The 72089-nt window shown below is 35.9% G+C and overlaps 5 protein-coding genes across 5 annotated transcripts; 3 read left to right on the top strand and 2 right to left on the bottom strand.

Annotated features, from left to right (window-relative positions):
• Positions 1 to 17021: 17021 nt before the first annotated feature.
• LOC141671643 (uncharacterized) lies at positions 17022 to 17849 on the bottom strand. Its single transcript, XM_074477930.1, has one exon. The coding sequence runs from the start codon at positions 17847 to 17849 to the stop codon at positions 17022 to 17024; it is 828 nt and encodes a 275-aa protein (XP_074334031.1).
• Positions 17850 to 20034: 2185 nt separating this feature from the next.
• Positions 20035 to 21183, bottom strand: LOC141672021 (uncharacterized). The gene is made up of 2 exons (XM_074478506.1): positions 20575 to 21183; positions 20035 to 20459 (listed from the first exon to the last, which is right to left on the bottom strand). Exons 1-2 carry the CDS (start codon positions 21181 to 21183, stop codon positions 20241 to 20243), a joined length of 828 nt encoding a protein of 275 aa, XP_074334607.1. The 3' UTR covers positions 20035 to 20240.
• A 26410-nt stretch (positions 21184 to 47593) lies between these two features.
• LOC141670959 (uncharacterized) lies at positions 47594 to 52879 on the top strand. Its single transcript, XM_074477020.1, has 15 exons — positions 47594 to 47943; positions 49126 to 49537; positions 49669 to 49791; positions 49887 to 49991; positions 50285 to 50762; positions 50873 to 50913; positions 51011 to 51079; positions 51156 to 51256; positions 51353 to 51431; positions 51528 to 51626; positions 51697 to 51765; positions 51921 to 51970; positions 52165 to 52246; positions 52422 to 52516; positions 52660 to 52879. The coding sequence occupies exons 1-15, from the start codon at positions 47630 to 47632 to the stop codon at positions 52757 to 52759; spliced, it is 2217 nt and encodes a 738-aa protein (XP_074333121.1). The 5' UTR covers positions 47594 to 47629; the 3' UTR covers positions 52760 to 52879.
• Positions 52880 to 53758: 879 nt separating this feature from the next.
• LOC141672776 (protein IQ-DOMAIN 22-like) lies at positions 53759 to 56844 on the top strand. The gene is made up of 4 exons (XM_074479443.1): positions 53759 to 54161; positions 55071 to 55271; positions 55635 to 55715; positions 55798 to 56844. The coding sequence occupies exons 1-4, from the start codon at positions 53847 to 53849 to the stop codon at positions 56428 to 56430; spliced, it is 1230 nt and encodes a 409-aa protein (XP_074335544.1). The 5' UTR covers positions 53759 to 53846; the 3' UTR covers positions 56431 to 56844.
• A 3195-nt stretch (positions 56845 to 60039) lies between these two features.
• Positions 60040 to 63421, top strand: LOC141671637 (protein IQ-DOMAIN 22-like). The gene is made up of 5 exons (XM_074477919.1): positions 60040 to 60316; positions 61002 to 61099; positions 61609 to 61848; positions 62212 to 62292; positions 62375 to 63421. Exons 1-5 carry the CDS (start codon positions 60040 to 60042, stop codon positions 63005 to 63007), a joined length of 1329 nt encoding a protein of 442 aa, XP_074334020.1. The 3' UTR covers positions 63008 to 63421.
• The last annotated feature ends 8668 nt before the right edge of the window (positions 63422 to 72089 follow it).

The raw sequence follows: 72089 nt of genomic DNA, 5'->3' as shown, positions 1-72089 counted from the left end.
CTAAATTCGACCGGTTACTAAATATGACTGGACCGAATGCGACCGGTCCAAAAACCGGTCGTATTTAGTTAAATACGACCGTTTGGACGGTCGTATTTACCCGTTTTTCTTGTAGTGATAGTTTTTTTCTTTTGCTGGAATTTGCACGCTATAATTACCTATCAAAAAACATGTTCATGTTTCACATTATAAGCATTTTCTTGAGTTCACATTTTTATCAAGAATTTTTAGTATTTAGATCTAAATTCAATCCATCAAATACGAAGACCGATTGTCTATCAATGGGATATGATGTAAGTTGTGTGAGATATCGGAGAAAATTTAAAAAAGTAAATAGCTTGAATGAAATTATTTATAAATGTAAATGTTAGTAGCCTGTCCGAGGATAGAGAAAGTTTAAATGGTTACCTATTTACAATTTTCGTAATAGTAAAATTTCTTTTGTTAATACAAATATTTTTATTTTAAAACAAGGATTTCATTCAACTAGAACACTATCAAAAGAAAGAGCCTCCAACAAACACGTAAGAAGATACGTGAAAACATTATACGAATGAGCTAAACAGGAGATTCTAGCGATTACATTAGCTACCTTGTTAGCATTCTTCCGAACAAATCGAATATCAATTACAGGCATACCAATAAGTTACTGCTTACAATCCTCTATCACCTCACCCACCTCTAGAATGTTTAAACCTTCATCTTTGTTAGCTTTAATAGTGAGTAGAGAATCTGATTCCACCAGAATCTGAGTATTATGAGAATAAGGCTTCTCGAACCCCCAAAGCCTTTGCTTCAAAGACGGAATCTACTACAGCAAGACAAGTATGTTTCCCTGCAAGGATCAAGCCCATTTGATCCCACAGAACCATACCTATACAGAAGGTAGTAGCACCCAGAAAAACTGATGCATCTACATTAATTTTTAGAACACGTGGTTCACGAGGCTTCAAAGTTTATTTATCATATAATTATAGAGCCAAGTTAATCAAATTTATTTTCATTAGCAGACTTTGATTGCTTTGCTGTAGCTTTAGCGTACTTATCTTCTGGAAGCTTTGGAATGCATATCGTCCCTCTTCTTGAAATACCTCTTAAATGCTTTGAGCAGAAATCGCGGAATAATGAACGCAGGCAGATTGACCGAAAAATACATCAAATTAGCCGCAGCTAAGCACCTCCCAAACCAATACCATGAAATATCTTAAGCCATTCGTGTCAGAATGAGTAATTCAGAAGAGCTAATAATCAATAAGCAAAAACCAAAAAACAATAAGGTATTCAATATGAAAGTTTTGCCAAAGAGAAAAGACTTGCCTTAAATTGGGCATTTACTGGCAGGGTTTTGTTCAACCGAAAATTTTGTAGCCTGTCAAGAATCAGAAAGAGCCTCCTAACAGTATAGGCGGAGGTACCAATGCCCTCGCCCAAGGTGAGACTACAATGAAACATCTTGACACAACGGTTTTTCATTGTTGTGTGATATCTATTTTGCCCGTTCTATATTGAGGCGCCGTCTGAAGTTGCTATCTAATATACCTGCAAATAGGATAACCAATTCGGTTTCGGATCGGTTTCATTTTCGGATGTGATATAATTGGAGACTAACCGGATCAGGTCGAATATGACCCAGTTCGAGTGTAATTTGAATTACAAATGGATGAAATTTGGATAAAAATCGGACAAATTTGGTTCGGATTAAACTCGGTTCGAATATTTTCGGATCATGACATTCATTTTTTCAATTTATGAGATTAAAAAAAAATATATTTTTAAATAAATATAGTACTTTTAATATAATATACTGTACTTTTACAAAATATTATGATTAAATAATTACCTATCAAAAAACATGTTCATGTTTCACATTATAAGCATTTTCTTGAGTTCACATTTTTATCAAGAATTTTTAGTATTTAAATCTAAATTCAATCCTTCAAATACGAAGACCGATTGTCTATCAATGGGATATGATGTAAGTTGTGTGAGATATCGGAGAAAATTTAAAAAAGTTAATAGCTTGAATGGAATTATTTATAAATGTAAATGTTAGTAGCATGTCCGGGGATAGAGAAAGTTTAAATGGTTACCTATTTACAATTTTCGTAATAGTAAAATTTCTTTTGTTAATACAAATATTTTTATTTAAAACAAGGATTTCATTCAACTAGAACACTATCAAAAGAAAGAGCCTCCAACAAACACGTAAGAGCAAGTACAATGGTGAGCTATATCTTGTGCTATATTTATATTATAGCTCAAAATCAAAAAAATTCAACTCCAATGGTGTGCTAAACTTGGTGCTAAAATAGCATATTGCTATAGTTGGTGCTATATTTAGCACAAACTATAACATAGCTATAATTGCCACCTCATCAAAAAGTAAAAAAGTGGAGGGAAATGAATAAAAAATAGATTTATATCTCAACCTATTCGAGTACATGAATGCACATATATTCATTCATCATCCAGTTTTCTTTACAGTACATTAATGATTTTTTTACACAAAATTAAAAACATGCAATGTTTATTACAAAAACGGGTCGGTCCGGTTCCGGTTTTCGAATTCTTAACTCATAACAGGTACTCTAATTTGAATAAATTGTGTGGTTTTTAAATCGGCCTAGTTCGGCCCAAATAAATCGGACTTCCGAACGAGCCGGTTTCGAGCGGGTGTTCAAACCCGTACTAAGTGGCCAGCTCTTAGCCTCAGTGAATCATAATTATATTGTGTTACGTACCACGAATTCGAAACAAACAATAATTTACATTTTAGTTTCAACACGAAAACATTCAATGTTACATTGAATTAGAAAACCTAAGTTAATATGTAGACTTAGATTGCTTTTTTCGTCGAACCTTTGATCTCTTTTAGAGAAACCAATACATTGATCACTGTAACAACCATTTGTTGGTAGACTTAAATTGCTTTGTTGAAGCTTTACTGTACTTGTCTTCTCCAACTTCGGAATGTATCTCATCTGTATCCCTGAAATACCTCTCAAATGCTCTTGCAGGAATCATGGAGTAAGGAACACACACAAATTAATTGAAAAACAAATCAGATTGGCTGCACCTAAAACCCTCCAAACATCATAAACATTTTGTGTCAGAATTAGTAATTCCGAAGAGCTCATAAAACAACAAGCATTGTAAGTACAAACACAAAGATTATTGCAGTATCAAGAGTCCGATACCTCTACACTAGTGTACAAAGCATTAAGCATTCTAATAACAGTCAGCATCAGGTACAAATATTTGTAAAACATAAAGGAAGATGGTCATTAAAAATCCATAGTGCATGGAGGGTAAACAAATGGTTGAAACTATCTTGTAGCTCGTAGGGTAGTTGAAGAAATAGATATCAAAGATCACTTCTAAGTTTGAGAATCGATTCCAAACTTGAAAATTAAGGGTGTAAATTGTGCTACCACTACAAGAAAAAAGTCAATAGACATCGGTTTTTGGCCGATGTCTATGCTGTTTGGCAACCGATGTTGATGTCGGTGATATCTATTCTAGACATCGGCCATAACCCGATGTCTTTACTGGCTTAGACATCGTTTCTGGAAAAAAAACTGATGTCCATGCATTGTTTTTTTACAAAAAATGTTAGAAATAAATAATTTAATAAATAAATTACACTTATTACAACAGATTAAACATATAATGAGCTATGTTTTTTACCACATAGACATCATATATTTTCTTTTAGGTGTTGTAAAATCAGATATTAAACATCGATTTATTCAGTAAAGGACGATGTCTATAGTTGCACATAGACATCAATTATATCCCAAACAAAGTGATGTCTATGTTCAATTTACACTTGAATATGTCTATCTTTGACATCAGTTTTTTTTATCAAAAATGATGTACATTAACTTTTTTGACATCAGTTTTTATTCTTTAAAAGTGATATATAATTACTTTTGAGATATCAGTATTTATTCATTAAAAGTGATGTACAATTGTTTTTTGACATCAGTATTAATTCATTAAAATGCGTGTTTGCATCTCAGTATTTCAGCACTATTTCTATTTTTGAAGTTAATGTTGCAATTGAAAGATCTGAGAATTAATATATATTTGAAATTCTACACTGCCAGTGCAAACTACAAAGATTCTTTGATGAAATATTTACGGGATTTTTAGCAAGATCAGATCAACCAAATCAAGAGTCACACTAGTTCCCCCTGTTATGATACAAAGTTGTGTGCACTAGTAAGCTGGTTTTGCAACACATTACAAACAGTGATTCACGAATCACTGGAACCTTGGGAAGTGTTAGAAAAGTTTTAATATCACTCTACATGAGGGGCCGGAAAGTTGTTGAAGCTGCTGTAAGGAGAACTGGATTTTGGTAAATCCTTTTCAAAAATTTCTACCTCTGGATAATACCTTATCTGTCTCAATTTGAGCAATTGGCCGGCTCGTCAACATCTACTTTATCACCAGGCTCTGCTCCAAATAAAATAGGTGAAACAACCGAACACTCAAATTTCACATTGACAATCCTTCATTAGTAAATTTCCTACTTAATGATAAAGACTTACATTTCAGAAATATTGTTAGTGTGTCATCACTAATTGAATCACCCATGAAAGGAACAACATCAACGAGATCACCTATATAACGTAAACATAAATGGACACAATATGAGAGAACTGTCATCACATCAACCTTAAAAAACTTAGAAAAGAACAATGACTACTAAGTAAATAAATATATTGAAAGCTATATCACAATCAGCTGATTCAAGACATCTGTTAACTAGTACAAAATATGGACAATTTCAGGAATGTAATTTTTTGCTGGTTGGAAGAGAACAACTTCTTTTCCCTATCAAATTAGAGTAAAAAACTCAAGTCATTTCAAAAAATGATAAAATGCAGAAATAATAAACCAGAACAGGTATGAGAAACAATAGTCTACACTAAATCAGCTCTAAGTACTACTAGTAAGCAGGTAGCTATTTAATCTTATTTTGTTTAAATAATCAAGATTCATCTTCCTACAAGTTCCAACTAAATAAAACTAGGTTAGTACCATGAAGAAAGGAAACCAAATAACACACTAGGTTTGTACCAATAATAACTGAGAAGAAACGAAGTAGTTATCTAGGTATTTATTGCTTCTTACAAGAGGTAAATATTCTAGACAAAAAAAGCCTCAAATATTTTTCATTGTACATGTCAGTGTATACAACTAGAAAACAATAACAAGATAAAAACAGAGAGTCCAGCTACCCTTCACCACTTTGTATAACTACCACACAGTGCACGTACACATCTGCATACTAGGGCATCTGTAATTGTCTTGCAATGGTTAATTAGACTTACCCTCTCTGCAATGCTTCACGGATGACTAGCAAAGCCTCTTTTATGCCCGGATTTTACATGGAATGGAGTCTTGCTGAAACTACAGAAAATTCTCCATTGTTGCCGTTTCAGCAGAAGTGATTGGCAAGCTCAGTTGGTGAACTAAACCAGAGGTGTAATTATTGAAATCATCATTCTAGTACACCAGGAAAAGAAAGTAATTCGAGTGACTAACAAGAACAAATAAATAGTAAATAAACACCGTTCACATACCTGCTTGTCCAGTCCATGTTGGGGTTAAACCCAATAGGTAGTATGGTCTTGGTGATAGAAAACATAATTGAATTGGGTAATAATTGTATGGGTGGACAATTATTATCATAATTGAGTTGGATAATAATTGTATGTGTTGACAATTATTATTATAATGGGAATGGGTAATAATTGTATGGGTAGACAATTATTATTGTAATCAGATTAGGTATGTTTTGTTGGCTAAGTTTGTGATGGCTATATATACATAGTCATGTTATTATTTTGATGTATGCTTGAGTATTGTTTGACTTAAGTATCGCTTGAGTGAATACCGTTTGGTGAGATTGATTGTATTATTGATAATTGTTTTGATTAATAATACAAGTTGGGACATGGGTTTTTCCGCGTCATATATTGAGTGTGTGTTTTGCATTATTTGTTTGGTTCTAAACTTGTGTATGTTCCCCCTAACAATTGGTATCAAGAGCCAAGGTTTATAATGGAGAAGGTTGGGGGATTTGAAATTGAATTATTTAATGGAAGAAATAATTTTACCTTGTGGCAAAGTACGGTAAAAGATCTGTTAATTCAACGAGGGTTATATGCGACTCTCGGAGGGAAGAAGCCTACTGAAGTTGATGATACAAAGTGGGGAGACATGAAGTTATGTGCGGCATCAACGATCCGGTTGGCCCTTGCACCGGAAATCAAGTATGATGTTCTTGAAGAGGACAATCCCAAGAATTTGTGGGAGAAGTTAACGAAGACTTATCACTCAAAGTCTTTGGCCAACAAGTTGTTTCTCAAGAAAGATTTGTTTTGGCTCAAGATGGAAGGAGACGGAGATTTAAGAGATCATGTGAATCGTTTTAATGGCTTAATCAACTAGCTAAATAATTTGGATGAAAAATTAAAGGATGAGGACAAAGTTGTTCTACTACTAGTGTCTCTACCGAAGAAGTATAATATTGTGATGACTTCTTTATTGGTTGGGAAAACGAAGTTAGATTTGGATGAGACTATTGTTGTTCTTCTGGAGGCCGAAAGATAGATGAAATAAGAATCGAGTGACACATCTGATGGAAGTGCATTTGTGGTACGTTCGCGTGACACGGAAAAGAAGTATGCTAAGAAACATAACCCTAATATCAGGTATTTTTATTGTGAGGAATTGGGTCATATACAATTTATGTGTCCAAAGGCAAGAGAAGACTTGAGAGAGTTGAAGAAAAATTGAGGGGGTAGTGTTTCGCTTGTAGAAGCTGATGAAGATGTTCTTTTGGTTCAAGAAGAGAATGGATCAAAAGAAGAATGGGTGTTTGACTCAGGATGTTCTCATCACATATGTGGTAGGAGGGAGTGGTTCTCGTCCTATAAAAAGTGTGAGGGAAAGATTGTAACTTTACCGAATGGTAAAATGGTAAAGGTTGCTGGCATTGGTGAGGTAACAATGAAACGTCACAACGGTCGTGTTCAGAAGTTAACTCAAGTAAGATACATACCGGAGTTAAATCGAAATCTGATTTCGTTGGGTAAATTAGTTGATTTGGGATATACTGTTATGATGAAGAACAATATGTTGAAAGTCACTAAAGGAGATTTAGTGATACTCAAAGGTCGAAAAGATAAGAGAAATCATTTTGTACTAGAAGGAGGGGTTATTGTTCGAGGGGAGGTATTGGGCGATCGACGTCGATGGCTTGATGGTGACCGTTAATTCGGTTGTGCATGAAATCATATTGGGTTGAAGGGGAGGATTGTTGGGGTTAAACCCAATAGGTAGTATGGTCTTGGTGATAGAAAACATAATTGAATTGGGTAATAATTATATGGGTAGACAATTATTATCATAATTGAGTTGGGTAATAATTGTATGTGTTGATAATTATTATTATTATGAGAATGGGTAATAATTGTATGGGTAGACAATTATTATTGTAATCAGATTAGGTATGTCTTGTTGGCTAAGTTTGTGATGGCTATATATACATAGTCATGTTATTGTTTTGATGTATGCTTGAGTATTGTTTGACTTAAGTATCGCTTGAGTGAATACCGTTTGGTGAGATTGATTGTATTATTGATAATTGTTTTGATTAATAATACAAGTTGGGACGTGGATTTTTCCGCGTCATATATTGAGTGTGTGTTTTGCATTATTTGTTTGGTTCTATGCTTGTGTGTGTTCCCCCTAACAGTCCAGTCATATTGGATAACATCTTCACCTCACCATCTCTATTTATTTTTAAGCTGTTGCTGGTAGGACCATTGTGAAAATTAGAGACGTAGCCCTATTAGAATTCCCTCCATTATGTCCATTGGCTAAGTATGAATCATTTGCATTAGCAGGACTCAGAGGCATGAACCTCGAGTGAGAAGAAGGCCCAGATGAGAAATTCATATGATCACCCAACCTATTCATTGGGGAGCTTAATCATGTATTAGTCTTATTATAAGATCTGAAGTTTCCCACATCATTCATCCCCGCGAATCCTGTTAATAAGCATCAGGTTCTTAGCAGCCCATACAGAATCATTGAAACAATAATACAAAAATCAGAATACTGAAAGTAGTATCCATATTTAAGTTTTAACTAACAACATGTTATTTTATGACACATACAAGACTCAACCAAAACTAAACCAGGTCATAGTGTTCAACAAAATTTTTGTTTTGTTAACTACAGAGCATGGCACATACATCTGTTTCAACTTTCCATAAAATTAAAGCAACATGAGCTATTTCGAACATAAATACGTGATAAATCATTAATCAGTGACGACCTTTTGCAGGAAAGATCCAGCAGACCAGCACAAACAAGCTTTTAGATGTTCATTCCTCTAGATCCAAACTAAAAGGCAAGTAAAAGGTCATAATATAAAACCAAAATAAACAAAAAGATCACAGATTGGATCAGTTTTCTTTCACATGTACTTAAACTATCACATACATATGTAGTTCCTTATTTATGCAACCAATCAAAATTATTCTAGTAAATCTAAAGCTCATCATCAGATATAAAATTCGAGGCGAGAGAGTCGGATGAGAGAGAGAGCTTGTGTGTGTTCATTTTTTTTAGTTTTTAGTTTTTTTAGTTTTTTTAGTTATGTGTCTGGTGGGGGGAAAATAAAAAGCGGGGAGAATATTTGCTAAGGGGGAATTTTTTTTGGCTAAGGCGGAAACAAAAATAAAGTGGGCGGGGAGTGAATTTTTTTTTTGAAACTTTAGACATCAGTTTTAAAATAACCAATATTTTAAAATAACATAGACATCATAAAAATACGGGGTGATATTATTAATTCTTTTAACATCAGCGGCATCACCAACTGATGTCTAATGTGTGATGTCTATTTGACTTTTTCTTGTAGTGTACATCCTATTTATCATGAGTTTCAAGATGGAGCATGGATATTTATGACTTCCTTTTTTTTGCTAAATTAATCATGATACACTCATTCATTACTACATAACATTTTTTCTATTCACATTATAAGCATTTTCAATTAGCTCACACTTTTATCAATGACTTTTAGTATTTGGACCAAAATTAACTTAACTAAGTATGTCTTATATAACATATAATACATATAAAGAATATAGGTGTGTTGTGTGGGATAAGGGAGAAAACTTAGAAGGTAAATGGCTTAAATGAGATCGTTTTCACACAGTAATTAAGAATCAGTTCTAACTAAGATCACACGGGAGCCCATAAATATTTAATTACAAAATTATTAAAATTATTAAAAAGTTTTATGCGGCAGCTCCTTATTTTTACCGTTTATCCGTACGTTATTATTTAATATTTGTATGAAAAAATTTGTTAAATAATTTACATGGGCTTATATTGCCCATTCGAAAATTTCGTTAACCAAGATTTAAAATAATTATAATAATTTAAATTAGAAAATATTATTTAATTTTCTTACTAGATTAAGTTTATGGGTCTGTTTATGTTATCACCTATAAGATATTTATAGATTATAAGCATACAATAAATTATCGATGAGTGTCTATTAAATCAACTTATAAATTAAATTTACAATCTATATATAAGTTGATAAGTTGAATGTTAGTTAAACGTTAGGCTCGTTTGAGATTTTTTAAAATGTGTAACTTATGACTTCAAATTAAAAAGTGTTATATAAGTGATATAAACATGGTAAGTTATAAGTTATTTAGCTGTGTGGATAATTTTATAAATATTTATAAGTTGATGATTTGTTTGGTAAATCATAACTTATAAGTTATAATTTTTTTGAAACAAAATTAAAACATAAATTTAAAATTGTATGAATTAAATAATTTTGATACCTTAATATAAAATAAAAAGGAGAAAATTTAAAAACATGGATAATTACGTCGTGATAAAATCATATAATAGACATTATTCATCCTGACTTATATTATTAATCCGACTAAAAAAGAAAAACTAAATATAATTAGTTGGATTTAGTTTGATCAGTATAATATTGATCTCGGTTAAAACAAAATAGTGTATAGTATAACACCCTTTTTCACATCGATAAAATTTGGGACACTATATGTGTTAACAAATAATTGACTGCATTTTGACCGACAGACTTGGGCTTATTTTTTTGAAATCGGCATTTGACCCGGTTTTTGAAACCCGAGCTGTCACATTTGCTATCATTCGGACTAAAAATATTAGATTGGAACGAGTTGAAACAAAATAAAAATTAAAAGATAACAACACATCATTATTTAAAATATTTTTAAAATAGTAATGAAAATTAATATAAGATTTTTAATAAATAAATATAAAATAAAAAAGATGAAGTTTTACAAAAATGAAATATAAATAAAAAAAGTAATATAAATAAATTAAAGTAGAGTGAGGTAAAGATTAAAGAGGCAAATGCAAATAACAGACGGTGAATGAAAAACTAAGAAAGTAAAAAAATGAGAATGGGAAAGTCAAGAAACCTAACTTCCGGGGCTTCTTTTACAAACGCATCCTCCAGATGTAAACCGGGCGTTCAGCCCATTTAAGGCGAAAATGGCCCTGTTCAAAACAAGGACTCCCTTTGTCTCATCGTGTCCCATCGAATTTTATACATTACTTTTCGACACGCTTTTCAATACTCATTTAAAACATACTTCTACAATATTTTTTTAAACTTTTTTTTTCAGAATAAAAGTTTCATGTTTAAACTTTTATTAAAAAAAAACTAAAAAAAAAACATTATGAAACTATACTTTATAGAAGACTTGAAATACGTGCAAAATAGTAAACGTATACTACATACCGGGACGTAGATAGTAGTAGTAGTTAGTAATGATGTACTTTTTTTTTAAATTTTCATGTTTTTATTAATTTTAGTTTTAGATATATTAGCCTAACCTATGCGATGCACGGATTATTTATAATATTATATAATTTTTAAATTTAATTTAAAGTTAAAATTTTAAACTCTAACATTTATTTATTAGATTTTTTTAATAATATAAATTGATGATAATTTTAAATATACATGTGTATAACTTAGTGATTTTTAATTTAAAAATAAATATTACTAACTCGAATATATTATTTTATTGATATTTATAGGTGTGTTAATGAAAGATAATTATCTTTTAATTAAAAGATAATTTTAGCTCACATCAATAGTATACGAATTATTTTTAGTTTGGTATACCAACAAAATCCAAGTAATTATATTCAGATTTTTTTTGGTTTAATTTGTACACAAATATCTACTACCAAACTTTTAATATTTCAGCTATTAGGGTTGAATCCAATTATCACTCTTGTAAACCTACATTATACCTACCAATGAATTAGATAGACTTTAATTTTACTTTAACACATATCAATAATAGAATTTTTTTTATTTTAATTTTTACGTAGATCAATAATAAATATTATTTTATTTTAGTCTCAGACCTATTATATCAACCAGTTAATTACATTTTGTTTGTTTTCAATTTTATTTTAGCTCTGGGTGAATATTATTTTATTTTAAATCCATTAGATTTTATATTTTATTTTAGTGTGATGATATTATATAGATAAACGTATTACGTTTCAAATTTAATTTTTCTTTTAGCACTCTTCAATAATTTTTTTAGTCGGATTGATAGTATTTATTATTTTGTTTTAGCATGAGGTAGCAAATTTTATTTTAAACTTAGCCCCGTTAAATCAACCCAAATCCAGCTAATTATATTTAATTTTTTGTTTAATTTTATTTAGTATGAGATATAATATTTTTGTTTTAGACCGAATGAATAATATATATAATTTTGTTTTAACCTGATAACATTTTATCAGTCAAAGTTATTTTTATATTTTATTTAAGATTGGATATAATTTTATTTATTATTTTTTGTTAAAACAAGACTATTAGGCATATTATAATTTTATTTTTATTCGAATAATTCTATTGTGAATATTAATTTATTTATGAGTGCGTTTTATTTTAACTACTAATATAATTACGGTGATCAGACCGACTAACAACTAAACTTTTATTGTTTCGTTTTTAATATAATAGTCTATATAGATAATATAGTTAGATAGTAATATATTATATAGTTTATTTTAATAAATAGAACTATTTATTGATATTTTTGAAAAAAGTGTTTTGATGTTGAAAAAAATATAGATAACACATTTTATTTGAAAAAGAAATATTATTATTATTTGAAAAAGGAATATTGTTTGTTTGAATAAAAACCGTGCCGTGCGAAAACCAGGAAAACCCCGCTTAATTTCAAAGTTCTTAGTAATGCATTGTATAGAGCGCCGAGATTAGTGTGTTCAAATACCTGTGAAATTTTTATAACGAAACAATGCCTTAGTTAACAATCGCGGGACTTAATAAATTTTGGCAGTGTATTTTAAAGTAGTTAAGTAAGGTTAATCAAGTAATTTCAGCAAGTACCAAATTTGTGATGTTTTGTCTATTATAATATAGTATAGATGTTTTAAATTGTTAATCTAATTCAAAATTCATGAATTAATGTAATTATATTTGAAAATTATTTATTTTAATTTATTTATGTTAAATAAATTCTGACTTTTAAGTAAAATTATCCAAATACATATATTACCTATAAGTATTAATATATTTATCACTTTTAAATCACTTGTTCAATTTAGGTTATAAGTTCTTCCGGACTATTAATTCTAAATCGAAAACTAATACAAAATACAATTTACTAATCCAAAATTCTATTACAAAGATGACTATTACAAAAACGGAGCTAACAGAAGTCCAAAAGTCAATATACTCCAATACTAAGGTCCTCGAACTCCAATGCTATCCAACTCGAACTCTTAGACGAGACCCGAAATTGTAAGTAATGAGTTATACAGCCCAGCAAGAAACCAATCGATCCAACTAGTTGACCAAGTAACATGTACACATATAACAAAATACGATAAGTTATACGATATACGAAATACAGAATTTCGATAAACTTTCTTATTCTTATTCGATACACATAATACACATAACACATGAACCATAATAATTCAAAATCCTTAATTCATGCCACGACCACTACAATCCGGTGATAACGGTCCTAAATTTTCAGAAAACTGTCACTACAATCCGGTGACTGGGGTCGTAAGTTCTTATTCGATATTTTCACAAACCATGACATAAATCAGAGATCTAAAATTATCGTATAGACATTACACATATACATAACAATACATATACTATAACACATAATACTTTCAAATATATCATCACTTAACCCATGTTTTGATAATCAGATATACACGTACAACACACGAGTTTGAAAACACTAGTAAGATCGATCAACAACTTACCTCAAAACGTGACCAGATTTGAAATTGTCCTTTTTGACCATCGAAACGACATTTTATTGAAAAACACGAAACACGAGAGTGATAGAGAACAAAAAGATCTTTCCGAAAAGCTCAGAATCAACGAATTCTGACTTACGATGAATTTACTACGAATTTTACAAAACTGTTGATTTATGCTGAGAAGAGCCCTACGAATTTTTTGAATAAAAACGAAGAAGGCGGATAGGGTGTATTTATAACGAAACAAAATCCTATATCTTAACCTACAATTATCTTTATACAAGCCTGATCCAAATTTTAGGTCCATTAGTCTAATTCAATTTTAAATCTTAGTCCTTATCTAATTTTAATCTCTTTTTATTCTATTATTTTATTGTCAATCTAATTTTAAAAATTACGGGATATTACAGTTACCTATTTTAATATTTCTCAAATATGATTATTCATTTGCTAAACAATTTTGATACTCCATCATTTTTATAAGCTGGGCCTAAATAAAAACCAAAGGGGGTGTTTAATCTGCATATAGTTTTGTAGTCCGTAAATAACATCAAACACATTTACATACTTTTACTAGCACACATAACACCCATTATTCACAAACTAACGGCAAACTATGATTCTTGTTGCATTACATTCCATGAAATCGAGATAACCAGCAAATTATATTTTAGATTCGACAAGAAAACATCTAAATTTATCAATAGATTGCTTTGTTGTAGCTTTAGTAAATTTATCATGACATTTAGTACTAAGCTTGCAATCTTATTCATGCCATGGTGATTTTAATTTTATTGCTAATTTATTCATGCTAAATCATCTATAACTGGATACAGTTTTCATATTGCACATAATAAGCATTTCCTATGACTTCAAATTTTTACCGATCATTTTTTATATATTGAACATTATTACTCTGTCCATAATATGAAGACTCTAGATCTACTTATATAATAGTTGACTATTATATAGACCAATAGTAAATATGCATATATATGTAAATTGTTTGAGATAGTGGAGAAAAATTAAGAAAGTAAGTAGTGTATATTAATATTTATAAATATGTTTTAGAAGGTTTAGAAAAGAAAATAGATCCGACAAAACTTTTTAAAAAATTGTTTGATGATAGGAATTTATGTATTTTGTATGACATGTAACTTAGACCTTATTATTTTTTATATATTTTTTTTATGGAATATGGATCTTGAGCTAAGGACTAAATTTTAAAAACTAACTTAAAAGTACAATAATATTATCAATTACAATTATGAATTTGTTATAAATCGATGATTTTGATTTATAGTTCCATAAGTTTTGCTTTCAAAAACTCTCATCAATGGTGTCGAGTGGTCAGAATTAGTTTATTAAAATGAAAGAAATATTTTTTCCCTAATTAAACACGTCCATCTTATTTTAGATAGGTTTACTAGGCATTGTATGATGCATATACACAATAACTAAAAATTAAGCAGTTAGATAGAGGCGATTTTTTTTTTGAAATTAACTGATTCATTTCATTCAAAACGAAACAGCAAAAGAAAGGGTATCCAACAAACACGTAGGAGAAGACGTGAAAATATTATTGGAATTTGCTAAACAAGAGATTTTAGCCACCTCCTGTGCTACCCTGTTTGCATTTTTCCGGATAAAACTAACTGAAACCTTAGGCAAACTCGCGAGAAGCTGCCGACAACTCTCAATAATATCACCAATCTCTAAATAATTCAGACTATAGCCTTGAATAGCTATAATGTAATGGGTCGTAAGTCACAATGTAATGGGTCGTAAGTCACACATACTAGATGCATTCTCTTTTTTCGGAATCAAGACCACATTGGTATTGTTAAGCTCTCCTTGGAATTTATTTATTTTAAGTCATTGTGTGCATTGTTTGAACACCTCCTGTCCCGTCACTTTCCAAAAATTCTGAAAGAATGCCGGATTAAGTCCGCCAGGACCCCCAACCTTATCAGGATGCATCTGTTTTAAGGCATTAGTGAACTCCTCGAAAGTGAATTCCTCCACTAATCTTTGATTCTGATCTGCAGAAAGCATTCTATGACTGTTAGCAAAAGGCATGCTCACAAGATCGTCTTCCTCAGTAAAAAGACTGGTAAAATAGTCATGAACAACCTCACACATTCCATCATGATTCTCAATTTTCTCCCCTTCATCATTAGTTAAGAAAGCAATTTTATTCGCCTTCTTTTTTGCAGACGCAGAAGCAGAAGCATGAAAGAATCGAGTATTATCATCACCCTCCCGGAGCCAAAACAATTTAGCTCGTTGTTTCCTGTAAGTTTCTTCCTGAAGTAGAAGTGTATTCAACTGGTGCTTCTCACTTAGATACTCCTGTATATCATCAGCATTTTCACTGTCCACTAACTCGTCCATCCTTCCTTTATGCTCCCTTATCTTCTACTTAAATTTGTGAAAGAAAGACCGACCCCATCGAGCCATAAAAGAAGTGACTTCAATAATTTTTGGGAGCAAGAGAACAACCGGAGTCGAGACCCAAATCTCAGAAACTTCTCGTACAAACTCTGGTTCTTTTAACCAAACATTTTTAAAATGAAACCGGAATTCTTTCTTTGAAATTTCAGTATTCAGTAGTTTCAAGACAATTGGCTCATGATCAGAAATTGGAGTGTGCACAACTTTGAGAGTGTTCGATGGGAACTTTGATATCTAATTTGCATTAGCAAAACTACGATCCAATTTTTCTCTTACCCAAGTATTTGTGTTTCTCCCTCGTTCCCACGTGTATTTACCACCCCTTAAGCTTAATTCAGATAATTGATATTCCTCAATCACAGTACGGAACCCATCGAGAAGATATTAAGGATGAGAATTCGTACCATTCTTATCAGAGGCATAGAGCAAGTCATTGAAATCTCCATATGCACCAAGGAAAATCTGATATGTCTGCTAGTCTACGAATTAAATTCCATGATTCTCTTCGTCTTGCACGCTCTTGATAACCATAGTAGCATGAAAGACGTGACACCACATTATTCTCCAGAACTGCATATCAATATGGTGGCTAGAATAACCAGCAACTTGACAATGTGCAGCTTGTTTCCACAAAACTGCTAGACCTCCACTCCTACCAATTTTATCTACTGAAAAGCAATGATCAAAGCCAAATTGAACTCTAAGCTCTTCGATTTTATTAGCAAAAGAAATTGTTTCAATCAAAAATAAGAAAATGGGTTTGTGATCCCTTATAAGATCACCAAGCACATGAACTGTACAAGGGTTCCCAAGCCCTTGACAGTTCCAGCTGATGTGACTCATGGCTGCTGGCTAGCTTGCGGAGCAAGCTTAGCCATAAAAGTTGAAGAGGTCCATGCATAATCACCATGAGAAAGAGTAGGGTCCTTGGTTGAGTTCTCCGTTCGTCTTGTTTGTACACCATTAATTTAGGCCTCTGTTCTCTGCCTTTTTCTTTCCTCTAAATTAAGCCCATATAATTCTTCCGAGTCCAGCCCATTAATATCACTTAAATTCAAATCCCCCGCCTTAATTGTCATATTTTTCCCATATTCCCCCTCATATCCCTAATTATCAGCTGCTGTACTCACCTTATCCCTTCGAATATGCGATTCAGTTGTTGATCGCGCTAACTCAGATTTTTAAAATCCCTAATTTTCCGCGTCGTAATTATCCTTTCCTTTCTGCCGCCTCCAATCACCGTCCCCCTCTTCCCGGAGCCACTTACTCGTATTTCTGCCCACTGCTCTTCGTGGCGGAGCACGGAGCCAATGTCCCCAATCCTTGATAATTTCTCCAGTATTCACCTCTAGCTTTTTCCGACCAAATTGTTCTGTATGAGATAACAGCCCACAGATGAAACAAAAATCACCTAATTTTTCATACTTACAATTTACTACAGCTGCAGTTTTGTCCTTTTTCACGGTCTTCTTCTTCCTTTTAAGCGGTCTACGTACATCAATCCTTATTCGTAGACGCATAAATTCACGCCATATGCTTGAGTTGTTCTTTGCATCATAATGGAGGAAGTTTCCAAAGAAATTCCTCAACTGTTTGCCCACCATTTCTGTCATGTAAGCTACTAGAAGGTCATGTATTTGTACCCAGAAATCCACCTCATTCAACGACACCTTAACAGGATCTTCTCTCATTTTAACGATATTCATCACCAAAAGTGCACCATCGAAAGTCCAAGGGCCATTATTAAGTACCCGATCCATATCATCCTTATGATAAAATTGATACAAGAAAATCCCAGCCTTTAGTTCTTTGATATTGATGCCCATTGCAGGTTTCCACAGAACCACAAGCTTTGTTCTCGTTGCCCAAGTGTTAATATTTTTCTCAGTCAAGAAACGACCCACAATGCATAACTCACATCTATTGCACTCCTCCTCCACGTCCTCTTCAAAAGTCAATTCCTCATTTTCTTCATTTTCAATATCCAATACCTCCATCTGTATCTCTATGTCCTCCATCGATGAAACGATACCACAAGACTCCCGCAATTCTAAAAAATAGAATGGAGAGAAAACATTCAACGTCTCTCACATAGAATGAAGAGAAAACTTTGTTAGTCTACCTAATATAGAACAAAGTAACTTAAAGGATAAAGCTTCCTACCATTAGGGTCTTTGTTAGAATGATCAAATTTTTGATGTATCTGTGGTTTTTTATCCCCTGGAACTTTGCATGTCTAGAATGACACAGGCGATTTTTCAATCAAATAATGTATCGAATTAAAACCAAAAACACAATCATTGGCGCCAACATTGTGAGTAGGAAAGTATTAAACAATAACCTTACGGTAAAACTATAAGTATACTAATTTACTGTTCAAAAATCACCTACATTCAAACTTATAAGTTTCAGATTAAGGGTTTTGATTTAGTAGCAGTAGGTAATTAAGCATACCCGATTTTGTCCTACACTTATACTCTCTTTGTCCCAACCATTTTTTTACATTTTTCGTTTTGGACGTCTAATCTCATTTTTTACATTTCAAAACTTATCAAAAATAGTAAATAGATCCCACTAATTTCCCACTTTTTTCCCTTTTCACACTACTTTTACTCCACTATCTCCTTTTTATACATTAAAAATCAAGTAAATCGAGGGGCTTCCACTGGTTTTCTCCCGTGGAAAGCCCCAATCCCTTCATTTTCTTTTATTCTCGTTGATCTATTTTCAATAAAACCCAATTTTTTTGGGTATTTGTGTGTCTCTCCTCTTGGAATGTGGGTTTGTCTCTCCTTTTGGAGTGTTTGTTATGTTTTTGCTTAGTCATGCTTGGGTTAATCTGGTATTGGATTTGTTGAGGACGAAGTTGCTGATATTTTTGGTTATCTGCAAAACCTGTATCGAATCTGGGATGGTGGTGATTATTGCAAGAGCTCACCTTTCACAACCAAAGATTGTTCATCTTTTATGGCTTTACACTTTCGGCATGTCTATAGCTGGTATCCGGCATGTAGATAGCTGGGGTGCCTCCGGCATGTCTATAGCTGGTGTCCGGCATGTAGATAGCTGGGGTGTCGCTTCTCCAATCTCATTTTATGCAATTGTTGTTTCTGAACATTGGACTAACCATAATCTTTACGTAATATGGTCAATTGCGATGTTGCTATTTTCAGATATGCCGGTGCAATTTGGATCGCTTGGGATGTCTTTGATTTCGTTTTTAGCTTCAAGAATTTTTAAATTCTATGTGTTAAACGATCAGGAAACAAAACATTTAATTAATTTTAGTATGTTATTTGTTTTATCACCTGGTTGTATCAACTGGGGTTTGTCCCGGCTGTATTATATTCAATTTAATGAAAACTTTCTGCATTTGTCAAAATAAAATCAATGGATCTCACTACTTCACTCACTTTTCTTTCTCTTTTTCATTATTTTGGACATATTTCTTAATCTCCGTGCTCAAAGCAGATGTAAACAATTGGTCGGGACAGAGGGAGTAACATACCGGATAGTCATCTACGATGAAGGTTTAACGAATCACTCGTATCGGTTGGTTTGTACTCAATTTTAACAACTTTTCTTACCGAATAGCCTCATTTCGGACCAAATTTTGACAGTCATAAATATATATGTTTATTGTAATGTTCATTTTAATAATCAAGTCCTTAAAAAATATGAACGCCATAAAATTGCGCCATATTAATTTATTTATACAAGTTTATATATGCTTTATTAACAACTTTATTTAAGCTTGTTATTGTTTGGTTTTGCAGTACGTCTACTATGGTCACTACAATATTTCACCACCATGGTGATTATTGTGAGGCACACCTACTACTATTATATTGGAGGAAGTTTAAAGCAATACCTAATTTCGATTTTGAAATTTAAAAAAGTAAATAACTTGAACGAGATTATTTATAAATGTTAGCTTTCGGGGGTATTTTACGGGAACAAATTCACCACCGTATGGCTGACCGGGGCACTATATTTGTTTAGATTGTTCCCTATCGACAATTTTCTTAAAAGAGCGTTTGAAAACTTTGAATTCATTTTAATGAAAAATTTTAAATGACAGGAGTTGTCATTTCAAATTCTCATATTTATTCAGGATTTCAAATAAAATCCAAATCCAAATTCCTAAACAACTTATTTGATCAAATCCAGAATTTCAAATGAAATCCAGTTTTCTAACAATAACGGACCATAATAGTAAAAAAAATCTTCCGTCAATTCAAATACATTTTTCTAGTAATACACATCCATAACACACATTATTCACATATAAGCACCTTAGCAAACTATAGCTCCTGTTGCATTACACATCTTGAAAAAGAAACAACCAACAAATTACATTTTAGGTTCAACGCGACAAAGTCTATTCATCTTAAAATTCTAGAGCCAAGTTAATCAGATTTCTTTTCATCAACGGACTTTGATTGCTTTGCTGCAGCTTTAGCGTACTGGTCTTCGGCAGCTTTGGAATGTATCTCATCCCTCTCCTTGAAATACCTCTCAAATGCTCTTGGAAGAAATCGCGGAATAAGGAACGCAAGCAGATTGATTGAAAAATACATCAGATTAGCTGCAGCTAAGCACCTCCCAAACCAATACCATGCAACATCCTAAGCCATCCGTGTCAGAATTTAGTATTCAGAAGAGCTGATAACTCAGCAAGCAAACAAACAAGGAATAAAAAGGTATTTAATATGAAAGTTTTGCCAAAGAGAAAAGACTTGCCTTGAAATGGGCATCTGCTGGCAGGGTTTTGTTCAACCATACATCTTGTAGCCAATCAAGAATCACAAAGAGCCTCCTAACAGTATAGACGAGAGGTACTAATGCCCTCACTGGAGGTGAAAACAAAGCGAATCCGCTAATTAAGTTCTCGGTTAGGATCTGAAATGAGAGTAAAAACAAATGGGGAGTTGCTGACCGAACAGCATGATCATCACCCCTTGCAAATCCACCTAATACGTAGGCCAACGGAAAGAACAGCCCTATTGTGGTCCCAAGAATTACATAAAAGCGGAAAAGTCTACTGCTTTGAAATACTTCTGGAGAAGCACTAGTTTTTCCATGAGCTGGGAAAGCTAATCGAGAGAGTGCAAAAAGGTAAGCCGAAGCAAAGGCTGGGAAAATAAGGTCAAAGAGTGGGACTAGACCACTAGCAGAAAAAACCATGATGAAAGCAACTAGCTGTAGTTCAATTACGCGCAGGGATCCCATGATACCTCCTGTCTGATCTTGTTGTGGGTGATGAGCAGATTTTTGCTGTGAGGTCGAACCGGAGACGTTACTTTTATCAGCCTCGGAACGAGGAGCGACAGCAAGTGAGACACCAGACATGTTTGTAAGAATTTTTATCTCGTTCACTCGCCTTTCAATTTTGTTTCCAACTATTGATAAACCTGTATGTAAAAGAAGATCAGGCGCAAGTCCATAACATTTGCAAGGGCACCAACATGTAAACCGTAAAGTAAGGAGTCTTGCAAGCAATTTAGTGCAGGACAAATATAAAGAACACATAAATTATTTGGTACTACTAAATAGAACTCACAAATATCGCTCATCCATCAGTCGAACTTCTCATAAAATGTTACAAAAACCTAGCGTCTGTATATCCATATGTCGCACATTCAAACAAGGAAAAGGTCTCAGAAGCAACTAACTATTCTCTGTTCCCTTAAGTTGGGCCTAAAATATTACGAAGAGAATGCAATAGAATTTAACAACCTTCACAGTCCTCAATTCAGTGTTCATTCCAACCTCAAAACCACATCTTGCCCATAACACTTCTGCACTTTCATTTACATCACTCATTCCCCATTTTGCCCTTCCTCCGGGCTTCATTTTTTTTCAAACTTTTCATTCCACTTCTAGACTCCTACCAAATTTCATCCCTTCCAACAAAAATAAACGAAGCGTTCGCTATATTTGTTTCGAGGATATTTGTTTCGAGGGACAAACAGCATCCCCACAAAAATATAAGTGCCACCACAAAAATTTAAATATTTAAGGGCGTCTCCGCATAATTACTAATGCAATTCTCCCTCTCCCACCCCAATGAATTACAAACAAGAAAAAAGACCAGCTCATCACATAATTAAAAGTAAAGATAAATTATACACCTAAAGTAGTCAGTTGCTTAGTAAAACAAGCACCAATCAGTGGCGGAACCAGGATTGTTGCATAGCGGAACGAATGAATATTACAAACAAAGCATATTCCAAAACAATATCAAAACTTAGCTCAAACCAAAACTTTTCTTTTCGGGTTAATTATCAGGTTGACCACTATATAATTAACAAAACTTCAAATTTACCACCAAAAAATTTGGGATCTCAAATTGGTCACATTCAAGTCTAAAAGTCTCAAATTGACCACTTTTAAAGTCGGTTTCAAGCTAACGACATCTCAATATTATCACCGAAAATTAGCAATTTTACGTGAAAATGGCCAATTTGAGACCCCAAATTAATCGGTGGTAAATTTGATATTTCACAATTAATATAATGGTTAATTTGATACTTAACCCCTCCTATAATCTGTTAAACTTTCACATTTCTCACCTTAAAAGGATTTTTCTTTTTTCTAAAACCAGGTATGCGGACCAGCTTACACCCTCCTCGACTAATTACAAGAATTAAGTACCTCCAAAAAGTTCTATAAACAAAGACACAATAATTTCCAAAACTCCATAAAACAACACACACAAACTTATCTCATCAAACAAATCAACCATAACACAACATGAAAACAACACAGAACATCTTGACAATTCTATTTTAGATCATAAACATACAAAATATGAAACATCTAAATTAAAATCAAATTATGATCATGACAAACAAAGATTCTATCAAGATGCTAATTATAATATGAATTAAATTATGAATGATTAAGGTGAATTAATCTTACTTGTTTGCAGATGAATGACCCAAAGCTTGATCTCAATCAGTTTGATTATTTTATTTTTACAAACTAAAATATGTAAATTTTGTGAGATTTTGTGAGATGCATGCATGTAACCAAAGGTATGTAAGTACGTGTCACTTTTAGAGTAAAAGGTGTGTAGCTTTCTAACACGTGTTAATAAATTGTTCCACGTGTCTTTGATTTTTTTTCCCAAGCTTATCGAGGTGTGAATGAGATGCTAGTTTGGGCCTTTATATTTATGGCAAGGTAGCTGGGCCTTACTAAAGTAGAAATGTGTTGTTTGGGCCTTACTATAAGAATGTCTGTCGAGTTTTGATTACTGATTCCGATTAGTTGGTGCCCCTTGGTGGGCAATATTGTCAATGGAAACAACATTTTTCGTAAAAATCGCAATATTTTTTTTATCATAATGAACCCGCAGTTGCTACCATTCGAATGCGTACTAGGTGAACCCCACGGGTTCACGCAATAATCTGCAAATCACGTGAAACAAGATAAACCGTATTTAAGCGACAGACTCTGACTCAAAAAAATCGCTATATTTTAGAACTTTAGATTTAAATTTTGTTGCCAATCATCGACAGATTTAGCGGGGGCATGAGAAGCCCAAAAGATCAACCAAGAACATATTTTGTTCTAATCTAATGCGTAAAATTTGATTATTCAGTGTATCTGATCCTCGCATAAACTAGCAATTTTTTATAATTCCCCAAATATATTCATAAATGACTTTTTTATACACAAATTTATAATATTGTTCTTGAATATTTTAAATGTCACAATCATTTTTTTTCTTTAAAAAAAATTCTAAATTTTGTCTCGCAATTATCTTTTTTAGTTTCGTCCTTATGCCGTCAACACTCCTGACGCCAACACTCGCGCACCCAAATCGCTCAATTTTTTAATTTTAATTTTTAAAGTATTATGAAATATATTATTTTATGAATAATCTTACGTAAACATATTCATTGCACCCTCCACTTAAGTTATCACTAACATTGCAACTCTTTAATCAATGTGTAGTTTGTATCTTCTTTCTTTCATGTTTTTTTCGAGGGATCTTCTTTCTTTCATGTTGGTATAAAATTCATGTATCTAGCGAAAAAATAATTAAAAAAAATATTAAGAGGGGTAGGAGGCTTGGATGGAGGAGTTAGTGGTGGCATTAAATTAAAACAGTGAATAAGTAATATAGGCAAAGTATGTCTTATTGCTAAAGGGCTAGGTAGAGTCTGGAAGTTGTATTTCAGCTTAAGATGTATGGAGATTTGAAGAAGCATTTTTGGGGGAGTGGAATGAAGGGAGATATAACAGAATTTATGCGAAAATGTCTTACATGTCAACAAGTGAAGATAGACCATCAGAGACCTAGTGAATTATTGCAGCAGCTAGATATTCCGGTTTGAAAGTGGGAAAACATTACTATGGATTTTGTGACTCATTTGTCGAGGACCTTCAGAAAGTATGATGTTAGATGGGTGGTGTTTGATAGACTTACTAAGTCCGCTCACTTCTTGCCTATTAGAGAGACTGCCATTGTTCATGAGTTGGCAGAGATTTTTCAGCGAGATATTGTTAGATTTCATGGTGTGCCTGTGTCGGTAGTTTCTGACAGGGAAATGAGATTTACATCGCGTTTTTGGAAGGGATTCCAGCAGGCTTGGGGTACGAGACTTAATTTTAGTGAGGCTTAATTTTAGTACAGCTTATCATCCGCAGACCGATGGATAGTCAGAAAGGACGATCCAGACGTTGGAGGATATGTTGAGGGCATGTGCTTTGGAGTGGACAGGTGACTGGGATAAGTATTTGTATTTTGTTGAGTTTGCGTATAATAATAGTTGGCACGCGAGTATTGGTATGCCACCATTTGAGGTTTTGTATGGTAGGAGGTGTAGGGCACCATCTTGTTGGGATGAGGTTGGTGAGAGAGTCATTGAAGGGTCGGAGTTGGTTAGAACCACTAATGAGAAGGTAGAGAAAGTTAAAGAAAGTTTGAAGGAGGCTCAATTGCGTCAAAAGAGCTATGCAGACCAACACATGAAGTTTGGTGGATTTGAACCGGGTGATCATGTGTTCTTGAAGGTGTCACCTTGTAAGGGTGTGAAGCGTTTTGGTATGAAGGGGAAGCTTAGTCCGAGGTATGTTGGAACTTTTGATGTTATGGAGATGGTGGGGGAAGTATCTTATAGAGTTGCGTTGCCGCCACAACTATCTCATGTGCATAATGTGTTTCATGTGTCTGTTTTGAGGGGTTACAAATATCATCCATTACACATAGTTCAGTATACATTACATAAAATTAGAGAGGATCTTTCTTATGAAGAAGAAGTTGAGACTATCTTAACCCGGGAGGAGCGAGTTTTGAGAAAGAACACCATTTCGTTTGTGAAAGTTTTGTGAAAAAATCATCCGGAGAGAGAGGCTACTTGGGAATTAGAAGAATATATTCGTGAGAAATATCTGCATTTATTCGATTCAAGTATGAATAATTAGTTTCGTTAGATTCCGGGGACGGAATCCTTTTAAGGGGGTATATATGTAATATACATGAATTTTGGATAATGATAATAATAATAACAATAATAATAATAATAATAATAATAATAATAATAATAATAATAATAATAATAATAATAATAATAATAATAATAATAATATGGTAATAATAGTGTGATAATAATAACAGATAATAATGTAATTTGAAACTAGAATTAAAATAAGAATAAGTGATTTAATAGACTAATTAATTAATTAGATCAGAATGAAGATTGATATTAGGTTTTTATTTAACTTAATTATTAAAAATTCTAAAGGTCATCAGATACAAAGTACGCTATATATTAATTCATTCGCTTATAGTTTGAGTATCCGAGACTTATAACAAAATCCTAAAGCAGCCGCGTGGGGAGAGAGAACGTTGGGTGAAGAAAAACAGAGGAACATAATTGTTAATTTAAGTCGTCTAACAGGTTTAATTTTCTAGTACGCTGAATACTATTTAAGCATCATTATTATATGGGTGTGATTTTAATATTATTTTGTTGTGACACATGTATATATACTTGGTACTCTATAATATTTTAAATTCAAATTTTATGTTCTTATGGTGTAGCAAGTACACTTTATTAGCTGGTGATATATATATATATATATATATATATATATATATATATATATATATCTGTGTGTGTGTGTGTGTGTTTTAACTCTGTTAATTAAAAATTACACACGACCTAATAAACGATCCATACGGACTATACCAGTACTTTACTAGTTTAAGCGGTTGAATGCCATCATGTGCGTTTTCTTTCTTTTATAGAAGACACATCCCTGATTATATATATCAAGGTCAAACCCATTTTAATTTCTAATGTCATTATATATAATATTATTTTATTAGGTACCTTACGTAATGACTAATGCGAATGATTTCATATGTTATTAGTTAATACTGGTGGTAGCATGTAGTACAGAGAACAAATCAGCACATTCATTTATGTTGAATGTTAATAATATTGTTACTTGTTAGAATATTATTTAATATTTAATTATGTAAATATTAATTTATTTTAACAGTGGTCGAATGTGTATTATAATAATATTTAGAGATTATTGTTGATGGTCTAAGTTTTTCCATTCGGTGCCATGTTATGTCAGGGAGTTTTTAATGTATAATAATTGATTAAAGCTATGTCTTATGTTAAGAATAAATGTTAAGCTTTATCAACTTTAGATTTGTATTCATAAATTAATAACATAGACTACATAGGCATAGGCAGGTTGTTTTTTTTATGCAATTTAGTCTTCCGTGTCTAGATATTAAGAGTTTAGAAATCTAAGTCATATCATATTTGTATGCATTGTAATCTAATTTAGTATAGATTTAAAAATTTCATGTAAATCTGATATGCAAATTTTAACTAATAAGTGAATATTGTATAATAATAATAAATTTAAAATTTTGTATTAGATCGGGACCCGGAAATTTAGTGGATTGTTTGTGAATTTCGTTAGTATTAGAGTTTGCGATATTCGAGGTACGGATTTTGTCCCCTTTTTATTCAGCGCTACTCCTCTTATAATTAAGTATCTGTGATTCGCTCAATTTCATATTTTGTTCGTTCAATTAAAACGGTTTGATCATTTTGACGTGCGAAAATTGTTTTAAAATTAATTTGGAAAATTTTAAATATTTGTTTATGCGATGTTCAAAATTTATTTATGACACCCTCTACTTTGGAAATCTGAATTATTTGTCTCAGGTGATTTTTAAATTTTACGAGAATATTTTTTTTGAACCCTTAGAGTTATAGGGTATACCGAGTTAACCAGTTGTAGGGATACTACAGTCGTGTCATTCCGGCACCAGTGACACGACACTTCCGTGACAGTATGATTGGTCACGACGTATCCTTCTGTTAGCTCTTAGGAGGAGCTTTTGGCCATTTGATATTTGTTCAGGATACGTGGGTGCACCCAGAGTTTGATTTGTGATTTGATTTATGGTGAAGTTGTATATGCCGTACATGTTATTCATTCTGTTGCACGCATTATGTACCTTATGATGTGTGTATTTGTATCTGTTCTAATCTCGGTATAAAATGTCATAACCCCTCGTTGTTACAGCCTTACTTATATTTAAAATTGTTGTTTTATTGTAAACTGCAGATTATTTATTTATGATCTCTTGTTTTATAAACTGTATTCCAAATCCGTATCGGGCGTTTGGCTCATGCCATATTCTTTTTCTCGCAGGTGCTTAGGGGGATCTGGGACTGTGTGATGGAGAGTTACCCCATTTATTAATTAGGATTTCGGAATTTATCATTATCTAGACTTAATTATTTATTTAGGGAATTCGGCATTTATATTATTAGTTTAGACAGTTTGGAGATTTAATATTATTTTGGAAATTTTTAGACTGTTTAATTATTGTTTAGAAATATATTAGTGTTTTTGTTTACAGGTTTATGACTTTTAAGTAATATCTCCTTTTATTATTAAAAAGAGGGTGTTACATCTTTAAATATTCATAGTTATTGATAATAAATTGAATTCTGTGATAGAACTTTGTACACTAAAGTTAAAATGCTTAAATAACTTTTGATTTACGTATTTTTTATGTTTTATTATTATATTAAATTTTCATTTCATCCGGTTTCATAATCGTAGCCGAGCCGAAAATAATCAAACCGGGATTTTTAACTGAAATCGAATCCGAATCCAAATCCGAATCTGAATACGAATTTGAACCGGAGATTGCGATTTTTAATTTTAGAAATCAAAGACATATGATTGCAGTTCCGATTTTATATCGAAATCGAACCGAAACAGGCCATGCTCTACGGGTTTGGAATGTTGTGTTACTTTTGGCGCATAAAAAGTTAAAAAAAAAAGAGTAAAGAACTGAAATCTGGGCTCTAGGGACGCAGCCTAATATTTTTCATTTAGTAGTTTAAAAAGTGCGGGTCCTCAAAATCGTACATTTAAAGTATCTACTTAGGTAATTTCCTAATATTGAGATGAGAATTCGTATATATTCGTATGTGTTTCGAATTAAAACGTGATAAATATTTGTGGGAAGATTTTGATATCAATTTTAGGATAACTAACATTATAATTTTATCGGGGCGGAAACAAATTGTTACGCCCAGATTCTTTCAGATGAATGAACGGGCTTCGGCCTCCGTGATGATGCCTTCGGATGAGACCTGAAAGTGAAAAGAATGTGAGGATTGTTCCCCCGATTCACCTCCGGTGTGAGAATAAGAACCTGATTGTAAAGTGGGTAGAAAATACAAGAAAGTAGAGAGTTTTTGAGAGAATGAGTGTGTGTTTGTTTCTTACTTTCCCTGGGATTTAATACACATTTCTGCCATGATTGCTCATACGTTACTTATCATTAAGGAGGGAGTGAAAGGGGGGCGTTATGTCTTCTGCTCTCCAACGGTTGGGAGGAAAGGTGGGACTTGTCCTGGGCTCTCCGTGGGCCTATCGCACATGGGCCTGGTGGACCTTCGGCCCAATAGCACAATCGTCAGATGGGCCTTCGTTCGGTGGGCCTTATTGGGCCCATAGCTAACATGTCCCTGTCCTTCGGGTGGGCCGATGGACATTAGTTTTGTCCCATATTGGGGCGAAGAAACCCTAGGGCGACCGCTTCTATTTTGACTCGATCTTCGTTCATACACGTGGCAAGCTTGTGGATGCATTAATGTGACAATTGTTGGCACGTCGTTTCATGGCTCAATCTCAGCCATTGAATCTCAACCGTTTCAATCTGGGACGTCCATTTCAAAACTCCCTAAACGTCGCCACTTTTGGCACCTAAACTCACTTTTGAGCGCCTATATAAAGGATCACAGTCCACTCCATTTCCCTTTTAACATTTTCCAGTCTCAAATCACAAACAGCAACAACATTGTCGAGTTCTCCAATCACGGGCAACAACAACTCCGTTTTTCCTGATCATCCCATTTCAATCCAAGAGCATCTTCAAATCAGTAAGTTCCCTTTTCCTTTCTAGTGTACTTTACACTTTCATGCAAGTTATTTAGTTTTATTATTTTTGCATGTAAGTCCAGAGGCTCTTTTCGGGGCTTTTGTATGTGTTTCGTTGTTGTGTTTTGTGGTTTTTTGGTTTATGGGATACTTTCTGGGTAGTTAATAGGAGTTTTCTGGGTTTTGTTAGTCTCAGGGGCGCCCCATGGGTTTAAAGATGGCATGCGAGACGTTTTCAGGCCAAGAACTCTCTTCGGGGGGTTCTTGGCTTTAGAACGTCCTTCGGGAGCCGACCTAGGGTGTAGATATTTGGTCTGGAGTTTAAAGATGGCAGACGAAGGGATTCTGGGGGCAAGAGCTTCTTTCGGGAAACTTGTCCTTTTGGAACATCCTTCGGGAGCCGACTCCAGATACTTTTTCTGTTCGCTCGGTTCTAGGACATGTACTTGGCCCTTCGTCCTTTTTTACTTTTCTTTTGTCTTAATCCGAGTACATGGACTAATGTCTTTCGGTTTCCGAATACAGGGACATGGACCGAGCGAATCGCCCACCAGAGACTTGGGACTTAAGGTCAGGCAGCTTGGTTGGGACATCTTCCATTCGTCCGGAGAGAACTGGTCAAGATCTCTTCGGTTCCGTGGCGAATTACCCGGCGGCGAACAACCGATCAGAGCTATCGAAGGAGAGGGTAATCCAAATGTACTCTGACTTCTTCATTCCCCAGAACTTCTTCTGGCTTTATGCCCCAAAGGAGAATGAACGGATCTATGACACCCCGGAGTGCCGGAGGGGTACGGCGACTGTGTCGTTGGAATTTCGGAGGCGGCGTTTAAGTGCGGCTTCAAAGTGCCGACACTGAAGATTGTGAAACATCTCTTTAGGAAGATGGGGATTTCCTTAGGGCAGATGGACCCCAACGGGTTCATCCATATTAATTTCTTCCAGAATAGGTGCCTTCACGCCGGAATTACCACTACTCCACGGCTGTTCTGGTACCACTACGACTTCCGGAAGAATCCGAAAAGCCCAGTTTTCTACACCATCGCTCTTCGGGCCGGCCGGGCGGATTGGATGGTTACTAACTCTACCAACAAGAATACCCACACTCACTGGTGCTTCGTGAGTGGGCCGAGGCTGACCCCAATATCCGTCTGGCGCGATGTGAATCCTTCGATGCTCCTTGCGCCGAGTTTAACGGAGGAGGAGAAGGAGAATTATGCGGCTCTGGTAGATGTCCGTGTGAGCAAGCTAGGTCCCGAAGAATTTCGTGACAGAGACTGGCTGCTAAGTTTGTGGGGTGGGGGTAACAAGCTTCTCCTTCGTCTTTCTTTGTATTATTATTTACGTAGTTTTTTTTCTTTTGTTCGTTCATATTTGCCTTCATTCTATCTTCCTTATGTATCTTATGCCTATATTGGGTCTGACGTACATTGCCTTGTTTTTCAGTGTCTTCCCGAGAGGCCTTAATTGAAAGAAAGAAGACCAGGGCGGCGGAGAAGAGAGTCGCGGAAGAGGCGGCGAAGAAGAAAATTGCTGAAGGGAGAGCTACGCCGAATCCTTCTGAGGAGACGGAGGAGAGGCCCCAGGCGGAGAAGGTCTCGTCATTTCGCCAAGTCTCGATTGCTTCCGAAGGCGGTGAAGGGAATGACTTGGAGTTCGTGGGAGAGGGGAATCCTTCCAAGAGGATCCGGAGCCGGGAGGGGATCATTCAGTCTTATCTCCCTGGATGGGGTGTGCTGACGTCCGACCACACCGTGTATCCGGCGAGGCAGTCTATGAAAGAGGTGGCCTCGGACTTATGCCACGGCCTTCAGCTCCCAGCCGATCTTCCGACCTTTGATTCGGCTTCTCCGACTGAGGCTTGCACTGAGCTTCTGTCTTTCTTGTCCCTGGTACGTATTTAAATTTGTTCGTCTTTTCCCTTCGGTATATTTCTCTTCTCTCGCCTGACATTTTGCCTTGTGTATTTTTTGCAGGCTGCTCCTTGGGCTGCGGTCGTGGAGGACAAAGTTAGGGACATGGAGACCCAGATGGCCGAGGTGAAGGAGCTGGAGAGGAGGGCCATGGCAGCCGAGGAGGAGCTCAAGAGGGTGAAAAACCAGAATGAGGTGCTGGATGGTCAGGCCACCGTGCTGAAGGGTGACAGGTTCAGACTGGAGGAGGCCCTTGAAAAGGCGAACCGGAGGATCGCCCACCGTAATGTCCAGCTGAAGAAGTCTCGCAAGGAGCTTCGGAAGAAGCAGAAACAGCTGGACCTGACCGAAGAGCGCTGTTTTCAGTTCGGCGCTGATTATATCTTGGAGAAGGCCCACGGCCTTAACTGGGATTATAAACAGCTGTTGGATGATAGCCTGGAGGATCCTACCGGCCGGCCAGCAGTCGAAGCCCCTCCCGTCTCCTCCGGCGAAGACGAAGAGCTCTCGGACGAAGACCCCCAGGCCTAAGCTTCCAGCACTGAGGTGCTTGACATGACCGAAGATGATCTTGTTGTGAATTTTGTTGTTGGTATTTTCATGATCATACCCCACTCTTGCAGCTGCTTCCTTCATTCATCTTCTTTTTTGTAAATTCGTTTCTTGTAATTGGTACTCCTACTTTCTAGCTTTTATATTTTAATGCATCTTTCGTCTTTTGTCAGCATTGTTTTAATAATTTTAATCGCATCTTCGGCTTTATCATTTGCCTTAGCAATTTTAATAACTTTAATCGCATCTTCGGCTTTATCATTTGCCTTATCAATTTTTTAATAATTTTAATCGCATCTTCGGCTTTATCATTTGCCTTAGCAATTTTAATAATTTTAATCGCATCTTTGGATTTATCATTTGCCTTAGCAATTTTTTAATAATTTTAATCGCATCTTCGGATTTATCATTTGCCTTAGCAATTTTAATAATTTTAATCGCATCTTTGGCTTTATCATTTGCCTTAGCAATTTTTTAATAATTTTAATCGCATCTTCGGCTTTATCATTTGCCTTAGCAATTTTAATCGCATCTTCGGCTTTATCATTTGCCTTAGCAATTTTTTAATAATTGTAATTGCATCTTCGGCTTTATCATTTGCCTTAGCAATTTTAAGAATTTTAATCATGGCCTTACTACCTCCTTCAGCCCCAAGTGTTAAAGGCTGAAGGTGACTTCGGGCTGTTAATACTTTGAAAGGCTTCTGTTGGGCGAAGGAACATGGATGCTGATCATTTTGTGATTGCCCTTTGACCAGCATGACTTCGTTCATTAGGTCAATAAAGAGGAGGGGATGGTCTTCTTTGGGATCACCCCTAGATCAGGCCTTCATCGCTCTATATATGTTTTGAATATATGCTTAATTGAGGCCGAAGGGTCCTATCTTCTTTGGGATTGCCCCTAAGCAGGGTTTCCTTTAGTCTTCTGTAATATCACTAAACAATAAGGGAAGGACGAAGGAGAAGGTCTTATCTCAGGATTGCCCTTAAAGATTCTTCATTCGTCCTTACCATTTGTTCATTGCAAATTAAATAATTGTGGTGGAGTGAAGGATGTTTGATTTTCGTGGGATTGCCCCTAGATTCTTATCCATTCATTCTTCGTTCGTAAGTAAAATAAATGTGTTGGCCGAAGGGTTTATCTTCTTCGGGATCGCCCCTAAATATACTTCTTCGGCCACACATTTGGTATTTAATAAAAATAAATGTGACAGAAAGTGCATTTTCAATTATGATTAAACTACTTACACTTTTCATATAAAATTCAAAGTACAAATTGACTTTAAAGGAAATTTCTTACTGATAGAACTTTCGAAGGCGACTAGAGTGCCAAGTGTTTTTGATTGCTTCGCCTGTTAATGTTTCAAGTTTGTATGTTCCTGGGCGAACGACTTCAATCACCTTATATGGCCCTTCCCAGTTCGGCTGAAGCTTTCCTTGTTTTGCTGGCATAGAAGTAGCCAGCTCCCTTAGGACAAGGTCTCCTATTCCGAACGACCTCTTCTTAATGTTGGAGTCATAGTGTTAGTGTTGGGCTGCCTGTAGAAAGTATTTCATGTTCCTTTGGTGGGCAACCTCTCTTTCTTCTTCCAATAAGTCCACGTTCGCCCTTAGCCCAAAGCTGTTAGTTTCCACATTGTAGACCTCAGTTCGATATGATTCCAATCCCACTTCGATTGGAACTAGGGCTTCGGTCCCATAGGCCATCCTGAAAGGAGTTTCCCTTGTTGAAGACCTAGGGGTCGTTCAGTAAGCCCACAAGATCCAAGGGAGTTCTTCTGACCACCAGCCTTTAGCTTCGCCCAACCTCTTCTTTATCCCTTGAAAAATTATTTTGTTTGCTGCTTCGATTGCTCCATTCCCTTGAGGATGGGCGACTGAGCTAAATCTTTGTTCAATTCCGAAGTGGTGCAGGAACTTTCGGAACTTGTTTCCAATAAACTGAGTCCCATTATCAGAGATGCAAATCTTCGAAATCCTGAATCGGAGAATAATCTGCTTTAGGAAGAACTTCTTTGCTGCTTCTTCGGTTATGGCCGACAACGGTCGGGCTTCGACCCACTTGGTGATGTAGTCGATGGCAATTATGCAGTATTTTGCTTGTTTCGTGCTAGTTGGGAGAATGCCAACTATGTCCACAGCTCACATGGCGAACGGAATAGGGCTGAGAACTGAAGTCATTTCTTCGGGGGGTTGCCTCGGAACAGTGACGAACAACTGGCATTGTACACACTTCTTGGCATATTCGCTGGCATCGGCTTTCAAAGTTGGCCAAAAGAATCCTTGACGAAGGATTTTGAAGGCGAGGGACCGACCAGCCAGATGCTCTCCGCAAATTCCTTCGTGTACCGCTTCAAGAGCCTGATGTTGTTCTTCGGCATTTAGGCATCTGAGGAGGGGCTGACTGGTACTTTATCTTTAGCGTTTCCCTTCGGTCTGGAGGTAGGATACCTTTCTCCAGAAAGTTTCTTAGTGGGGTCATCCAATCGGCTCCTTGGTGAATTTCCAGACATTCTTTCTTCTCGATCGAAGGCGTCTTGGCTTCGGTGAAGTAGATAGAACCTGTTAGGCTCTGTGTCTCAGCCGAAGCTAGCCTAGAAAGGGCGTCTACCCATCCATTGTTCTCCCTGCCTATTTGACTTAGCTCAAAAGTTTCAAATGACAGAGAAACGTCTTTTACCTTGGCGGCGTAAGCCCTCGTCTGTGGGTCCCTTTGCTCATATTCTCCGGAGAAGTGCTTTACAACCAGTATAGAATCGCTGAAGGCCCTCAGGTGCTTCACCTCAAGGCTTCGGGCCAACTCCATTCCTGCGAGGAGTGCTTCGTACTCCGCTTCATTGTTCGTCAGAGGAAAATCAAATCTTATAGCATGGCATATCTCAAACCCTTCGGGGCTGGAAAGTATTAAGCCAGCCCCACACTTTTTCCCAGCTACCGACCCATCTCCAAAGAGTTTCCATTTCCCAGGGGCTCGAATGAGCTGTTCATCTGGGGTGAGATCCTGCGGCCCCAAAAACGTGCATTCGACCACAAAGTCAGCTAAAGCTTGGGCCTTAATCGTCATTCTGGGGACATATTCAAGATCAAACTCCCCAAGTTCGATGGATCGGGCTACCACTCTTCCCGAGGCTTCAGGCCTTGTCAAAATCTTCTTCAAAAGTTGACTGGTGACAACTTGAATCGTTCGGCTTTGGAAGTAATGTCGCAATTTTTGGGAGGACATAACCAACCCATATGCGAATTTTTCGGCATTGGGGTACCTCGTCTCTGCATCCTTTAGGACATGAGACACATAGAACACGGGGTGTTGATTGCTTTCATGATTTTTCACAAGAACCGCCCCCAGAGTTCTGTCGGACACAGCCAGGTAAAGCTGAAGAGTTTCCTTCAGATCAGGCCTCATTAAGAGTGGTTCCTTAGTAAGGTATTCTTTCACTTCTTCGAATGCCTTTTGGCATTCAGGCCCCCATTCAAAATTCTTTGACCCCTTAATCACGGCGAAGAAAGGGAGTGCCTTCTCGGCTGATCTGGAGATGAAGCGCCGAAGGGCGGCGATTCGACCGGTCAGCTTCTGGATGTCTCTAATGTATTTAGGGGCTTCCATATTAATGACTGCTTCGATTTTCTCAGGGTTCGCCTCTATCTCCCGGGCGCTGACCATATAGCCCAGGAATGTGCCACTGGACACTCCGAAGGTGTATTTGTTCGGATTGATCCTCATGTTGTTTCTTCGGAGCGTTTCGAAGCATTCTTTCAACTCTTCGACATGATACTGGAACAGTGACTTTACAATCATGCCGTCCACATATGCTTCCATGTTCCGACCGATCTACTCTTTAAAGACTTTGTTCACCATTCGCTGGAATGTGGCTACAACATACTTTAGTTCGAAGGGCATTTTAATATAATGCATAAGTCCCCTTCGGGGTTATGAACGTTGACTTGGGCACATCCTTGTCATTCATAGCAATTTGATGATATCCAGAAAAAGCATCCAATAAACTAAATACCTGGTAGCTAGCCGTTGCGTCTATCAGCTGATCGATGCTAGGCAGGGGGTAGTGGTCCTTCGGACATGCCTTATTGAGGTTCGTGTAATCTACGCACATCCTCCACTTTCCGTTTGATTTTTTGACAACCACCACATTGGCTAGCCAGTCAGGGTATTCAATTTTTTCGATGAACTTGGCCTCTAACAGTTTTTCTACTTCGGCCTCTATGACCTTCTGTCGTTCGACTGTGAATGTCCTCTTCTTCTGCTTTACTGGTTTGGCCTCAGGCTGTACATTCAAGCAGTGCTTAGCCGTCTTAGGATCCAAACCGGGCATGTCTTCCAGCCCCCAGGCAAACACAACATGGTATTATCGAATGACAGCTATTACCTTCTCCTTCAGATCTGACCCCCTGTTTTTCCCTATTCGAACCATTTTTCCCGAATGGCCTGCGTACAGTTCCACCTCTTCGGTTTCTGCCGCGGGTTCGGCAATCGGACTTGAAAGATCCGCTCCAAACTTCTCTAACTTAATATTTAGTGTTTCTCTACTTCCACTGTGCTCTGCCTCGGCCCTTTTTCTTTTCCCGGTTTCGTCTGGCCTTTCATATTCTTGATCCTTTTCCAGGTCTTCCAGCATTATAATTCGGGCGGTTTTTTGATTGCCCCTCATTTCTCCCACCCCTTTCTCGGTTGGAAACTTGAGCTTAAGGTGGGGTATAGATTCCACCGCTTCAAAGGTTGACAAGAAGGGTCTTCCGAATATTGCATTGTATGGGCTCTCGATCCGTACCACATAGAACTTCATCGGCTTTTCAACAGTATATGGCAACTTGCCCAGGAGGACATGAAGCGTGATTGTTCCCTCAAACTATATGGGGTGTCCTCCAATGGGTAAAGAGGAGCCTCGTTGCAGGGTTCCAACTGTTCTCCCGCCAAATTCATCTTGTAGTAGGTCTTGTGGAACAGTATGTTGGCCGAAATTCCGGTATCTACCATCACCTTCCATATTTTATTCTGCCCGATGATAGGGTTAATAATGAGGGGGTCTTCGTGTGGGCGAATGACGTCCTCGTAGTCCTCAGTGCTGAAGGACATGGGCATGTGGGGCTTCACCTGGCCGAACTGATAGAGATTGTACACTTGTCGGGCGTACTTTTTCTTGGCTATCTTGCTGCCCTTGTCTAGGATACTGCCCCCGGATATTGTCTTCACCTCGCCCCTTATCCTGTCTCTTCGTTCTGGCTCTTCGACTTCTACCTCCTCCTCTTGGTTTTCCTTCGGACCCAGTCTGTCTCTCAGATCTCGCACGAACTGATTAAGTTTGCCTTCTTTGATCATTCGATCAATTAGCTTTTTGAGGTGATAGCTGTAACGCCCCCAAATCCGGGGTCAGAGGATTTGGTCGCCACTATAAAAACTTAATCCAAATTAACATGTTTAATCAATAAACAAATGCCAGCGGAAGATATTTAGCAGCTATGACCCCAATTAATCCAAGATCTTTTAAGGTTACAGTTCTAAAAACAAGATATCCAAATTCCACAAATAATTTTTTCACTTCCTTTTAAAACTCTTTTCAATAATTTTCAATCTCAAAACTTAACCCGCTAGTATAACTTCGAAAAGAAGTATACTAGGCCCAACTATAAAATACACAATTATAATATAATATAATAAAAACAACTTTATATTACAGAACTTACACTAGTTCGCAAACCCTGAACCAACTACCTTCCAAAAGCTTCTTCTTTGCTTCATTGAATTACGCGGCTAAACAGCGCAATTTAATCCTCACTGGAGTTTAAATTTGAAAACAGGCAAGTATGAGCGAAAGAAATGCTCAGCAAGATCATTGTAATATATATATATATATATATGGTCATTTTGATATAAAATCGACATTTGCAATAGCGCAGAACATTTTAAAATCATAATTGCTGAAATAGAAAATTTAGTTAAGGAATCCCAGAATTGATTCCTCCTCATTATTCAAAATTCTTTTGGTATTTTTGAGCGAAACGTTTCAGCAATACTCTGAATCTTGACGAGAATAAAACTCGTAAAACTGTGTTTACGGAAATATCGTAAACAACAATAATATGGAACAATGATTATGGAGTGGATCATAAACTCATTCAAAACTAAACTCTTGATATTAATATTCATTTTGATGTCATATCAAATTAGATACAATACGAACTTTGATGCTCACAACCTACTCGTGCTAAAATATGGAAGTCAACATCAATCATCTGCATTAATACCACCTTTGATATTTAACAACAACTTAAATATCAACATCAATCAGCAACTGAATTAAAACTGTATTTCACCTTTATTCAAAACCAAAACACTTGATAAATCATACCTTATAAGATTATCAAAAGCAATATAATAGATTGGAATCCTTGAATGACGGTGTGTTGCCGTCGATGATCAGCCGCAGAGCAACACCGGTATGTCGAAGCATATCCAACTAAACAAAGGGGTACCCAAGGCACATATCGGCCTAGCAAGGTGTTATATCCCGTATAACACATAGCTCACGCTGGACCGCCGCCACAGCCTCTTACGCAACCATCCAATCTTAAAAACATTTTATTGAAAGGGGTCATAATACTCGACACCCTTATAAACTTTTATTCCCCCATTTACTTGGGCAGGAATACTCGCAAAACCAACTTATTTTCTCAAAACCCAAAAAATTTATAAATCCATTTATTTGATAAGTAAAATCACTTAGTTATTCTGAACATAGAATAGTAGAAGAGTATTTGCATAATAAGCATTTAATTCAGCGATATGTAAAACATTTCCATATTCTGAACTGAGAATGGGGAAAGCAATACTTGCATAATAAGATTCAAAATAAATATCACTTGAACAATAAGTGATGATAGGGATACTTGCCTTTGGGTTTTTAGCAGTTAGTCACACTCGTAGAAACGCAATTAATCTGACATTTTGTCTCAAAGCATCACCGTCTTTATTCTACTAATATTTTGGCATGCTGCTCATGCAGTGCTGCAAACTCAATATTCCATACTATTCAACTCTAGTCTTCATCCATTCCATCTGGTTCTGATCGTCTTGAAAGACTCGCATCTATAATTAGAAAATAATACTTTAATCGTCTAAACGATAATTACTCGACAAACTGCGCGTCAATACCCTATTTTCTACCCATACGATAGCCCGTACATAATTAAAACAGTCAAACACAAGACCCTTGACCCACGTACGCACGTAATTCACGTAGTACATAAGCACATAACCCATGTATCACATAATTTATATCACATATAATGATACACGTATCAATTAGGGTTCACGTTCTCGAAAATCGGTTCGGTGTTCGTTTCCAGAAAATATGTATATCTGTCATTTTACGAAATTAGGGTCATCGGTTTTAGCAAAGTATTTCATCACAACACATAATCAGGTTCCGTATAGAGTACTCATATATAACCGATCGACGTTCCGATAGTCATTGGGTACAGCCTCGCGTTTCCGTAATTTAATTTTCCGGAAATCGGGCAGCACTTCCTTTGATTATCGGCTAACCCGTCGAACATCCCGACGTCAAATCAATCACAACACAATCACTAAAAATCCAATTGTCCAAGTCCCATCCATCGATTCAACCAATAATTTGTCAATTCGCAATTCACATACACCAATCAAATATACTTATTAATCGTTATTATCCGTATTTTTATGTCTTAACTCATATTTTATAATTTTAATCATATTTTGTATTTAAATTGTAGGACTCAGAAATGATTCATCACCGTCCACCGTCGGATCGCCGAAGCTCATCGTCACGGCGGTAAAAATTCGCGGGTACCCGTATAAATCGGGTTTCCAATGCGAATCTTCACCGATTAAATCTAATATTCTGAACAGAATTAATTTAATTTCACGAAAATCAGTCAAATAATTCCTGCAAAATACCCAAAATTCCAAAGTCATATTAGGCACAACCGAACAGGGGACCAACAACATGCGGACAGGTACACATGACCGGGCCGCCTTGCCGAAAAACCCTGGCGGCAGCCGGAATTTAGAAAAAAAACGGTGGCAATAACTCTGAACATCACCACCAGGCCGCGCACATACATATAAAACGGGTATATATACATAAACAACCCAACAGCGAACATAATAACAATCGAGCACAGGGGATAGGTCGGAAAAACCAAGATGGCCGACTTACCTGAAAAGCAGAGGGGAAAAACCAAAGAAAGAAAACGGGAAGGAGGCGAATAGCAGAGAGAGAAGAACAGGGGCGAGAGAGAAGACACGAGAGATTGTGATGAAAGAGATGAGAGAGATGGAATTAGGGGCGCGTGAAAGGAACAGGGGTTGGGGGGTTTTGTTTGTGTTGTTGTTGTTTTTAAGATACTTGAAATACCTGCAAAACACGAAACACGTATATCTAAACGGGAAAATTACGAGTAAAATAAATATAACATTTTACCAAAATAACTTTAAAATTATCGTATTAATTAACAATTAACTAAACAAAGTTTTTAAGATTTTTTTAAATCATCTTAAAGACGTACACTAGATACTTATTTACAATTTAACAAAATAACGCGCGGGTCAAATAAATCCTAAAAATCTCCAAAATAATTTTAAAACTCCCAAAATATTCCAAACTTAATAAAATATGAATTTCGTAATTTTTGAAGAATTCTAGAATTAAATATGGATTTTACAATTAAATGATATCAGGAAATCATTTAAAGATAAATAAACAATAAAATATTGCTTTCTAAATTTTATAAACTCCTAAGAATAATAAATAAAATTATAAACCAACCAAAATAATTTTTGAAATAATTTTATCATTTATAAGAATAAATATTCACTAAAATCATTTTAAAACCAAATAATGTCATACAGCTCAATAATTAATTATAAAAATAAGGTTCGTATCCCACAATTACCCAAAATTAACAATAAAGTGACACACATCTAACAGACTCATCACATATTTTATTTGTTTGATAATTCGATAATTACATTTACATATCAGATCCGAAAATAGGTTACTTAGCCACTAAGTAACTATATAACGATACAATCTAATACCCGATATGGATAATTATCAAAACTGGGCTTCCTATAAAATACTTTATACAAAAATAAAGTAATATTACCTCGCCTACCGAGATTTTTATCGATCTATAAAATGATTAGCGTATCGAAAATTGTACGCCGGGACGTGTACGGGTCAAACCGTAATCCGGATCGAAAAAGTTAAAACACGGAAAATGTCCGGAATTACCAGATTAGGTTAGGAAGGAGTTTTCAGAAGAGTTTCGGGTTGTAAAAACGTAAAAACGGATGAAGTTAGACGATTCCCGGCTTTATAAAATAGTTTTGTAATTATACGAAAAATAATTATTAAATCTGTAAATCATTATAAAATCATATAACGATCCAAAAATTATCAGAAAAATACCATAATTATCTATACTTTATTCCGGACATATTAAAAATCAAAATACTCAAAGAATATCACATATAAACATCCAAACATCAACTCCAATTACCAAATAATCCACCAAAATTCATATAAAAAATCACATCGACAATTTCAAATAATAATAATAATAATATCTGAAAATATGGGATATTACAATAACACTCATCAGTATTATGCCCTTTGTCCCTATGATAGTCGCAGTATTTGTCGGGGTTCTTCTTATGGTTGAGGACTTTCATCTTGGCCGACCGAACGAACCCAGGCTTGACCTTGATTTCATGGAGAATCTTGGAGATCGGCGCATTCAAAAGGGTGAATACGGCCGAATCTTTATCTCGACGCCGTTCGGCCCCACAATCCGTCTCTTTTCTTCCTTCTTTCCTACCATCCCTTCGGTCAGAGCCTGATCTTGAGCCTTCGTATCTGTCAGCTCGCTTCGATCGGTCATCCCTTCGGGAGTCTTTATACCCCCCCCAATACTTTCCATTTTTCGGTGAATGTTTTCACCCCTCACATAAATATCATTCAGGGATTTTGGGGGAAAATTGTAAAGAGATGAGCGAAGCTTTTTACATTTATAGGGGTCCAGCCCCGCCTTCACGAAGCCCATTGCTTTGACCTTGTCCAGATTAGTAACCATTACAGCTTCTTCTTTAAACCGAGCGAGATAATCCCCCAACTCCTCGTTCTCCCTCTGTCTGTAGTGGACTAGCGCTTCAGTATCCTTCGCCTTCTGGCACAAGTGTGGGTAGTACTTCAGAAACTTTCTTTTTAGTTGCTCGTAAGACCCGATGGACCTAGGTTTGAGGGACTTGTACCATATCGAGGCTGATCCCTTCAGATAGGTCTTGACCATTTTGCAGAGCATGATATCATTATGTCCCATCCCAATCATTAGCAATTCGTACTTTTCACAGTGATCCTCAGGGTCTCCCTTCCCGCTAAACTCACTCATCTTAGGGAATTGCCTTTCTTCGCCTGGAGGGGGCCGATACTATTCAATTTCTTGTGTCACGATCGGCTCTCTGTCGGCCCTCCTATCACCGAACAAGGCCTTTTTTAGGCGAGTGAGCCTGAGCCGGGAACCATCGGGCTCTTCGTCTGAATCAGATGAAAAGGGTTGCTTCAACCTCTTCCTTCGGGGATGCGAATCAGAGTCAGACTCATCTTCTTCGTCATGCACCCTTCGATCTTTTCTATCCTTATTCGTTCTTCCCGGCTCGTCGGCCTGCAACGCTTCACGCAAGGTCCTTTCTTATAGTTCAATTTCTTCTCTTCGAAGCTGCAGGGCCTTCATCCGTAGCGCATCAGCCTCTCTTCGCTTCGCGCGGGCTTCCGCCTCTTTTTATGCTTGGTCATTTTTGGCCTTGCCCTTCTCTGCAACTTTTTCTGCCCGGATCTTTAGGAGTAAGGCTTCTTCTTCAGGAGTTAATGTGATGACTCCATCTTCGTCCACTAGGGTGGATGGTTGCCCCTTATCGGAAAAACCTGGTGGTGGTGAATGCTCATGAATTATTTTTGTCATGCTCTCGTTATCTCGGCTTGTAACTCTCGTATTTCCCACAGACGGTGCCAAATGTTACGCCCAGATTCTTTCAAATGAATGAACGGGTTTCGGCCTCCGTGATGATGCCTTCGGATGAGACCTGAAAGTGAAGAGAATGCGAGGGATTGTTCCCCCGATTCACCTTCGGTGTGAGAATAAAAACCTGGTTGTATAGTGGGTAGAAAATACAAGAAAGTAGAAAGTTTTTGAGAGAATGAGTGTGTGTTTGTTTCATACTTTCCCTGGGATTTAATACCCATTTTTGCCATGATTGCTCATATGTTACTCATCATTAAAGAGGGAGTGAAAGGGGGCGTTATGTCTTCTGCTCTCCAACGGTTAGGAGGAAATGTGGGACTTGTCCTAGGCTCTCTGTGGGCCTTCGGCATATGGGCCTGGTGGACCTTCGGCCCAATAGCACAATCGTCAGATGGGCCTTCGTTCGGTGGGCCTTATTTGACCCATAGCCAACACAAATATTATACATGTAACCTTTATCCGAATTTTGAAGTTTAGATATGGCCGAATTTTCAAGAGAAGTAGATGCCAAAGATTTGGGATTTGGGGTTCTTTGAGCAGTATTTTGGTAATATTATGTCTTCGGTATTACTATGTTGCTTCAATGCATTTGGATTTAATATATCTACGAGCCCAACCAGTATCCAATATGAGATACCCAATTCCCCCGTTAGAAATACCAAAAACAGGCTGGGCTTCATATTCTTAATTACGTACTCACCTAACTTAGGTGGTTAGATGAGTACAATGAAATTTTTAATGTAAATGCAATGGATACTATTATAATTATATAATTAGATTAAAAAATTAGAATTCTGCTGTTCAAAACTGTTCTATCTCATTTTTTGGCACGTTTGTGTGTTAAATTCATTTTCATGGCAGAGATATTCAAAATCTTTCAAAAATAGCAAAGAACGCCACTTCTTAAAATAGCACAAAACGCCACTTCTTACAGGGTTCTTCCACTGACACCCAGAAGAACTAGCGTTCTCGTCTTTTTTTATTTTTCCTCCTTTTTTGTTTGTACATGTTTTGTAAGCTTTGAAAATCTTATCAAGTTCCTATTTTTGAACTTTATTATTAAATTTGAAAAAACTTATTCTTGTGTTAAATTTTTTGTTGAACAAGTAATGTAAACCTATTTTTAGTAGATATTTTTTATTTTAGTTTAAAAGTTATATATATATATATCATAAATTCAAAAAGGGTACCATGGCAGTTAAGTGTGCAATTTTTTGACGAAGACACATTTTCACGAATTTTTCAAATGTAGTTGTAAAAAAATTTGTTGTGAATTTTGTAACAGCCCGCACTTCCGGACTATTAATTCTAAACCAAAACTAATACAATATACAATCTATTTATCGAAAATTCAATTACAAAGGTGTCTACTACAAAAGCGCAGCTAACGGAAGCCCAAAATTTAATATACTCCACTCCTAAGTCCTCGAACTCCAATGATTTCCAACTCGAATCTTATGATGAAACCTGAAATTGTAAGAATGAGCTATACAGCCCAGCAAGGAAACAATCGATCCAACTAGTTGGCCAAGTAACACATACACATATAAAAAATACGATAATCTATATGATACGATATACGAAACAAACACTTTCGATACACATTCTTATTCTTATTCTTATTCGATACATACGATACACATAACACATAAACAACAATAATTCAAAACCCATAATTCATGCCAAGACCACTACAACCCGGTGATAACGGTCCTAAATTTTCTCAAAACTGTCACTACAATCCGGTGACTGCGGTCCTAAGTTCTTATTTGATATTTTCACAAACCATGGCACAAATCAAAGATCTCAAATTATCGTCTAGACATCACATATATATTCGATACATATAACTTAAGACATAATACTCTCAAATATATAATCACTCAGCCCAAATTTTGATAATCAAATATACACGTATCACATAATTTTGAAAATCTAGCAAGATCGATCGAAAACTTACCTCTAAAACGGACCAGATCTGAATATAGCCTTTTTGAACCTCTAAACGACGTTATCTTGAAAAACACAAAACACGACAGTTGAAGATAACGAAAAGACCTCTCTGAAAAGTCCATAATCACTGAATTCTGACTTACGATGAATTTTCTACGAATTTTACAAGACTGCTGATTTTTGAAGAAAAGCCCTACGAATTTTATTAATTAAGGCGGGGAAGACGAATAGGGTGTATTTATAACGATACAAAATCCTATATCTTAACCTACAAGTTATCCATATTAGAATCTGATCCAAATTTTAGGCTCAATATTCTAACCCAATTTTAAATCCCAGTCCTTATCTAATTTTAATCTTTTTTATTCTATTATTCTTTTATTAATCGAATTCTAAAAAAATTACGGGATATTACATATTTTTTTCTCCATGTAGTACTTTTGCATTAATTTGATTACTATTTATTTAAAAAAATAATAAAAATTTAAAATTTATGATTTTGACTACTCAAAAATGGTAATAGAATGGTAGTAGAAATATGTAAAATAGTACATAAAAATTAAAAAAATATATATGGGAATAAAATTCATGAAAGTGGTCAAAATAGGTTCATAATACCTTTTTGGAGATACTAAAATCACACATAAATAATTTCTTATTTAAAATAAAAAATTTCTACTTAAAATAAATTAACATCACTAGTTAATATCACTTGTCAACTAAAATAATTTGATAATAAAGTTTAAATTTTCTAATTTAATAAGAAAGATAAAAAAAAAATATGACCCATTTCTTCAAGACAAGGTAGATTTGGGGAGGAGGAATAAGGGGCCACATCACAGTTTGACTTGTGCCCCATTCAAATCCCCATAAAAGATTGTCAGTTCCTTAATTTTTTCCTTACATTCCCAATACTGAATGCGGCTTGGTTCATTCCGTAATTAACCCCAAATCCAAGGGTACTTTTGAACGAAATTTTACAACCTCTCTATTTGTTCATGTCACTCCCGCCCTTGTCTGAGAATCAGAGTTATAATGCTTATTTTCCTGTTTTGCCCCTTAAGTCATTACGAAATTACTAAACACCCACAACTAGCTTACGCTGTCTCAAAACAGGACGCGTGTCGAATACAGTTTCTTGATGTGTGTTATCTCTAACTTTTGTGTATTATTTTAAGTACAAATGTTCAGACATAGGTAAAACTAGACCTGGCAAAAATGGTTTGAATTAAAAAACGGAACCGAAATTCCTGAAACCGAAATCCGATCCGAGATCCGAATCTTACAATCCGATAATTATCCGAAAATCGATTTAAACCAATCCGAAAAATACCTGAGCCGAAAATTTAATCGAAAATTATCCGAAATACAAGATCCGATTATAACTTGGAACCGATTAATACCGAATAATATATTACTCGAACCGAATATGACCCGAAATAAGTAAAAATTATACTTTAAACAATTTATATTTATGATAACATACTTATTTAATCATATTATTGTGTAAAAGTATATTACATTATATTAAAAATACTAAATTAAATAAAAAAGATATTTTTTAAATCTCAAAAATTAAAAAAATAAATAACTTATGATCCGAAAATATCCAAACCGAATTTAATCCGAACAGAATTTTGTCCGATCTTAATCCGAATTTTATCCGATTTTAATCTAAATTAGACCCGAACCGAATCACATCTGATCCGAATGGTCTTCAAATATATCATAATCCGAAACTAGATCCAATCCAAAATTGATCCGATCCGAAACCGAACCGGTTATCCGAATTGTTAGGTTTAGGTAAAACTCAATACTCCAATAAATATCTTTTGACATATTTGACTACATTATTTGAGTAGATTTATCTGGTGTCAGCCCGTAATCACGTGCTAGACCACTCTAGGTATGCAAGGGTGCAGATAGATCTATCATTATTAAAAAATAGAAGGCAATCAAATATGATTAAATATATGAAATTTAGCTAGGGTGTACCCGCAAGCACATACTAGACCATTTTGTATATGTCTGGATCCATATTATTAAAAAGTAGGAGCCAATCAAATATGGTTAAATATATGAAATTTAATATTTAATGTGTGATCATGAGTACACCATAGAAAAACCATTTTGATTATTTGATTATTGATAATGCTACGTATTGCCTCTGAATTGAATCACAAATTTATTTTTAAATAATTATATGATATTTCTTAATTCACGAGACTCATATAATTATTTCATTTAAGAAAAACTGGCAAATAATATAATAACACATCATTTTTCATAAACCGTTTTGAAAACGTTTTCTGTAATTCTAATATTTCTCAATATCATTTACAAAAGTTCTATTATATAAATGTTCATATAATTCAAAATTTTGAATAATTCAAAAAATTTCAATTTTTTATCAGATTGAAATCAGGAATCTTAATTGCATACATATTTCGAACTCTCAACATTTATTGACAAATCTATATACTTAATCAAATCAATTTTTCATTATAAAAGAAAATATATTTAATCTAAATTCGAATTTTAAATTGAACACAAAAATTTAACAATTATTTCTATAAATAAGTGGGAAATGTTGCTAAATCCCGATATCTATAACAAGAAATATTAGACAAAATGAGCTGAAATACCGCAAAAAAAGTATTTACATCATATAAAATAAAAAAATGTTATGAATGCAGACTCGACTTAATATATTTGCCTACCATAGAATGTCATTGCAGTGACTCATCTGCCTCGTACACACTTTTTATTTATTTATTCGATAATTTAACAATAAAGAAAAAAGAATTCATACACATACACTCGAACCTTACTAGGCCACCCACCAGTACAAATAATACAAGCATGCAAGCACTCCCAGTTGTTTCCCTCACCGGAGAAATGACCGGCGGCGACTCACCACCACCGTCTTTATACGGAGCTTTACTAGCCAGGTTTCAGAGCTTGGAGACAAGTCACTTGGAGCTCAAGCAACAGTTTGATGTATTAGTTGAAGATAAACACAAGTACTTGTTGCCAGGTAGAGATGGAGGGTCTTGTCAGTGTTCTTGGATTTCCGACGGGATGGTCTTCTCCGGTAGTCCTCATAAAAGTGTGTTGGATCATATGGGGCATGCAGTTCATGTTAGTAGGCTTGATACTGAAGAGATTGTTTTTTGGTATGTATACTGTTTATTAAGCACCTAGCTCAACTTTTTTTTACCTATTTTACCCTTGTCGGGAATAAGCGGGATATACTGTGTACGTTTGGTTTGGTTTGGTTTATTAGTAACGGGTTTTTTAGTGTGTGACCATGAGCACGTGATAAGTGCAAATCTCACGGTTTAACTTATTTTGATTGGTGGAGTTTTGCATATGCAGGTGTTCACTATTATTAATATATATGAACAATGCGCCCATGGGCACACACTGGAAAATTTGTATAAGTAATGGGAAAGCGGAACTGAACATGTGACATATCGTATTGTGGTCAGTAGGCTAGGACCTCATTGGCATAGTGTATTTACTTAATACTCCCTCTGTCCCTAAATATTTTTCCCATTTGTGTCGGACACGTTTGACAATCCACGTTTTTGATTGTTAATATCTTTAATTTCGTATTAGTATTAAATATAAAAACTTCATTGTATTAAAATACTCGTAAACATGAATACAACAAGATCAATCATGACTATGTTTGATTTTATAGATTAACCGTAAACTAATAGTTAATCAATTAACGTGAACAGTGACAAAAGTCAAAATGAGAAAAATATTGTGGTATAACTATAGGTTGTTAGGTATTTTTTTGAGTATGTTAGGGAATGGAAGTGTGAATGGAACTATATATGGACGTCTAGGAGCACATTTGTCACTGAATTATCTTAAGTTGGTATTGTTATACATGCTTCTAGTTGATAGATACTTTTTATAAGAGGAATGGAGTTGTGGAGTGAAGAAATAATTGGTTTCGAAAAATATGACTGATGCTCTTACGAACTCATTTTGGTTTACTTATTACATATTAGTAAACTTACATTAGGATGGAGTTATATATATATTGGTATGTTGTTTTAGTTAAGTTGGAAACATTTTGGAGAGTTATAGAATGTGATTTGATTAATGTGTCAAGTTGATATGATACGCCTCAAGCTAAACAATTAAGTGTTAATCGGTAGAATTTTGGTTCCAAGGGTTCGAATTTTGGTTCCCTTGATTAAAAATAGCTCTGAAACCGTGTTAAGTTATCGACTCCCAATATTTGTAATATATCAGGGGAGAACTAAATATATCACACTAATAATTAGGGTGTTATTGTTGCATGATCAATTATTGAATCTGAAATTTGTCCTACTTAAAAGGAACCGTGCCGCTGAGAAACTTTATGGATACGAGGAATATGAAGTTCTAGGGCAGAGATATACAGAACTACTCATTGATGAAGAACATGAGTTTGCAAAGCAGTTTTTAAAAGTTTTGTGCCAAGGTACCTCTTGTTCAGGTCAATTTCCTTTTAAGAAGAAGTCGGGAGAGACATTCATGGCACTAGTGACAAAAAGCCCATTATATGAGGATGGTGAGCTTGTTGGTATTATTACTGTTTCAAGTGATGGGGCTGTGTTCAGTAGAACAAATCCAGGTCACCCAAGAATTGATCGAGATTGTGAAAGGGGGAAACCGCAAAAACAGGGGTTGGACCTGAAAAATATTAAGTGGCATGCACAAGCACAGATTCCTTCGGTGCCACAGATTGCATCTACAGTTTCAAATTTGGTGCTTATCTATCACACTTTGTGTTTTTGTTAAATATCTATCGGACTTGATCACATGATTTCTTTGTTTGTGGTAACTAGTCCTCTTTTGTTTTGGATTATTTGCTTACACATTCCTCTTGAGCTTGTCAGGCCTCGAAAGTTCTATCTAGAAAACCTGGTGAAGATAGCAGTGAATGCACAAATTACAGAGTTGGAGTGGAGAGCAAACTGGACGGTCACACAATAACAGCAGAGAAGCCACCTCTGGACAATGTAATAGCATGCCCGATATATATAAATCATTTTTTACTTAAACAGTGGTGTGAAACATATTCTATGCTAATCTTTTTTTTTTTACGTTATCGCAGCGTTTGAAGCCTCGTTTCAGTTTCAACTTTAAAAGGTGCACAACTGAGGCCGAAAGTAATGCCAAAGATGAATCCACTTTCGAGTCATCTCAACCTTCTAATTTTGTATGAGTCCTTTTTTCTTGCATCTAAGATTTGCATTATACTTCACTAATGTTACCAACTTCTCGAACTAGTAAATAGCTAAATGGAAATACTTCAACTAATACTACCAACGGAAATCTTAGAAAATTGATTTCCTCGAGAGGTAATTTACTGATGTGCGGTGGAAATACTTCAACTAATACTGAATTTGTAGTAGGATAACTATAGAAGCATGTAACCACTTAAATTTATTGGTGATTGTAAAATTGGTTATGTAGTATATTTTCACTGATTGCCTCTATGGACTCCTGTAGGCTGCCAAAGTTTTATCGAAGTTGAATATTGGTCAGCTTGGGAAAGACAGAGATTTGACCACAAAACATAACAACTTCACAAATGTGCCAAGTTCATATCAATGTGTCTCTGGTAATGGTTACCAGCAAAAGAGTGAAGACTTCCCCTTTTCTGCAGGAAGAAGAATTACAAATGTAGATGTGGCAGTGATCGTTCCCACTTTTGAAGTTAGGGAGTACGAGGCTCCGAAACATGACCATGTTATCGTTCCAAGATTCCAACTTGAGGTGAAGGAGTTGGAGTCAGATTCACCAACTTCAAAAGTTTTGGAAGCAGATGATTTGCCAAAGCAACAGTTATTTCTGCAACAGAGTGGTAGTTCAGAGGAGACAACCTGCAGAAATGAAAGTTCTTCAAGAGAAGAATCGGGATTGAACACGAGAGTAGATTGTGAAATTCTATGGGAAGATCTTCAATTGAGGGAGGAAATTGGTCAAGGTAAACCTTAAGCTAATGAAGTTAGTTCATGTTATATATTCAATTCCTTTTTTTTGCGTTACTTTTTAGGTCTGCAATATGTTCAGATATAACTTCTTCTCACTTTATAGGTTCGTTTGCTGTGGTATATCGTGGGATTTGGAACGCATCGGTACATATTAGAATTTCAGCAGCAGTTCATATTTTTTTACATCCCGTATAACAACATTATTTCACCTGCATACATAATCTATTCCTTGGGTCATTAGGATGTTGCTGTAAAGGTCTATTTTGGAGACGAGTACAGCGAAGAAGCCTTGCTTGATCATAAAAAGGAGGTCTGTAACTATCAAAAAATGTCGGAAGTTTTCGACGTCATTGTCAAAAGGCTAACTCTGATCTTGTATTTTTCAGATTGATATCATGAGAAAATTAAGGCATCCGAATGTACTGTTGTTTATGGGTGCTGTGTATTCCCAGAAAAAAATTGCAATGGTGACAGAATACTTACCACGGTAATGTAAATATTATCTTCCAACATGCTTACATGCCGGAAAGGCATTGCCTTTGTCAAACCACATTTTTACAAAATTGTTTTTGATATGTTTCAGTGGTAGTCTCTTTAAAGCCCTTCACAAAAATAATCATTCATTAGACATCAAACGACGTCTCAGGATGGCCCTTGATGTTGTGAGTTCTCTTGCAAATGTTTGTATATTGATCTATTATATCTTTAAATTTTCCAATGCAAGTAGTTTATGCATAAAACTTTTCCCTTTCTTATAGGCAAGAGGAATGAATTATTTGCATCACAGAAACCCTCCAATAGTACACAGAGATCTGAAAACTTCAAATCTGCTTGTTGACAAGAATTGGAATGTGAAGGTACTAGTTATGTGTAATATCCTTGTTCTACAGGCATTTAGGACCTTTTTAATTAAAGGTCATTTTACAGGTTGGAGATTTCGGCCTATCAAAGCTTAAGCATGCAACTTTCTTAACAGCAAAATCTGGAAGAGGAACGGTACAATGCCCCCCCCCCGCGTGCCTGTGCCCTTTTTCTTTGTCCTCCCATACTTCTTCGAGATTTATTTCTCAAAGAGGACTAATATGATATTTATTCCTTACTCTTTTTATGTAGTTCCACTAGTGCATTGACTTTAGATTTATTACATGCAGCCTCAGTGGATGGCTCCTGAAGTTCTTCGAAATGAACCTTCAAATGAAAAGTAATCATCAAGTTTTGTTTTATGCTATATTTTCACACACAAATACTATGTACATGCTCGATTGAACTTGTACTCCTATCTATGGCCATCTTTCATTTCTTGTACATCAAGACTCAGGAGTTTGGCTGAGGTTTATGATGTCTGTTCTTCCCATTAGAAACCATTAAAAAAATTGTACATTTTTCGCTTTACAGATCGGATGTCTTCAGTTTTGGCGTGATACTCTGGGAACTAATGACGCAAGCCATTCCATGGAGTGATCTTAATCCACTACAGGTCCAGAATATTTGAAATGGTTTCTTTGATATCTATATCTATGTTGTGATTTATACCTTTGTTTTTTCGGACAGCAATCCGTGCATATCATGGATAGCTGGAATGCTTTAGCTAAGACGGAGATCAGTGTAGTTGGTTAATAATAAACTAAAGCCCTTTCCTCTATAATTTGTAGGTTGTCGGAGTTGTGGGGTTCATGGATCGCAGATTAGACATACCCGATGCCCTTGATCCTCGCATATCTTCTCTAATCGAAGACTGTTGGCAAAGGTGCTTTTGCTTTATATTATCAATTTCATTCTCTCAGCTTTCTCTATTAGTTTTTTTGATCATACTCTGCAAATTTCTAGCTTGTCACTTGTAACTTTACATCAAGTTGTGAAAATAACTACCAAGTTGGTTTGCACTTGCAGCAATCCTGGAAACCGCCCTTCGTTTAAAGACATTATCAAGATCATGGCAAACCTAATCCTTGCATATCAAGGTTCAACTCGCGGAAGCGTCGATGCTTAAAACACGCAATCATGGTCGGTTTCGCAGATTTCAGGCTGGCCATTTCTTCGTAATGTTTAGGGATGGAAGAAAGTTTTGTAGTGATGAATAATAGTTTTGAAAGTAAAACTATTGTTTGCATCTTCAGCTTCACAGGTTTCTCTATTTGTTGTTTGTTATTTTTTTTTTATTTTACTATAATGCTGATTTAAGGAAGACGAACAAATTTTCATGCTTGAAAACAGGGAAATTATATCAATTTCAAAATAAGAAAAAAAATCAGGGTAAAATATATTTTAAATAAAAGAAAAAGGAGAATTGAGGGGTGGTTATGTAAAGAGCTTTTTTGAAAAATACCGAGTCTAAAAATATTTTTGCAAAAATACTGTCATTTTTAAAAAAAAATTGCAAAAACAATGTTTTCATTTGCAAAAATACTATTTTTCAAATTCTTTTTTAAAAAATACGATTTTTTGCAACTGAAATCAACTGGATGCAACCATCGACGAGTTTCTGCAATCTTATGCAATTTCGAATACAATCGAAAAACTTGATTCAACTAGTTACATATTTGGCATATTTTAAATAAAAGAAAAAGGAGAATTGAGGGGTAGTTATGTAAAGAGCTTTTTTGAAAAATACCTAAGTAAATATATTTTTGTAAAAATAGTGTCAATTTTTTAAAAAAATTGTAAAAAAAACTTTTTCATTTGCAAAAATACTATTTTTCAAATTCTTTTTGCAAAAATACGATTTTTTGTAACTGAAATCAACTGTATGCAACCATCGACGAGTTTCTGCAATCTCAAATGCAATTGAAAAAACTGGATTGAATGTCTGGTTGATATCGGTTGATTCTGTACTTTTGCAAAAAAAACCCAAAAATAATAAAATCTCAAAAAACTTAAAAAATTAGTATTTTTGGTAATTTCTCTTCTCTTAAATAGCTTATATTAGCCTGTGACATATACCTCTCTGCATGTAACCAAGTTACTCTGCCATTTCTCCTTTCATCAAAAATTGTTCAAACACTCTAGACCATCTCTTCCTCCTCAAGAACTCACACAAACAATTTATTTTCCGCAACGTTCATCCGTTGATTCAAGGCATGGGGAAAGCAGCTCGATGGTTTCGCAGCCTTCTCGGCCTGAAAAAGCCTGATAATGTCACCATGACCACCCCTAACACTGATGCAAAACTTACTCCAATTCGACGATGGAGCTTCAGCAGGTCCAAGTCCACCACAAACCGCTACAGCATTATGTCTCCTTCCTTCATTTCTGCATTGCCTCGGTTTCAACTGAAAGACGGAGATGATCAGCAGCCTGCAGCATCAGAAGTGGAGTGTGCTCAAAATTCCTGTAACAGGAATCGTGATTACTGGTTTGCAGTCAAGATACAGTCCCATTTTCGAGCATATTTGGTATGTTTTGAAGTTATTGTAATCTTCTTACTCTTATAATGTACATTGCATGATTTTTATGTACAATGATCTGGATGATATCCCTGTTTAGTCCTGGCACAAGTTTTACTAGAGTTAACAACAAACTCGAGACGGTGCAAAGTAGATCAAAAAACTTAAACACAACGTTACCCACGTTAGCTTACCAACGCATCTAAAACCTTTGTAGATGCGCTTAATTCAGCGGAGTTGCTCTAGTACAGAGCTGGCCCGGGTAGTTTTTCACTATGATACCCGGACTCGGGTATGGGTGTCGGACACGAGTTCGTATCCAAGTGTCGGACTCGGCAATATTCTGAAAAATTTACATGTTTTTGGCCTAAAATAAGTGTCCAGATGTTCATACCCATGTCCGAGTGTCGAGTGTCCGACACGGGTACTCGAAGCAAAATGAAGAGTCTGGGTAACTAAGGTTTTTCATATGTTTACCAAGACGCCAGTGATATATCTTGCTCTCAATGCAGGGGCGGCCCTGAGGTTTAGGTGCCTAGTCGAAATCAGTTTTGGAGGCCCGATCGTATGCTTAATTTTTAATACTTTTAGACATAGGAAATTTGAAATCTTTGAGTCCATTAAGTGTTGGGGTCTTAGGCGCGAGACTTGTTTGCCTATATCCAGGTCCCAGGTCCGACCTGTCTTCTCAAATACTTCTAGTCCTAGGTTTTAATTTTTTAAGTGTGGTGTCCTGGCATATTGTTAGCGCCACTAGATGTCCCTCTATCTTCTAAAAAATGCAGCTATCATTAGTATTTATGACAGCAGTAACTAGTCATGTGAAGCTCGTGACTCTGAATTTGAAGTTCTATCATTTTTAAAATTTTAGACATATTTGAAGTTCTAACATTTAAGTGTACTGGTGGTGTCTTAAAGGCAAGAAAGGCTTTGAGGGCATTGAGAGGGTTGGTGAAACTTCAAGCTCTAGTCAGGGGACACATTGTGAGAAAACAAATTGCAGAGAGGCTACTGCAGATGCAGGCAGCATTGCGAGCTCGAACACGAGCTGGTGCATTAAGGACCCAGATTTATGAGTCTTCTCAGTCAGCCATCAAGCCCTGTCACATAAATTTCCTAGTAAGACAATTTCACTTCCCACCAAATTTTAAATTTGAATTCTCTCTGATGGTACTTCTTTCGACAAGAAAAACTCGTGGTCCATTCTAATTAATAGCTACACCATACTGTCAAGGAACCAGGATTTGATGTGTAAGTATGAACTAATTCAGACTGACATGAGTCCTCTGTCAGCCTGAGCTCTGATACCATGTTAAGAAACCAGTTACTCTAAAACCTCAAGGTGTTAGAGAATGACCCTTTCCAGGATCTTATATTCTAACACATACCAGTTCAATAAGTTTTACTATTAACTTGCATAAGCATGAATTACAACTTGCAATTACATGTAATTACTGATTAAGTTATCTAATCTTCCTCTAGGGACCTGCAACTCCCGAAAACTATGAACCTGACGTACGTAGGAGCAGGAGTTCAAAGCATGAACAATCAGTTATGCAAAAGGTATGCTGAATTTTGAATATTTTCCTTGTAATCAATCTATATGTCTGTCATCCTAATGGTTTTACTTCTGGGATATTTACAGAGAAATGAATCAATATCAAGTTTCAGGGTTGGACCCGATAAAGAAAATTTGAAATATCATTATAATACGGATGAAGAAGCATACAACCGAGTTCTTTCACACCGTCGCAGCTTCACCACATTAAAAGACTCGACTCTCCATCAACCAATTTTCAGTCCATCTTCAGGTGAAGATCAGTCACTGGCCCCTCTCAAATTTACAAACAATGTTGATGAAGCCTCAGTTTACGCTGCTCAAACTAGCCTAAAGTTAATTTCAACAAAAAGGGCTAGCCTTACAAGAAGTGGACCATTTACTCCGACCTTGAGAAACATCTCAGGAAGCTGCAAAAGCGGTTACTCTGACTACTACCCGAGTTACATGTCGTACACAGAATCATCAAAAGCTAAGGTGAGGTCTCTCAGTTCCCCGCGTCAAAATACTCAGCTGGAAAGATCCAATACAGCCAAGAGGTTTCCAAGTCACGGTGGATATTGTACCATGAAATCATCAGGCACGCAGAACAGTCCTTCGACATTGCATTCTAACTTCACCAGCAAAGCCTACCCTGGATCAGGCCGGCTAGATAGGGTTGGAATGCCCCTGGGAAGTAATGGCGTTGGGTTCAGTGGCGGTCTTTTAAGCAGTTACTAGACAGAAATTTAGTACTTTTTACGGATCTGCATCAATCAAATCTTGTTTATTAAATAATTCTGTAACAAGAACCATCCCGTTGTGTCTGCAATCAAAATTCCAAAGTACCAGATTCAGCGTTGTTCTCCTAAGTATCATCTTCTCCACTAAACTGGTTGACTTGCTTAAATCCTGCGACTGAAACTAGGCTCTCCCTATACTTGTAAACTTTAGCACAGTAACAAAGATCAACATCGTGAATTGAATGTGGGTCAATCTTGGCATCTTTCTTGTCGGCATTATATGTAATCCACCAGTTAAAAAATCTTAATGACATCAGTAGGAGATCACCATTGCTGAAATAGCCATGTTTAAGCTTTTCCGGCAGATCATGTAAATCAACTAAACATTAGTGTCCACGATGGCTCAACTCCACCACCACAAAGGCATGCATCATCATCCAACATCCGCATGTTAGTCTTCATGTTAATCTTCATACCGTCAATAAATCCATTATTCCACAGTATAATAACAGCAATAGACTTATTAAACTCGATAATACGAGATCTCTTATAAATACAAATTTGATCATCTTCATTATCATCATCCTGATCATCATGCATATCATAAGAGATAACGGGGAGCTTAATGGCACAATTCAGCGTCTCCTTGTTCAAATCAAAGGACAGCATACTATACTGTCCAATACTACACAAAAAACCATTAACACACACATCAAAATGACCGTTACAAGCAATGTCAACCGGATCAGGTAGCTTTCGCCAAACATTTTTATTATCTGAATACACCTCAGCAGACAAAAAAGGCAGTGATACAATCCTAAAAATGTTAAAATCATGATCTATCGGATGATATCATAACCGAACCCAAAGCTTCACAACGAAGCATATAATCATCATACAGCAGAATAACTGTGGATTGTCTAGTAGTAGGTTCAAAGACAAATTTCAAAGACAAATACTAAGTTTCCATTTAGAGAAACCAGCAGAATGAATAGTTACACAAACAATGCCATTAGCCGAACCAACAAGTGTAGTATGTAATGCACCTCGATTTTTCGGAAACTTAAGATCAGCCACAATTTGACGAGAATCGACGTGAAGGACTGAAAGTTTATATTGTCCCTTACTCACGAAGACTGTCATGATAAACAGGTCTTGCACACTGATTGGAAGCGGAGTGGACTGTCCAACTCATTTCCTGAGCCCATAATTGCTTAGTTGACACAACAAAAGCATAATTTGACGGGTTCATGCATTGCACCTGCTCTAATAGCCTTGTTTCTCTCTTATCCTCTTTCTCTTTTCTACGTAGCTTTCATATGCTTTTATAACATTGTTTATATGGTATCAAAGCTGTATATGATAGCTTAAGAGTAGAATTAAGTAAAAGGAGTGAGTAACATAGTAATATCAGTTTGCTAGCCTGTTTAAAAGTCTTGTCATAGATGGTTTTTTTTCACTTATTTTTTCAGACTTTATGGCTACCGGACCAACATTAGTAGGCTGTAATATCCCGTAATTTTTAGAATAATAATAATAATAATAGGATATTAGAAAAAAGAGATTAAAATTAGACAAAGATTAGGATTTAAAACTGAATTAGAGTAATGGGCCTAAAATTTGGATCAAATTCTAATATGAATAACTTATAGGTTAAGATATAAGGTTTTGTATCATTATAAATACACCATACTCATATTCCTCGTTTTTAATATTAAAATTTGTAGGGTTCTTCTCAACATAAATCAGCAGTCTTGTAAAATTCGTAAAAAATTCATCGTAAGTTGGAATTCATTGATTATGGACTTTTCGGAAAGGTAATTTCGTTCTCTACAACTTTCGTGTTTCGTACTTTTTAAGATAACGTCGTTTAGAGGGTCAAAAACGCTATATTCAGATATGATCAGGCTTTGAGATTAGTACTTTTTGATTTACTTTTATTTTCGGAAAAGTTTTGATACTCTGATTTTCTAATTTCGTATAAGATATAAGAATAAGAATAAGAATAAGATGCTGGTTACTGGCAAAGTATGGTCGTAGATCAAGACTGTGGTATTTATAAGAATTATCGTTTCGTTCTGTTTCGTTATATTTTACTATGTTATAAATTCTGCTCTGTTTTAAATTATGAATTTTGAAATATAAAACTTTGGGTTGGATCTATTTTTAGAAATTGTTTTACAAAATATTATTGATTTGAGAAAAAAATGTTTTATTAAAACACCCATTGATTTTCGGTTAAATAGTTAGTCAATTTTTACTTGCTGAGCTTTGTAGCTCACCCCTTTAATATTTCAGGTTTCGCCTAAGATTCGAGTTGGATAGCATTGAAGTTCGAGGATTTAGAACGGAGTAGATTGACCTTTGGGATCTGTTAGCTGTGCTTTAGTAATAGTTACCTTTGTAATAGAATTTTGTATTAGTTTTGATTTAGATTTAATAGTCCGGAAGTGCGGACTGTTACATAGGCTTACCTACACTGATTTACAAAATCCATTGTTCTTAGACCCCTCTGATGGCCCTACTTCGATTAGTGTGTCCAAGTTACAAGGGGCTGTTGATTATAAAGCTTGGAAAAGGCAGTTTGAGATTCAACTTTCAGCAAAACAAACCGGGGTTTGTAGATGGGTCTGTCAAGACGAGCACAACTGATGCAGCTGAAGTAGGACAATGGGACACTTGTAATAATATGGTAATTTCTTGGATCCATAACAATGTATCTGAAATAGTTAAATCTTCTATTTTGTTTCTTAATACCGCTGGTGAGATTTGAATTCAGCTACAAAGAAGGTTCTCCTTGACCAATTGCTCTAGAAAATATATGTTGAGTCGAGATCTGTTTAATTTAAAACAAAATGGTGTAAAAGTTAATAAGTATTATACGAGTATGAGCAGTCTTTGGGAAGAGCTTGAGTCTATGAATAGTCTTCCTGTAGTTACTACTATTACTTTTGAGGTCACAACCCTGTTAAAATCTATGCACACCATGAAAGAGGAATCCAAGTTATTTCAGTTTCTTAATGGTCTTGATGATGTAATGGGGCCCAGCAAAGTCAGTTGTTAATGGTAACACCTTTGCCATATGTGGAAATGGCTTGTGCTGTTGTGCAGCAGGGGGAATCTCAACGGGAAATTTTAACTCAATCTCTTATGGGTAATAATGATATCTCAGCCATGTACAGTAAATGAACAGGTGGTGAGAAGATAATGACATGTGTAGCTTGTGGAGTTAGAGGTCACACTCGAGATAAGTGTTGGACTGTTATTGGATATTCGAGATGGCATCACAAGTATAAAGTACCCGACAAGAAGTTTGTTCCGAATTCAGGAAAATGGTCTCCAAACAAGAACAGTGCACCTAGGATGGCTAATAGTGTGCATGGCAATGTCATAGGCAAGGATGAAGTGATTATGACTGCTTAGGCAACTTGGGCAGTTGTTGAAATTGGTACCTAAAGATGCATTGACAAGTCAAGAAACATCTGAGACAGATGATGAATTGGATTATGGTTTTTCTGGAATGGTTAATATACATAAGGGAAAGATGACATGAAAGGAAAAGTTGAATGAGCCAGAGTGGATAGTTTATTTGGGGGCATCAGACCATATGACCTACTCTTTGGATGCTTTGATTAATGTTAAGATAGCTCCGTCCAATTTTACAATAAAGTTACCTACTGGAGCTACTGCATCTATCAGTCATATAGGTGATATAATGTTACCTAATGGACTTCAGTTGCTGAATGTACTACATATTCCTGGGTTTAATCACAATTTATTGTCATTTCATAAGTTGGCCAGGGATGCCAAGTGTGATGTGATTTTTCAGCCAAATCGTTGTATGACTATAAAACCCAGGACAAATACTGGAGTATTAAGGCAAGGTTTGTATTATTTAGAGAGCAAAGAAGAGTAATTGGGATTCAGTGTTATAATTGACAGCAACAGGAGCCTATGTTTGACAGTTGATGTCTCCCCAATTCCTGCAAATCAATTTACACGGTGGCACCAAAGTTTTGGGCATGCCTCGATCTCTAAAATGAAGTACATTAGTTGTGTCAAACCTTTCTTGAATCAACAAACACAAGTTTGCATCACGTGTCCAACGGCAAAGATGACAAGGCAACCATTCTCAACTAGCTCTTCACATGCTACCACAGCTTTTGCACTAGTGCACACAGACATCTGCGGACCATACAAAGTCAATACGAGAGGTAAATTTTGATTCTTTCTTACTATAGTAGATGACTTTAGTAGGATGACTTGGGTATATTTGCTGTATCAAAAGTCTGATTATCTTGCTACCATGATTTTTTTCAAAATTATATTCGTACACGGTTTAAAGCTCAACTGCAGACTATACGCTCAGATAATGCACTTGAGTTCTCTGATAAGGCATTTACTGAATTTTTAGTGAGCATGGTATTGTCCGTAAAAAATCTTGCCCCTATACACCCCAACAAAATGCTAGGGTGGAAAGAAAACATAGGCACGTGCTGGAGATAGCCAGGGCATTGAGATTCCAATATGGGTTGCCACTCTCATTTTTGGGAGATTGTGTTTTAACAGCCGTCCATTTAATTAAAAGGCTGCCAAGTGCAGTGCTGAATTTCCGTACACCATATGAAAAATTGCATGAAGAAGCTGCTACATATGATCATCTAAAGGTGTTTGGGTATCTCGCATTTGGGAAGGATCAAAACCCCAATACTGATAAGTTCAAAGCAAGAGGGGATTATATATGTTTTTATTGGATATCCTAGTCTACAAAAGGGATATAGGCTGTAGAATCTTGTGACAATGCAGCCATATGTCACCGGACATGTCATATTCAGTGAAAGTGTCTTTCCCTTGAATAATAATTCTTTACCTTCATATATGTTACCCTTACCTGCAAATTTACCAACACCACAACAAGCTACTTGTACTAATGATCTTGATCTAGTCGGCTCAAATTGTCATTAGTACTCACCTCTTTCTGAACTCCAGACTTCACTATCAGATGACTCACTAATATCAACTCCTACGGAAACTTCTGAGTCCATCACATCATGTGAATCATCTCACCCTGTAAATACTTCTCCTCTGTCAAGTCCTGTTATCCAAAAATCCGGAAGGACAAGCAAACCACCAAGCTGGTTAGATGATTGTGTTCATCCTCTTTCTAACACCGCAGTCAGTGCATCATCTTTTATATTTCAACCCATTACTCAAACTTTTAATTGCTTTGAGGGCATTGAGAGGGTTGGTGAAACTTCAAGCTCTAGTCAGGGGACACATTGTGAGAAAACAAATTGCAGAGAGGCTACTGCAGATGCAGGCAGCATTGCGAGCTCGAACACGAGCTGGTGCATTAAGGACCCAGATTTATGAGTCTTCTCAGTCAGCCATCAAGCCCTGTCACATAAATTTCCTAGTAAGACAATTTCACTTCCCACCAAATTTTAAATTTGAATTCTCTCTGATGGTACTTCTTTCGACAAGAAAAACTCGTGGTCCATTCTAATTAATAGCTACACCATACTGTCAAGGAACCAGGATTTGATGTGTAAGTATGAACTAATTCAGACTGACATGAGTCCTCTGTCAGCCTGAGCTCTGATACCATGTTAAGAAACCAGTTACTCTAAAACCTCAAGGTGTTAGAGAATGACCCTTTCCAGGATCTTATATTCTAACACATACCAGTTCAATAAGTTTTACTATTAACTTGCATAAGCATGAATTACAACTTGCAATTACATGTAATTACTGATTAAGTTATCTAATCTTCCTCTAGGGACCTGCAACTCCCGAAAACTATGAACCTGACGTACGTAGGAGCAGGAGTTCAAAGCATGAACAATCAGTTATGCAAAAGGTATGCTGAATTTTGAATATTTTCCTTGTAATCAATCTATATGTCTGTCATCCTAATGGTTTTACTTCTGGGATATTTACAGAGAAATGAATCAATATCAAGTTTCAGGGTTGGACCCGATAAAGAAAATTTGAAATATCATTATAATACGGATGAAGAAGCATACAACCGAGTTCTTTCACACCGTCGCAGCTTCACCACATTAAAAGACTCGACTCTCCATCAACCAATTTTCAGTCCATCTTCAGGTGAAGATCAGTCACTGGCCCCTCTCAAATTTACAAACAATGTTGATGAAGCCTCAGTTTACGCTGCTCAAACTAGCCTAAAGTTAATTTCAACAAAAAGGGCTAGCCTTACAAGAAGTGGACCATTTACTCCGACCTTGAGAAACATCTCAGGAAGCTGCAAAAGCGGTTACTCTGACTACTACCCGAGTTACATGTCGTACACAGAATCATCAAAAGCTAAGGTGAGGTCTCTCAGTTCCCCGCGTCAAAATACTCAGCTGGAAAGATCCAATACAGCCAAGAGGTTTCCAAGTCACGGTGGATATTGTACCATGAAATCATCAGGCACGCAGAACAGTCCTTCGACATTGCATTCTAACTTCACCAGCAAAGCCTACCCTGGATCAGGCCGGCTAGATAGGGTTGGAATGCCCCTGGGAAGTAATGGCGTTGGGTTCAGTGGCGGTCTTTTAAGCAGTTACTAGACAGAAATTTAGTACTTTTTACGGATCTGCATCAATCAAATCTTGTTTATTAAATAATTCTGTAACAAGAACCATCCCGTTGTGTCTGCAATCAAAATTCCAAAGTACCAGATTCAGCGTTGTTCTCCTAAGTATCATCTTCTCCACTAAACTGGTTGACTTGCTTAAATCCTGCGACTGAAACTAGGCTCTCCCTATACTTGTAAACTTTAGCACAGTAACAAAGATCAACATCGTGAATTGAATGTGGGTCAATCTTGGCATCTTTCTTGTCGGCATTATATGTAATCCACCAGTTAAAAAATCTTAATGACATCAGTAGGAGATCACCATTGCTGAAATAGCCATGTTTAAGCTTTTCCGGCAGATCATGTAAATCAACTAAACATTAGTGTCCACGATGGCTCAACTCCACCACCACAAAGGCATGCATCATCATCCAACATCCGCATGTTAGTCTTCATGTTAATCTTCATACCGTCAATAAATCCATTATTCCACAGTATAATAACAGCAATAGACTTATTAAACTCGATAATACGAGATCTCTTATAAATACAAATTTGATCATCTTCATTATCATCATCCTGATCATCATGCATATCATAAGAGATAACGGGGAGCTTAATGGCACAATTCAGCGTCTCCTTGTTCAAATCAAAGGACAGCATACTATACTGTCCAATACTACACAAAAAACCATTAACACACACATCAAAATGACCGTTACAAGCAATGTCAACCGGATCAGGTAGCTTTCGCCAAACATTTTTATTATCTGAATACACCTCAGCAGACAAAAAAGGCAGTGATACAATCCTAAAAATGTTAAAATCATGATCTATCGGATGATATCATAACCGAACCCAAAGCTTCACAACGAAGCATATAATCATCATACAGCAGAATAACTGTGGATTGTCTAGTAGTAGGTTCAAAGACAAATTTCAAAGACAAATACTAAGTTTCCATTTAGAGAAACCAGCAGAATGAATAGTTACACAAACAATGCCATTAGCCGAACCAACAAGTGTAGTATGTAATGCACCTCGATTTTTCGGAAACTTAAGATCAGCCACAATTTGACGAGAATCGACGTGAAGGACTGAAAGTTTATATTGTCCCTTACTCACGAAGACTGTCATGATAAACAGGTCTTGCACACTGATTGGAAGCGGAGTGGACTGTCCAACTCATTTCCTGAGCCCATAATTGCTTAGTTGACACAACAAAAGCATAATTTGACGGGTTCATGCATTGCACCTGCTCTAATAGCCTTGTTTCTCTCTTATCCTCTTTCTCTTTTCTACCTAGCTTTCATATGCTTTTATAACATTGTTTATATGGTATCAAAGCTGTATATGATAGCTTAAGAGTAGAATTAAGTAAAAGGAGTGAGTAACATAGTAATATCAGTTTGCTAGCCTGTTTAAAAGTCTTGTCATAGATGGTTTTTTTTCACTTATTTTTTCAGACTTTATGGCTACCAGCACCAATAGTAGTAGGCTGTAATATCCCGTAATTTTTAGAATAATAATAATAATAGGATATTAGAAAAAAGGGATTAAAATTAGACAAAGATTAGGATTTAAAATTGAATTAGAGTAATGGGCCTAAAATTTGGATCAAATTCTAATATAAATAACTTATAGGTTAAGATATAAGGTTTTGTATCATTATAAATACATCATACTCATATTCCTCGTTTTTAATATTAAAATTTGTAGGGTTCTTCTCAACATAAATCAGCAGTCTTGTAAAATTCGTAAAAAATTCATCGTAAGTTGGAATTCGTTGATTATGGACTTTTCGGAAAGGTATTTTCGTTCTCTACAACTTTCGTGTTTCGTACTTTTTAAGATAACATCGTTTAGAGGGTCAAAACACTATATTCAGATATGATCAGGCTTTGATATAAGTACTTTTTGATTTACTTTTATTTTCGGAAAAATTTTGATACTCTGATTTTCTAATTTCGTATAAGATATAAGAATTCTGTTTCGAACTGTATAAAAAATAAGATACGAGAATCTTTTGAAACCTAGTCCCTACGCTTTCGAGCCCGTTTGTAATTTACGCTATAGTTCCGGAACTAGTCTTAGATACCCTTAGTAGGCGCATGAGTGTGCAACTTTAGATACCTATTAAAGGCGCGTAATTCTTATATCTTATACGAAATTCGAAAATCAAAGTATCAAAACTTTTTCGAAAATAAAAATAAGTCAAAAAGTACTTATCTCAAAACCTGACCAGATCTGAATATAGCCTTTTTGATCCTCTAAACGACGTTATCTTAAAAAACACGAAACACGAAAGTTGTAGAGAACGAAAAGACCTTTCCGAAAATTCCATAATCAACGAATTCCAACTTATGATGAATTTTTTACGAATTTTACAAGACTGCTGATTTATGCTGAGAAGAGCCCTACGAATTTTGATATTAAAAACGAGGAATATGAATATGGTGTATTTATAATGATACAAAACCTTATATCTTAACCTACAAGTTATCCATATTATAATCTGATCCAAAGTTCAGGCCCATTACTCTAATCCAATTTTAAATCCTAATCTTTTTCTAATTTTATTCCATTTTTTCTAATATCCTATTATTATTATTCTAAAAATTACGGGATATTACATACTAGCCACCTTAAAAAGAATTTGGTCCCCAAATTCACAACAACCCTAAAATTCGTGACATATGTACCCCTGATCTACCAAAGGTCAAACTATGGGCCACATGAACGCATCCTAGAGAATGTACTAGTCCCATTTCTAATACACTCCGAAAGACAACCTGCTCTCATACCAACTGTAACAGCCCGCACTTCCGGACTATTAAATCTAGATCAAAACTAATACAAAATTCTATTACAAAGGTGACTATTACTAAAGCGCAGCTAACGAAAGACCAAAGGTCAATCTACTCCGTTTTCAATCCTCGAACTTCAATGATATTCAACTCCAATCTTAGGCGAAACCTGAAATATTAAAAGCAGTGAGCTACAAAACTCAGCAAGTACAAATTGACTAACTATTTAACCGAAAATCAATGGGTGTTTTAATAAAACATTTTTTCTCAAAACAATAATATTTTGTAAAGCAATTTCTAAAAATAGATTCAACCCAAAGTTTTATATTTCAAAATTCAGAATTTAAAATAGAGCATAATTTATAACAGAGTAAAACATAACGAAACAGAACGAAACGATAATTCTTATAAATACCACAGTCTTGATCTACGGCCATACTTTGCCAGTAGCCGACATCTTATTCTTATTCTTATATACCACACTTTTCCAGTGGTCGGCATCTAAAATTCAATAATTCTGTTTCGAACTGTATAAGAAATAAGATACGAGAATATTTTAAAACTCAGTCTCTACATTTTCGAGCCCGTTCGTAATTTACGCTATAGTTCCGAAACTAGCCTTTGATACCCTTAGTAGGCGCATGAGTGTGCAACTTTAGATACCTATTAAGGGCGCGTAATTATTGAATTTTAGATGTCGGCCACTGGCAAAGTGTGGTATATAAGAATAAGAATAAGAATAAGATGCTGGTTACTGGCAAAGTATGGTCGTAGATCAAGACTGTGGTATTTATAAGAATTATCATTTCGTTCTGTTTCGTTATGTTTTACTATGTTATAAATTCTGCTCTGTTTTAAATTATGAATTTTGAAATATAAAACTTTGGGTTGGATCTATTTTTAGAAATTATTTTACAAAATATTATTGATTTGAGAAAAAAAAATGTTTTATTAAAACACCCATTGATTTTCGGTTAAATAGTTAGTCAATTTTTACTTGCTGAGCTTTGTAGCTCACCCCTTTAATATTTCAGGTTTCAGCTAAGATTCGAGTTGGATAGCATTGAAGTTCGAGGATTTAGAACGGAGTAGATTGACCTTTGGGATCTGTTAGCTGTGCTTTAGTAATAGTTACCTTTGTAATAGAATTTTGTATTAGTTTTGATTTAGATTTAATAGTCCGGAAGTGCGGGCTGTTACATAGGCTTACCTACACTGATTTACAAAATCCATTGTTCTTAGACCCCTCTGATGGCCCTACTTCGATTAGTGTGTCCAAGTTACAAGGGGCTGTTGATTATAAAGCTCGGAAAAGGCAGTTTGAGATTCAACTTTCAGCAAAACAAACCGGGGTTTGTAGATGGGTCTGTCACGACGAGCACAACTGATGCAGCTGAAGTAGGACAATGGGACACTTGTAATAATATGGTAATTTCTTGGATCCATAACAATGTATCTGAAATAGTTAAATCTTCTATTTTGTTTCTTAATACCGCTAGTGAGATTTGGATTCAGCTACAAAGAAGGTTCTCCTTGACCAATTGCTCCAGAATATATATGTTGAGTCGAGATCTGTTTAATTTAAAACAAAATGGTGTAAAAGTTAATAAGTATTATACGAGTATGAGCAGTCTTTGGGAAGAGCTTGAGTCTATGAATAGTCTTCCTGTAGTTACTACTATTACTTTTGAGGTCACAACCCTGTTAAAATCTATGCACACCATGAAAGAGGAATCCAAGTTATTTCAGTTTCTTAATGGTCTTGATGATGTAATGGGGCCCAGCAAAGTCAGTTGTTAATGGTAACACCTTTGCCATATGTGGAAATGGCTTGTGCTGTTGTGCAGCATGGGGAATCTCAACGGGAAATTTTAACTCAATCTCTTATTGTTAATAATGATATCTCAGCCATGTACAGTAAATGAACAGGTGGTGAGAAGATAATGACATGTGTAGCTTGTGGAGTTAGAGGTCACACTCGAGATAAGTGTTGGACTGTTATTGGATATTCGAGATGGCATCACAAGTATAAAGTACCCGACAAGAAGTTTGTTCCGAATTCAGGAAAATGGTCTCCAAACAAGAACAGTGCACCTAGGATGGCTAATAGTGTGCATGGCAATGTCATAGGCAAGGATGAAGTGATTATGACTGCTTAGGCAACTTGGGCTGTTGTTGAAATTGGTACCTAAAGATGCATTGACAAGTCAAGAAACATCTGAGACAGATGATGAATTGGATTATGGTTTTTCTGGAATGGTTAATATACACAAGGGAAATATGACATGAAAGGCAAAGTTGAATGAGCCAGAGTGGATAGTTTATTTGGGGGCATCAGACCATATGACCTACTCTTTGGATGCTTTGATTAATGTTAAGATAGCTCCGTCCAATTTTACAATAAAGTTACCTACTGGAGCTACTGCATCTATCAGTCATATAGGTGATATAATGTTACCTAATGGACTTCAATTGCTGAATGTACTACATGTTCCTGGGTTTAATCACAATTTATTGTCATTTCATAAGTTGGTCAGGGATGCCAAGTGTGATGTGATTTTTCAGCCAAATCGTTGTATGACTATAAAACCCAGGACAAATACTGGAGTATTAAGGCAAGGTTTGTATTATTTAGAGAGCAAAGAAGAGTCATTGGGATTCAGTGTTATAATTGACAGCAACAGGAGCCTATGTTTGACAGTTGATGTCTCCCCAATTCCTGTAAATTAATTTACACGGTGGCACCAAAGGCTTGGGCATGCCTCGATCTCTAAAATGAAGTACATTAGTTGTGTCAAACCTTTCTTGAATCAACAAACACAAGTTTGCATCACGTGTCCAATAGCAAAGATGACAAGGCAACCATTCTCAACTAGCTCTTCACATGCTACCACAGCTTTTGCACTAGTGCACACAGACATCTGGGGACCATACAAAGTCAATACGAGAGGTAAATTTTGATTCTTTCTTACTATAGTAGATGACTTTAGTAGGATGACTTGGGTATATTTGCTGTATCAAAAGTCTGATTATCTTGCTACCATGATTTTTTTCAAAATTATATTCGTACACGGTTTAAAGCTCAACTGCAGACTATACGCTCAGATAATGCACTTGATTTCTCTGATAAGGCATTTACTGAATTTTTAGTGAGCATGGTATTGTCCATAAAAAATCTTGCCCCTATACACCCCAACAAAATGCTAGGGTGGAAAGAAAACATAGGCACGTGCTGGAGATAGCCAGGGCATTGAGATTCCAATATGGGTTGCCACTCTCATTTTTGGGAGATTGTGTTTTAACAGCCGTCCATTTAATTAAAAGGCTGCCAAGTGCAGTGCTGAATTTTCGTATACCATATGAAAAATTGCATGAAGAAGCTGCTACATATGATCATCTAAAGGTGTTTGGGTATCTCGCATTTGGGAAGGATCAAAACCCCAATACTGATAAGTTCAAAGCAAGAGGGGATTATATCTGTTTTTATTGGATATCCTAGCCTACAAAAGGGATATAGGTTGTAGAATCTTGTGACAATGCAGCCATATGTCACCAGACATGTCATATTCAATGAAAGTGTCTTTCCCTTGAATAATAATTCTTTACCTTCATATATGCTACCCTTACCTGCAAATTTACCAACACCACAACAAGCTACTTGTACTGATGATCTTGATCTAGTCGGCTCAAATTGTCATTAGTACTCACCTCTTTCTGAACTCCAGACTTCACTATCAGATGACTCACTAATATCAACTCCTACGGAAACTTCTGAGTCCATCACATCATGTGAATCATCTCACCCTGTAAACACTTCTCCTCTGTCAAGTCCTGTTATCCAAAAATCCGGAAGGACAAACAAACCACCAAGCTGGTTAGATGATTGTGTTCATCCTCTTTCTAACACCGCAGTCAGTGCATCATCTTTTATATTTCAACCCATTACTCAAACCTTTAATTGCTTTCTAGCCAACATTGTTCATGATACTAATCATCTTCATTTTAAACAGGCTGTCATTCAGCCTCATTGGATTGATGCGATGAATGTCGAGCTTGATGCACTCGAGGAAAACAAAACGTAGGAAATCACTGAGCTTCTTAAAAATAGAGCAGTTATTGAAAGTAAATAGATATATAAGACCAAGTATAAGCCAAACGAAAGTGTGGATAAGTTCAAGGCTCGCTTGGTCATCTTGGGGAATAAATAAACTTATGAAATTGATTTCATGGAGACGTTTGCTCCGGTTGATAAGATGTCAACCGTACGGGCTGTTCTTACCGTAACAGCGATGTACAACTAAAATGTTATTTATATGGATGTCTCGAATGCTTTTCTACATGGGATACTCAATAAAACGGTGTATATGCGTTTCCCACAAGGATACACTGGTTATGGCAGCAGGATCTCACATAACCTGGGGGAGATAGTACCAAAATTGGTAACTACTTTGGTGTACAAACTACTAAAAGCTTTATATGGACTCCGTCAAGCTCCACGTTCACTGAGCTTCTTAAAAATAGAGCAGTTATTGGAAGTAAATAGATATATAAGACCAAGTATAAGCCAAACGGAAGTGTGGATAAGTTCAAGGATCGCTTGGTCATCCTGGGGAATAAACAAACTTATGAAATTGATTTCATGGAGACGTTTGCTCCGGTTGATAAGATGTCAACCGTATGCGTTTCCCACAAGGATACACTGGTTATGGCATCATGATCTTACATAACCTGGGGGAGATAGTACCAAAATTGGTAACTACTTTGGTGTACAAACTACTAAAAGCTTTATATGGACTCCGTCAAGCTCCACGTGAATGGTTTGATAAGTTGTTTGAGACTCTCTTGTCCATTGGATTTGTGCACTCCAAGGCGGACTATACCCTTTTCACTAAGGTAAATTCCACATCCATTGCTCTTGTCCTGATTTACGTTGATGATTTGTTAATTACTAGAAACTGTGAAGAATCTATTGCAAGTTTGAAGTCTGTTTTGTCCACTACGTTTCATATGAAAGATTTAGGTCCTGTCACCTACTTCTTGGGTCTTGAAATTGACAGAACACGTGATGGTTTCTTTATTTCCCAAAAGAAATATGTTTTGGACTTGCTTGCTGAGTTTGGTATGTTGTTTGCTACACCTCTGAAATTACCCATGGACTCTCATTTTAAACTTACACCAGATAAAGGAGCTCCATCTCCAATCCTCATCCCAACCAAAAATTGTTGGGTAAGCTCTTCTACCTTACACTTGCTCGCCCACGTCTTTCCTTTCCTGTGCATAATCTAGCTCAGTTTATGCAATGCCCAACCAATGTTCATATGCAAGCTGTGAAACACATTCTTCGTTACTTATTATCCAACCATGGACAAGGCATTCTCCTGGCCTCTTCCTCCGCAGCACAACTGACTACCTACTGCAACAGCGATTGGGCAAGCTGCCCTATGACTAGAAAATCTACTAAGGGTTACTGTGTTCTGCTTGGTTCTTCGCCTATTTCCAGAAAAACAAATAAGCAATCAGTTGTTGCTCATTCTACAGCCGAGGCCGAATACCGTTCCATGGTACTTATTTGTTGCGAAGTCACTTGGTTGCACTCTCTACTCAATGGTATGGGGCTGTCAAATCTCCCTCCAACCATTATCAAGAGTGATAATCAAGCAGCCTTATCAATCGCTGCTAATCATGTGCTCCATGAAAGGATGAAGCACATCGAGTTGGATTGCCATTATATTCGTGACAAACTTCAATATGGCTCTGTTACTACTAGTAATGTTACATCTCATCTCCAGCTTACGGATATTCTGACTAAACCATTGACTGTGAAGCAACACCATTATCTTTTGAACAAGATTAGAGCCTCGGTTTAAAACCTCATCTCCACTTGAGGGGGAGTAATGAAGATGATATAATTCATGCAAGTAAGGAAGGTGGCAATGAAGGTTGAAGTTGAAGTTGTTGTTAAGAAGTTGCCAAGTTTATTTTGTCTAGTTTGTTAAAATAAAGTAACAGTAGTATTTCATGTATTGTTGTAATTAAGCCTATATGCTGGCACATTATATTTTGTCATATTTAGTATGTTTAAGGAATGACATGTGCTACCATTGTGAGGGGCACTTGTGTAATTCTCTCTTTAGTTTGTTATGATCAGATTGTAAGGTTTAAGAAGAACAAGGTGGTAGTAGGTTGGACCATATGTGGGATTGGAAGAATTTAAAATTAATAGCCTTGTTTCTCTCATATCCTCTCTCTCTTTTCTACGTAGCTTTC

Source organism: Apium graveolens, chromosome 7 (genome assembly GCF_009905375.1).
Source record: "Apium graveolens cultivar Ventura chromosome 7, ASM990537v1, whole genome shotgun sequence".
NCBI classification, from domain to species: domain Eukaryota; kingdom Viridiplantae; phylum Streptophyta; class Magnoliopsida; order Apiales; family Apiaceae; genus Apium; species Apium graveolens.
The sequence above is the reverse complement of the archived record's forward strand: the minus strand, read 5'-3'. Positions and strand labels throughout refer to the sequence as shown.

Coding starts and splice junctions, on each gene's coding strand:
- LOC141672776 (XM_074479443.1), top strand. CDS start 53,847: ATGGGGAAAGCAGCTCGATGGTTTCGCAGCCTTCTCGGCCTGAAAAAG. Junction 54,162..55,070: donor CCCATTTTCGAGCATATTTG/GTATGTTTTGAA, acceptor GGTGTCTTAAAG/GCAAGAAAGGCTTTGAGGGC. Junction 55,716..55,797: donor AACAATCAGTTATGCAAAAG/GTATGCTGAATT, acceptor GGATATTTACAG/AGAAATGAATCAATATCAAG.
- LOC141672021 (XM_074478506.1), bottom strand. CDS start 21,183: ATGTCTGGTGTCTCACTTGCTGTCGCTCCTCGTTCCGAGGCTGATAAA. Junction 20,460..20,574: donor CAGCAGATGCCCATTTCAAG/GCAAGTCTTTTC, acceptor CGGATGGCTTAG/GATGTTGCATGGTATTGGTT.
- LOC141671643 (XM_074477930.1), bottom strand. CDS start 17,849: ATGGAGGACATAGAGATACAGATGGAGGTATTGGATATTGAAAATGAA.
- LOC141671637 (XM_074477919.1), top strand. CDS start 60,040: ATGACCTACTCTTTGGATGCTTTGATTAATGTTAAGATAGCTCCGTCC. Junction 60,317..61,001: donor TACTGGAGTATTAAGGCAAG/GTTTGTATTATT, acceptor GTGTTTTAACAG/CCGTCCATTTAATTAAAAGG. Junction 61,100..61,608: donor CTACATATGATCATCTAAAG/GTGTTTGGGTAT, acceptor CTAACACCGCAG/TCAGTGCATCATCTTTTATA.
- LOC141670959 (XM_074477020.1), top strand. CDS start 47,630: ATGCAAGCACTCCCAGTTGTTTCCCTCACCGGAGAAATGACCGGCGGC. Junction 47,944..49,125: donor ACTGAAGAGATTGTTTTTTG/GTATGTATACTG, acceptor CCTACTTAAAAG/GAACCGTGCCGCTGAGAAAC. Junction 49,792..49,886: donor AGAAGCCACCTCTGGACAAT/GTAATAGCATGC, acceptor ACGTTATCGCAG/CGTTTGAAGCCTCGTTTCAG.